Source organism: Phoca vitulina, unplaced genomic scaffold, assembly GCF_004348235.1.
Source record: "Phoca vitulina isolate PV1807 unplaced genomic scaffold, GSC_HSeal_1.0 scaffold3, whole genome shotgun sequence".
Taxonomy (NCBI): domain Eukaryota; kingdom Metazoa; phylum Chordata; class Mammalia; order Carnivora; family Phocidae; genus Phoca; species Phoca vitulina.
Window position 1 is genome coordinate 28,324,711 of NW_022589706.1, and position 72,089 is coordinate 28,396,799.

Sequence of the window (72,089 nt, forward strand, 5' to 3'; positions counted from 1 at the left end):
GTGGCTGGAACGGGACATGTGGTGGGAGGCGGGGCTAGAAGGGTAGGCAGGAGCCATGTTAGGAAGGGCTTTGACAATCAAAGTGGAAAGTTTGAGTCAGCCAATAGGGAGCCAACTATAGTCTTATATCTGATATTAGTTCTTCCAGGGATTTTTATTGCCCGTCTACATGAGTTACTTTATTTAATATTTTCTAATGTAAAAATTATAACCTGTGAAGTCCAATATTTAGAAAATAGAGGAATGGATAAAAACAATTTATTGTCAATCCTATCCCCCCTTAGACAATTCCTGTTAATTGTTTGGGTTTGTTTCCTCACAGTCTTTGAAAACATTGTTGTTATCATAGTGCATTTATAATCCCAAGTTGTTTTTCTTTTTCCTTTTATTTTCACATAATATTACACTATGAGCATCTCCTCATGTGGGCACACTGTCCTCCTAAATATTATTTTAAAATGACTGTATAATATCCCAGTAAAGTAATCTAACCATTTCTTTTTATTTTCCAGCTTTATTGAGATATATTTGACATACAATATTGTATATACCTAACCATTTCTACATGACACTCCACACTGGTGGCCATTTAAATTGGGTATTGGCTAAATTTTTTTTTTTTTACATTTTGTAAGATATTGATAGCTTCAACTTCAAATTCTTGTTACGTGTTACTATATCATTACAGGACATTCAGTTGCAAGTATTAGAATAACAAACTGTGGCTTAGATAATGCAGGCAGATAATTTTCTCACATAATAAAAATTAAGAGGTGGTGAGTGAGTCAATAATGTTCTGGTTCCGTGTCTCTGTAGTTCTCTTGGCTTTCTCACTTGTCCTAAGATGGCTGCTGTAGGGCGCCTGGGTGGCTCAGTCGGTTAAGCGACTGCCTTCTGCTCAGGTCATGATCCTGGAGTCCTGGGATCGAGTCCCGCACGGGGCTCCCTGTTCCACGGGGAGTCTGCTTCTCCTTCTGACCCTCCCCCCTCTCATGCTCTCTCTCATTCTCTCTCTCTCAAATAAATAAATAAAATCTTAAAAAAAAAAAAAAAAATGGCTGCTGTAGCTCCCGGAGCAAAGCATTCTCCTATGGCAACACCCAAAGCATAAAAGGAAGGTGCTTTCTGACCATGTCTCCCTGATCTAACTGGTGAGGAACAGCTTTCCCAGGAACCCTCAAGAAGACTTTTCCAAATATTTTATTGAGTAGAACTGGGTCACATGGCTACCCTGAGCCGCTTGGAAGCTGGGAAGCCAGGAACCAGAAGATTCTCTTTCACTGTCCTTGACTAGACATCATGGTTCATCCCCTGATTTGGGACTTTCTGCCCGCCCTGAAATACAGGTTCTGTTAGCAAGGAAGAGGAAATGGCCACGGGGCAGGCAGTCATCCAAATTAACAGTTAACATTGGCACTCATTGTAGAGACAAAACCACAGAAACGTTTTTTTGGTCATATTCTCAAAAACTAGTCCTGTATTGCTAAACAGGCTACAATAGAGAGCCAAGTCCTCAAAATACAGTGCTGTGATTTCTCATTACTTTTTTCTTTTTTTTTTTACGTTGAAACCACATCTGCCTTTTTTTTAAATAAAAAATTTGCAGCAAACCAAGAAACTGAAGTGAAACCAATTACATTATAGTATCATTAAAGAGAATAAACTGTATATTTATAGTACTTTTTTTGTAAAGATTTTTTATTTTTATTATTTATTTGACAGAGAGAGAACACAAGCAGGGGGGGAGTGGCAGAGGGAGAGGGAGAAGCAGACTCCCTGCAGCCACCCAGGTGGCCCTTTATAGTACTTTATCAACAGCAGCTTGTAATGTTTATTTTTCTGATTATAGAATTCATCCTGTTAAAAATTTACGGAGTACAAAAGGTTAAAGAAAAATAAGTGAAAAACTTATCTTTAATTTCACCATTCAGAGACAATCACTGTTATTTGATCTAGTTATTTTTGATCCTTTTAGACATATAAATATATTTTTTCATATATAGGATTTTATTGTACAGATACTTTAGTTTTCTATTTTTCTATATTAATAAATCTATGATCCTTTTAAAAAATAGCAGATTTTCTTGATTTTTTTGCATGTCTCTCTCCAATGTGTACCTTATACTGTGTTTATGAATCAGTTGGGAAATGTAATTTGTTTTCTTGTAGGGAACTGCTGTAGAATTTAACTGATCTAGAGAGTTCTCTCACTCACCGGCTGCATGGCCTTATGTAAATTACTTAATCTTTCTGAACTTCAGTTTTCTTATTTATATAATGAGGTTGCTGAGAATAATAGTAATACTGGTTTTTGCTATTTTCCAGTGATATTGTGAGGATCAAATATAATATACATAAAAGTATTTTGTAAATTGTAAATTAATCTGAAGGACAAAAATTCAAAATTAAAAGAGAACTTAGTAACTTAATGTTTTCCTTCCAAAGCGTTAAAAAACCTCATTATTTTATATTTAGAAGATTAATTTAAAAGAAAGGAATTACAGAGAACAAAACAATCTTATTTTATATTTCAAATAATAAACACCATAGGAAAAAATATACCATAGAGATAGGTTTGCTCACAATTATAAAAACAATTTTTAGTCTTTTTTTTGAAATATTTTATTTATTTATATGAGAGAGAGAGAGAGTGCGTGTGTGAGCAGTGGGAAGGGCAGAAGGAGAGGGAGAAGCAGACTCCCCACTGAGTGCAGAGCCGCATGCGGGACTCCATCCCAGGACCCTGAGATCACGACTTTAGCTGAAGTCAGACGCTCAACTGATTGAGCCACCCAGGTGCCCTATTTTTTTACTTTTATAATAATATTTATTTGATTCTTCTTATAATAAAATCAATAAATATTCTTATGGTAAAACTTTAAAAATATGTAGATAGGTAAGTAAAAAAGGAGAAAAGAAAATCCCTTATAATCCAATCATCCAGAAGAAATTATGTTAACATTTTAGTGTAAACCATTTTGTTTTGGGGGCACCTGGGTGGCTCATTCGGTTGGGCGACCGACTCTTGATTTTGGCTCAGGTCATGATCTCAGGGTCTTGAGACTGAGCCCGGAGTTGGGCGCCCGGTTTGGCAGGGAGTCTGCTTCTCTCCCTCTCACTCTGCCCACCCCCCTCCCAACAACCCCCCCACCCCGCACGCTCTCTCTAAAATAAATACATCTTTTTAAAAAACCATTTTGTTTTTGATAAACATATGAAAACTCAACATTTTTACTTTGAAAATGTTTTAATAGAAGTTTTGCTTTTTAAAATGTTTATGTGGTTAAAAAAGTAAAAAGAATAGATATTTATGACTAATCTTGAAATTTTATGTATAATTTTCAATATCATTTAACAGAAAGTGCTCATTAAGGAGAATTTACAAAAATACTTCCTTTTCTCCTAAGTGATTAAAAAACTGCACAGCTATAATAATTTAGGAAATACTACTACTAAGAAGAAGAAAGCAGCAGGTTTAGTTTGAAACCAAATGTTGCAATCGTTGACTGCACTCGTCACAAACATGTTTTCCTCTAATAAAGCATCAAGCATTTCCCACTACCTCTTTCTTTTTGAGCTCAGACACTACACAAGTTTCCCGGAAACCCCACTCTTTTATTTCTGAGTAGTCCTTTATCTTTCCCATGAGAAGATAAAGCTCCTAGATAGCTTATGATAGCTTTCCCAGCCATGATTTGCATTTTAAAGGAAGTTTAAGACAGGACTTCTGTTTAGCGCAGAAACCTCTGGAATCCCTTGTCTTTGGAGGCTGCAAGGGAGTGGAATTTGCATCTGGTTGGAATCATCTAAATAAGACCCTGGTAGAGTCTGAGTGATGAGGAAGATGACTTTGCAAGGTTCAGCTGTGGTTCGGTAGTTGTCCTGAGAATCAACTGCTATAAAATCACTAGCTATTATGCAAAACACATTGAGGCTGAGGCAGTGACAAGGGTTTATGGAGAAAACTTAGGTAGACTTGCTCAATGCAGATGAAAACAACAACGATTTTTCTATCTGGTTTACATTAATGATAAATGCTTATTGTAGAAAATTTGGGATATACAGAAAAGGAAAAAGGAAAACATAAAAAATCACTTGTGTCTTGTCACCCAGAGGTTACCTCTAATTAACACTTGCGTATGTGCATATCATACGTTGAATTCAAATTCAAGTTTTATATTGTGCTTTTTTTCATTGAACCGCATACTGTGAGCACCTTCCCCTGTCATTAAATATTTTTTGATTTATAATGACCTGAAATTGCCTGCTTCTTCAGACTGAGCTACTAGTAGCAAAGAAATGAAATCGGTACCTTCCAGAAGAAAGTTATTGCCTCTACTACCCACACCTGTCTCTCTTTTGTGCCCATGACTATTTTTCCTGACAAGCAATGCCAAATGGCGTCAAGTCTCAGCTCGATGACGTGATTTTTTTTTTTTAATCTATGGACCTAATTGCACTTTAAAGATAAGTACAAACTTTCACACAGATGTTTCAAGCTGGTTCTCTCCATGAACGTTGCATCAGTAATAAAGTGAATGGAATTCACATTTTTGCTTAGTTGACTCAACATTTATCATTTGAGCAGCGGCTACTTCTAAGACAAGAAGTCACTTGGTAAGGAAGGAGGACTGTGTGAATCTGAATCTGGCTTCCCAAAGCTCTGGCCACATTACTCCAGATTTGCTAACAGATCAAATATAAAATTTTTGACTGAAGTAAACGCCAGCGTAAGGAATATGCTACTTTCTGATGAGGTTAAAGAGGTCCCCAGTGATTTTTTCCAACCATTTTTTTTTTAAGATTCTTTATTCATTTGAGAGAGAGAGTGCGCACAAGCAGGGGGAGGTTCAGAGGGAGAGGGAGAAGCAGACTCCCCGCTGAGCAGGGACCCCCCCCCCCCCCCCCCGCCCACGTGGGCCTCGATCCCAGGACCCTGGGATCATGACCTGAGCCGGAGGCAGACACTTAACCGACTGAGCCACTCAGGGACCCCTCAACCATTCTTAATGAGAGAATGGAATCTTAAAAAGAAAAACACGAAACTACATTCATCCAAAGTGAAAAATCTACATACAAACTGGGCATTTGTGCAAAAAAATTTTTAAGCTGCTATATGTAATTAAAACCCCACTGGCCATTTTATTTTTAACCCATAACATATCCTGAATTCCTTGTGTTCGTTATTTGTTCCTATAAGATGCATTTTATTCATTTAAGAGAACGACCTGTTCAAATTATGAACTGACAAGCCATATCAATTCTAGTTTGTGTGATTTTCAGAAGAAAGTCCCATGCCTCTTCTATAAATCAGTGTGTGTCTGGAACAGCTTCCAGAACTTTATTCAGGAGTGCATGTGAAGCCATTTTTACACTTGTCCTTCACATTGTCAGCACCACTATTCAGTAGTGGCTGAAAGTCCTCTGGCCTATTTGTGTAGTGGCAATAGCTAATAAAATTAGTATCTAAAAATAATGTGTCTAAAATTCATGCCTATCCACAGAAGCAGGAAATGAGAGGAGTCTTAGAAAAAGACAAAAGAAGCAAATAACCATTCTTTAAAAGCACAAGGAATAGGGAGAGGGCAAAGGAAATATTTCTGGTTTTTTGGATGAGAATAATGACAGCTCTTGAAAATCAATCTTCTTTAATAAACCATGTGAAATTCAGGCAAACGGGCTGGGTACCAGCCTGGCCTCCCCACCCGATGTGAGAGACCCTCCTAATAACTAACATTTAAGTGATAGAGCTGTATCGTGTAGTGAAGGTACTGAAGATACTGGCAAAATTCCACAGGCTACCATCACAAAAAATGGTTTATGGAATCAGGTCATGCCATTTATTGCCTGGGCAATATTGAACCAGATGTTTAAGTTTTCTGTGCCTCAGTCTCTTCCTCTGCAAATGGAGATAACAATGGTACTTACCTCATACTTGTTAGGATGATTAAGTTAAAAATGCATATAGTGTTTAACTGGAACATGTTAAATGCTCAATGAATGGTAGGCCAGTGTGACTGATATTATTAAGTTATTATCATGAGCTGGTTAAAAAGAGCATGGAAGCAGAGAATAGCAAGCTGAAGGACAAGGCAAATTTGTGGCACTGTCTTGACAAGCTCCTACCACCCTGGAATTTTCCGCTAGGTATCTAGCTTTGGTCTTAGTTCTCTCTAGAGGTCAGCAGTCCATCACAAAATGACTTACAAGGATTCAGAGAAGAGACTCAGAAAGGGCAGAGAGGTAGAGAAGGAAGAATAGTGGAGGACTGGGGCCAAGAGAGGAGCACCCACAAGACCCCCCCCTTCTAGTCGGGGAGGGCCGCCTCCCAGAGATGGCAGTCAGCTCCCCTGTCCCACGGAGGGCACACGAGGAAGCAGGGCTTTCAGCACGAAGCAGAAGGCAAACACTCAGTAAACCTGGGGATGCTGATGTGAAGGACCACTGAACATTAAAATCACTATTGGGTGTTTTAAAAACAGACTTTAACTCCTTCTTCTTCTCAGTGAGGACTTTCCTGAGTTTCGTATGTGGATATGCACCTTGCCCAAGCTTTCTATCCCTCTTTTCTGCTTTATTTTTCTTCTTAGCAATTAGCACACCATAACATACTCTATTACTAGGTTATCATGTTCATTGCATATCTCTCCAGGAGACGCAAACTCACGAGAGAGCAGGCTGTTTTATTTTTGTGGTTGTTATTATTCACTGCTGTCTCTCCAGGGCCTAGCACGGTGCTTAACAAATATAGCAAGTGTTCAATAAGTATTTGTTGGATGAGAAGAGAAAGGACAAATTCACTTATCTTAAGGTGTTTGTAGCGTATGAACAGATGACCTCAGGAGGCATGGCTGAAGATTCTGTGATTGTCTGATTATGCATAAGAAATAAAGTGCCATTAAGAACTTGATTTTAATGAAACAAGACAAAACCAGAGAGGGAGACAAACCATAAGAGACTCTTAATCTCAGGAAACAAACTGAGGGTTGCTGGAGTGGAGGGGAGTGGGAGGGATGGGGTGGCTGGGTGATGGACACTGGGGAGGGTATGTGCTATGGTGAGCGCTGTGAATTGTCTAAGACTGATGAATCACAGACCTGTACCCCTGAAACAAATAATATATTATATGTTAATAAAAAAAAGAAAAGAAAAAAAAGAACTTGATTTTAGGGACACCCGGGTGGCTCAGTCAGTTAAGTGTCTGCCTTCAGCTCAGGTCATGTTCCCAGGGTCCTGGGATCAAGTCCTGCCATCAGTCCCCTTGCTCAGTGGGGAGCCTGCTTCTCACTCTGCCTTCTGCTCCCCCTGCTCATGCTCTCTCTCTGACAAATAAATAAATAAAATCTTTAAAAAAAAAAAAAGAGGAACTTGATTTTAAAATTTCTAGATCTTTGGGATGTCTGGCTGGCTCAGTTGGTAGATCATGTGGCTCTTGATCTTGGGGTTGTGGGTTCAAGCCCATGGTGGGAGTAGAGATTAAAATTCTAGATCCTTTTCAACTGTTGAGACAATAAACACATGACATTAGACTCCTATGCCTGATACGTAAGCTTGTATGACTTCATTCAGCCAGAACTGGGCACTGGCAAATCTTCTCAAATTATGAAATTTAACACTTGTTAGTCGAAGAGAGGATAGGGGTGGAGGAAAAAACTCCAGAAGGCAAAAGTCCAAAACAGGAGTGGCTAGTAATAGCCACCACATAATGAGCATCTACTATATTTCAAGGACTTTACAGCTTTTTTATAAAATCCTTCCAAGATAGATATTATTACACCTATCTTCCAGACGGGGAGATCAGGGCCGCGTCCTTGCAATTAAATGGGGATGGGCTTTGAATCTTTTTTTGTCTTAATTCAAATTTACACTTTCTCCAAAATTTCAGATTGCCTTTGGGTACAGGCTTCCACCTGTTCCCTCCAGAACTGCGCCGGAGATCTGTTATTTTGAAGAGATGGCAAGTTAACACTCACCGGTCTCTGCCTTATAACTGAAACGTTTGCAACCCCCGCTCTGAGCAGGTGTGCTGAGTTGCAGTTACCCTGTGATGTTTGTGCCCAAACTGAAGATCCCTATCAACGAGTAAAATATGAATGTGAGCAGAAGCAGTGATGGCCTTCTTCTTCTTCCTCTTTTTTAAACAAACCAGCATTTCTGCCTCAGAGTGAATGTTGTGCCCTTTGCAGGGGTCCCCTGGGAGTTTAATGCACTTGACCCAAAGACACGGCTCTGACATCACGTCTCAAGCTCCTCTTCTGGATTTGCTCTGAGCCCGAGGCACATTCTTTTACCTTTCTTCAAATGATAGCAAATCTTTGTCCTTTCCGGGTGGATGTGATTTTGGGAGACAGCCCTTTGGAGCTTCATCCAGTGAATAAGGTGGGTCAACAAGCCAGGTTATATTTGGAGTTCAGAACATGTTGTGAACAGAGTGTAGTGATTCTGGTTTTCTTCTGCGGTTTATTAAACCGGGTCAGAAGGATATTTATTGTAAGAAGGCTCTCGAAGTGCTTTGACGAATGCCTGCAGCATAGGAGAAGTGCCCCAGCTACTGAGCGACAGCTTTGGAGGGTGATGGTCATCTGACCACATGAGCTCTGTTCCGACAGCTGAAGAAAGAAAAGCACCATTAACTTTGGAGCCAGAGCTTGAATGACACCTTTGGGTGCTGTCACCCTCTGCAAGGGGAGCCTGCATTGTTATGAATGATGGCTCTATAGTAAAAAGAACCTGGATGTCAGTGTTTGCTAGAGTCACGCAGTTATACCAAGCAAACAAACACAGGTAAAAAGGGCAGTTGAGAATTCAGAGAACCTCCTGCTCACTAAAACCAAAGGCAGCCTGCTACCTTAAAACAGTCGGAGGGAACATAGATGATGAGAAGAGCAGAGGGGGAAATGACGGTTCTGGCAATAAGAGGGAAGCGAGGAGATGTTTGAAATGATATTCTTATCTGCAGAGGGTGGCTGTTCTTACAAGGAGTTAAAAAGCGTCAGGAAGAAATTCTGCAGTTGATGTCTAAGCCTGGGGCATTTCTAAGATATCTTCATATTTAGAATTTTAAAGGGCGTTTTACATGAATGTATTTTGCACCGATGTATTGTACATCAGAATTCAGCTCTTTCTCTTACAAAGGGCTAACATTTTACATGAAATTTCATTGTCATGAAATCTCTCAATCAGAAGGAATGTGTGTTTTGGCTTAATACAGTTATCACGCGGTGGGGAGCTGGGTAAGAATAATTACAGTATGACTAATGTCCTGGGTTTCGAAGCATTTAGACAAGGTTTTAGTACATATTTTCCATCTTCAGAACCCACTGCAGTATTTTATCTTATTAGGTGGCATATCACAGATGAGGGTCTGTGTAAACATTAAAAGCTACCCACTAAATCTAAATCATTTCAGTTACTAAGTTACTAGTAAGAAGAAGGGGGGAGGCATCTTACAGACCCAGGGGAGAAATAATTTAGTAAATGACTGATATCGCAAGGTTCCCAAGATTTTACTGTTCATTATGAATACCATTGTCTTAATTAAGAGTTCTCTTTGGAAGAAATGGCAAAGCGCCTTTGCAATGGGCAAGAATACCATTTATGCATGAGTCCAGGGTGCACAGATGGTTGTCTTGTTATTTACGTAAAAATCCTCAGTAAAAGAGGTCCTTGTTCAGACTGTGAAAGAGAAAATAAACCGTGCTTCTGCCCTAGCATAGGGCATTTCAAACAAAGGTGTTTTGAGAAAGCAAACCTTGGCCTTGTGTTTGGATTGCGTTTGCCTGGGAATCTCAGAGGAGGGGCACCAGGAAGAGAGAAAATGGACTGGTGGCCTCGGCGAAGCGGGGGCCTCTGGCTGCCCCTCCCCCTCCACAGTGGCCCAGCTCTCGCCCTGCTGGGAGACATGGCCTGAAGAACCAGGACAGCCGGATGGGGTAAATCTTTGTTCTGCTTTTCATAGGCCATAGAGTTTCATTCAACCAGCTGAGGTCTCCTTGGCTTGTAAACCATATTTTAAAATGTTTACCACATTGAGCTATTGCAAGGCTTAGATGAGAGAACCTATCTATCGTTCAGCACATGGTTCTTGCGTGACAGACTAGTCAATGCCTGAGAGACACCAGTGAGCAAGGCCAGGCCCTGGGCCTCGAGGGCATTGGAACCGGGCTTCACGAGGCTGTTTGGTGGGGGCTCTCGCAGTGTCAACATGCTGGTGTGGGACTTCATGGGAGGCCGGTTCCCAGAATGTGGCTTATAACAAGGGTCAGTTCCCTATCAGGAACCCCATAACCATAGCTTCCTTCCCGCCAGCCACTTTGAATTCCCCGGGATTTACCCCACCTCGGTCCCAAGGCCGGACTCTGTGGCCTCAGAAAGATAGCCCCCCCCACCCCCGTCCCTGAGAAGTTTGGGTGTGTGTGTGTGTGTGTGTGTGTGTCTGTGAGCGTGTGGTGTGTACGTGTATTTTAAGTCATTTGCTTCCGCCCCTCAACACGACCCCTGTCTATTAACAGAGTTGGGGGCAAAAGCGAGACAGAGAGAGAGAGAGAGAGAGAGAGAGAGAGATTGGGAGAGAATCAAAAAGAGATTTCCAGAAAAGGAAGAAAGTTAGATCGCTGTCCCCAACCCGCTCCCACCCCCGGCAAGAAACCCGCCCCCCCACCCCCCACCCCCCTGGATTAAACTGTATATGGAGGTTAGAGGTGTGGAAGAGGCGACAGGAGCAGGAGGAAGCCCAGAGTCTACACGAGAACACCAGAAACGACAATCACGCTCCCAGAGCGAGCCAGTCCCCCAGAAGAGCGGGGATCAGCCAGGGCGCCACGAGGCAAAGGGGAGTCTCGCAGCCGGACACGGCAATGCCCTTCCCAGCACCATCCAGGATGCGCTGGGAGTGCTTGGACCTCCGGACACACCCCACCTGGCCTGACCCGGGGAGTACGTGTGTCCTTTTGTGGAGAGAAGGCACAAGGCCTGAGGCCTCCTGCTTGTGGCACCTCTTACTTTGTGTCTCAAAGGGCAGAGTCTTGCCTCACCTTCTACAGCAGGTGGAGGGGGCTGTCCACGCAGGCCGCTCTCCCTGCCCGGCTCCCCCTACTGTCTCAAGGGGCGCTGGGACACAGAAAACCCCTGGGTCTCTTGCTGGAAGTATGACCGATTTTGAACCCTTTGCCGCCCCCAATTTTTTAGAAGGTTGGATGAGAAAACCCTTCTAGCCCCCATTTTCTGAAGAAAATCTGAAATTGATCTTCATCTCTGCATTAAATTGGCACCTCACATGAGGGATAGTGCACCCCTTATGAACTACCACCTTCCAGCCCACCCTCCCCTCCTCGCACCCCGGGATTGCTTTCAGTCAGCTCTTTTGGGAGATGAAATCAGCCTACCCTGAGAAACAGGGCAAGGAACCACCGCACAAAACTTGTCACTGGCTGGGTTTGGTGTAAGGACAGTGTTTCATTTCAGCCGTAATGTCCTCTCTGTGAGAATCCAGGGGCCAAGTTCCTCTCTAGTCTCAGCATCCTGAGCAATAATACAGTTATTTTACTGAGGAGGGCATTCAATTTTTGATGCGGCAGAATCTGTCGTTTCATATGGTGGCTTAAAAGCTTAGAACCACATGGCACATCTTTTCTGTATCAACCTCACCTCTGGTTTTAGAATTTCTGTCTTCATTTCTCTCAGTGTCATCATTTCATTTCGTATTTTTAATTGGTTTGATCTTGCTAAGATGTGTGTATCTTTACAAGCCGCCCTAAATCTTTCGATGAACAAAACCAGAGGTAAATAACTAAAGGATCCACAAGCCCTGTGTTCGGCTTACCTAATAATATCCTGATGGTGAACTGACAGAGAATTTTCTAGAAGGAGATAACGTACTCATCAGAGAGCTCAAGGATCTCACCTGGCAGATTGAGTTCTTCCTGCACATTAACAAATTGACACTTGGGTTCCTGTAGGAGTCTGTTACGGGCTTTGAGAGTGTGTGTCCATCCCTGAGAACACTCATCTGGCACTGTTTATGCCCACCACTGCTGCACTCTAGACAATAGCCATCCTCCTCCACTCCCTTGAACATGGCAAACTCTTTCCTATCTCAGGGACTTTGCACATACAGGTGCCTCTGCTTGGAAGGTCCTTCCTCCTGCCCTCTCCAGGCCTCTCTTTCTCGTTATTAGAGCAATAGCCGTAGCAGAACATTAGAATGATCGGGATGGGGTGGGAGGGGATATTAATACCCAGGCTCCCACGCAGACAAATTAAACTAGAATCTCTAGGGGTGGAGCCTAGCTACTGGCATTTTTTTTTTTTAAGCTTCCCAGATGCTTCTAATTTTCAGCCAGGGCGGAGAATCATGGCTGCAGCCTCAGCTTAAATGTTAGCTTCTTAAAGAGGCTCTCCTGGACCACCTCTAGGACATAGATATTGTCTTGCTGCCTAGCTCAGCTTCTTCTGTGGTTCCTTTGTAATAATAACTACAATTTGTAATTAGTGCATTTATTTGAATGGTTTTGTTTGCCCTCCTCACCCCCCCACCCAACTAGGACATAGGTGCTGTGAGGACAGGAAATCTATCTGTCTTGGTCTTTGTGCTTTTCTTCAGTACACAGTGTCAGGCGCATAACAGGATTCTGAGTCTACAATGATGAGGATGGCCGTCAAATGATGCTACTGGTCTGTGGGGCCTTCTGGAAGCCAGTGAGTCTCCCTGGAACATTATGAGAGAATCCATGTCAAGGCTCAGTGGCTATTTTAACTGGTAAAATGGTTGCACACACTTCCCTTTCACCTGACTCCTGTGTCCCAGGATTTTTCAAGGGAAATCTGTAAATAAGTCCTGATTCGGAGCATCTCCTTTATGTGCATGTCCTTCTCCTTCACTTGATTTTAACCATTCTGAGTGAGAGATTCCATCTTGTTCCTCTTTGTGTTCCCAACCTGCTCCAGCAGCCCGCACTGAATCTTACACATAGAAAGGGCTCTATAGATGTTTGTTCACTTGAATGGAGTTTACTTTATCTCTATGGCACATAGATATTTTGACGAAGATTTCACCCTGGGCAGTAGCATTTGTGATTATTCGGGGACTGGAGGCATAGGGGATTGTGAGCATGTCATGAAAGTTAAATTTGTTGGTCTAGGCAGCTTCACCATAACTTAGATGCAGATGGTCTCTACACCTGGATTGCATAGAAGGAAAAAAAAAGTAAATTTGTGTTTGGAGGCAAATAATGAAACTGTGAAGAGTCTGAAAACAACTCAGTCACCTACCTCATAACACAGGTGCTGGTCCAAAAAAGGGTGATTTCATGGTGGGGCAGTTTGAGCTCTCGCTCTGGCTGAGTCAGTTCTTTCTAAATTATTATTTGATAGTTATTAATAAATCAAAGAAAAACAAACCACCCACCTACTGTTTTCCCTCCACGGTTAGTGTGTTCACCAAGCTGACCTGTATGTTCTAAGGTGCTTTTTTTCCTAAGCTTAAATTAACTAAGACCAGTTAGAGGAGTGGACATCTTTTTCTTCCTTCCTTCCTTCCTTCCTTCCTTCCTTCCTTTCTTTCTTTCTTTCTTTCTTTCTTTCTTTCTTTCTTTCTTTCTTTCTTTCTTTCTTTCTTCTTCCTTCCTTCCTTTCTTTCTTCTGCTTTATTTCACTTCCTGAAGGAATCATCTGGGTTTTTCACTCTTCCTTTCCTCAGTTTTACACAGGTGATTTGTTGGTGGGAAATGGAGAGGCCTCTTATATGGGGAAGTTTTCATATTGTCATGGAGAGAAATGCACGTGCACACACACACACACACACACACACACACACATACGGGTAAACCTACGCAAATGAAATCCCCTCTTCAGAGAAGCCAGCTACAGGAAATTGACTTATGCACAGGAACTTGCTAATCTCTATCGTCACATTCCGATTGTTCCTGCCACCTCAGTCACTGCGCACACTAAACCCAACCATCTTGGGTTGGATTCTCTACCAGCTTGACTCTTACATTTTTGGTTCTTCCAATGTGAATCAGTTATATTCTTGGGGAGGAAGGAATCTTTGATCCCAGAAGGAAATCCTAAGAGTGAAGGGGCTTGGGTAGCTTTTGCTTTTACTTACCTGCACTGAACAGATTAACTTCCGGAGTCAGTCATTTGGGTGTCAAGAAATTTCTTCGGCATTCTACAACAGGTAAGACTTTCGCTTCTTTAAAAATATTTCCTCAGTGTCAAAAGAAATCTCTCCAGTTTATGTAGCTTTTACTCTAAGCTAAACACAGTAATGATCTTGCTCTACCTGTTGTAAAGTATGAAACCATTTTATGGGGGAAAGGGGAGTTGCTCTGGTATCCAACTCCCCCTGCCATCCTGACAAGATGCATATAGCTTTTGAAACGTTACAAGTTATAATAGTTGGCTTTTGTTTTTTCAGATATTCTCCTAGAGAATTCAAATGCTTGTGATGGACTATGACCAAGTTTAAATATTTGGGTAGTTTAAATATCACCCTGTGTTTAATAAGTAAATATAAAGATCCTCTCAGTTGTACAAATGAATTTTTTTTAAGATTTATTTATTTATTTATTTGTCAGAGAGAGAGAGAGAGAGAGAGAACATGAACAGGAGGAGCGGCAGGCAGAGGGGGAAGCAGACTCCCTCTTGAGCAGGAAGCCCAATACGGGGCTCGATCCCAGGACCCTGGGATCATGACCTGAGCCAAAAGCAGACGCTTAATGACTGAGCCACGCAGGCATTCCTGTACAAATAAGAGTTTTAAAATTTTCTAAATCATAAAAGAAACCAACCAAAATTCCAATGATAAGGATTTGGATCTGGAATTCCTAGCTTGTTTGTTGCACCTATTGCCAATGCTCAAGTCCTCTTTCCACAAGTGGCATGTGATGCATAAGTATTTATTTTTAAATTGAATTAAATTAAATTTAGTTTCTGAGGTGGTTTGATTTGGAGACATGCTGTGAGGTACCATCAATAGCCTGGGTTGTAGTTAAACTAAATAAAGCTAGGGAAATCACTAGTTTTAGGTGTTTCCCTAAGTTAAAGCTGCCATTGAAATATTCCAGCAAGCAATAAATAGTCAATAAAGACTTAATGATTCCAAGCTGGTGCTGTGGAGGATATAAGAGAAATGTAAGGAATCCTCTACCCGAAGGAATTTATAATCTAGTAGTCGTGGTGAGAAGTAAAATTCAGAAAGCAGTGCAAGATGGGAATTATGTGAATACTGGGGTGACATGGGCCGTAAGTTACAGGAGTTCCAAGAAGGGGGTTTGAGGGTAAGCTAAAGTGGGTCTGGAAGTCATGGCCTTGGAAAGACATGAGATTTGAGCAGGTAGAGAAGGGGGAGGTTAATTCGCACAGGACCACTGTGTGGGCAAAGACACAAAGCTGAGACTGATGAGATGAGCAGTCCAGTGGAGGAGACTGGCCCCCCCAAAAGAAGAAAGTTTGTTTTATACATTGTCAGGAAATAAGCTTGGAAAATTTGGGTATAGACAGGTTACAGAGGACCCTGAGAGGCTGCTGAGCAGAACAGATGCCTTTCAATAGTGTTGTGGTCTTCTTAGGCCATCAGGCTCCTCTTCTCAGCTCTCCCAGCTCTCCCAGAATTCCAAGTGACAGGGAGCCCAGAGATCCCAGCCTCTTCATGTCGGCGCTACTTTATGCATCTGTGCCTGAGGGTTCCTGTAAGACTCCATTTCTAGTTCTTACATGTCCATCATCCAGTATTAAAGTGGTCTTCCTCTTGAGAAGATGAGCTGGTCGACCGAGTGAGCCTCTAGTCTTCAAAAACCAGTCTGAACATTCCATGAAATCTGTATTGCTTCCTTTGCATAGCTGAATGAGATGTTATGTATTAGCTGGTACTTTTCCCCCAGTGATTCAGAGCGCTTTTTTTTTCTGAACTGTGAAAAATTTGCATCCATCTAATAACAAAAATACAGTATGGTGAACAAGAACCCAGACTTTGGAGCCAGATTACCTTGTGTTGAATCTGGTGCTTTTGCTTCCGAGCTGCGGGAACCTCAGACACACATTCTTCAATCCTCAGATTAAAAACAAGTGTCTGTAAAGTAGCTCTAATAACTGAAAATACCTATGTCAGAGAGTTGTTGTAAGGATAAAAATGAGATAAAAATATGTAAAGCATTCAGCCTAGTGCCTGGCATAAAATAAACTGTCAAGAAATGTAGCTATTATGGTTGTTATTAAGAACTTGGTGGGGACATGAGAGTGAAGATGATATGGTCCCTGGCTGGGAACAACTGTAAATAACTGTAAATAACTCTTTTAATGCCAGTGTTCCTTTCAAAGGAAAAATGGGGCTAATGGGTGAAGGCTGGACATTAATATTTTTTGAGCACCAAGTATGGAATAGGCACAGGGTTAGCTATTTTATAGCAATAATATATATATGAAAAAAGGAAAACAAGATTAGAAACGGACTTTTTAAGTCTTTCCATATCTGATTGTCTGACTTAGGAGACAAGGCTTTGAGTGACTGCTGTGTTATTTGTGGGCATCTGGGGCTGATGTTGCTCTCTGAATGCTTTGGGTGGAATTTTAGAGGTGTTTTTGGCATTAGAGGCAGAGGTAGAGGGTGACTCTTCTTCCCTGGCCAGCTTAAATTAAATTATTTAATTTTTATGGTATTTCAATTTTAGTGCCAGCAAGGCATAACCAAAAATCTATTTCTATTCACTGACCATGTTGACAAGGAACGCCCAAAGTGCCGATCTGGTTTCTAGATGCTTGGGTCTCGGGTGACCCAAGATTGAAAAGTGTCCTGCTTTCCTGTTCCACTCTCCAGACAAGAGATTTTGGGGGGGATAGTAAGCACCCTTTTGAAAAAATGCAAATATGGCCAATATGTTCATTATACAGGGATTTCTCAAATATGTGTGCAGATTACCTTGGTCAAATAGTAAAATTGTTTCCCTTCTAGGGTCCCACTAATAACAGAAGGGAGGAAAGTTTGGGGCTTTGTGTATGCAAAGGGGTGAGCCCAAGTCAGCCTAGGGTGCCAAAGTGGGGCATGACAGGAGTCAGCAGGACAGTAGTGGGTGCTGGGGGGGGGCAGTGCAAGAAGGAGGGTGTCCAAGATGGAGAGGGTGAATGGAGGCAGGTGGACAAGCGCCAGAAACAAAGTCTCCTCCTATGTGGCTCTTTAGTCATTTGACTCAAGCAGCTGCTTGAAGCCCCAAGCAACCTCTTGGTGCTTTGTGTAAAAAGATGTACTGTTCCCTGGATGTGGACAGTTGTTCAGAGATGATTTGATTTGTTTGGTTCTGGCCTGGAATCGTAATTCCTAAAGTTGGCTGGACATCAAAACCACTTGGGGAATTGTTAAAAACTAGCACTTATCACGTATCATATCGCAGCTCTGGGGTTTGGTGCAGGAAACTGTGCGATAATCAGTACAAACCCTTTCCCCCAGGTGACTTCGAGGCAGCTGTTCTGTGGGTGAGCATTTGAGAGCCATTAATCTAGAACTCTGCTAACAGGGCACCAAGCACCAAGATGGTAAGTTGAGTAAGTGCTGAAATGAGGCCAAACGATCTTCTCTTTGTTGTGATTAATATTGACATACAAAAGTATTTTCCTTTGTTTTGAATTTACTTCTTAGGAGAATTCCTGGGGGTGGGATGACTGAGTTAAAGGTGTGGACATGTTTAGAGTTTTCATCAACCATATTTACATTTTAACAATCAAGTGGCAAGGCACCACTCTAAAAATTCTGTTATATACACAGAGAGGCTGTTCATTATTACTCAGGGAAAGCCCAAAGAAAGGAATTTGCTTTCAAGGGAGAAAGTGCCAAATCACCTTTCCATTTCTCTTTTCCAGTAAAACAGAATACTAATGAATTATTTTTGGAAGAAAATGTCAAAACATTACAGAACACTCAAGTGCTTCTTAGAGCCTAAGTTGGAGCCTTCTTATCTCTACGCTTGGTTTCTTGTAATACTGTAGTCAGCAGTGACCTCTTCCCCATTTCGTAGAAAAGAAAACCGGAGAGTGGTTAAGTAACAGGCAGTATGGTTCTAATCACATTTGCCATGAGAACTGCGCAGAGTCAGTCACCTAGTCATTGTTTGAGTTAATAAGTAATGGAGTAGTTGTTACAGGTGATCCTGTGAAAAAACACTAGTGGGTAAGTGCATGAAGAGAGTATTGTCCAAATTGGGGGAGGGTGGGTAGAATTAATTGACCCAGATAGACCTCCTGGTCTATTTTTTTTTTGCATTATGCTTTATTCATTATATATTTGCATAACTTGCTAATCTAAAAGCATGGTTATTGTTTGTGGCAACAGATGGGAATAGGGTGAATTTTCAATGGCTTCGGTAAAAAAAAAAAAAAAAAAAAAAAAAGACATCCTCTTGCAAAATATTCAAGTGAGATATTTGTAGTGGTGTGTGGGAGCCTGCCTGTGCTTGTTTGCAAGAGCCGATTGTAATATTTCCAGAAATTTCGCAATTTTGTTAAACACAGCCGCCATTAAAAATTAAATTCTATAACCTACAGTTCAAGAAATTATGTTAAAAATAAATGTAGTAAATACTCAAAACACATTAATTCCTAGTTATTTACTACATTTTGCTATTATTGATGCTCTTGAACTTACTTCAAGTCATCTGTTTGACAGGAACACTGTGTTAAATAGTGTGCTACTGAGCATCTCTTTTCAACTCTGCATTCAGGTTCGTAGCTTGAACCTGGACATGGTAGGAGTGTTTACTCCACGGAAATTGGCAAACACCATAAATCAGGCTCCCCGCACTATTTTTGAGGAGAGGCGATTTAAACATCTTATCAATATACCATCAAGGAACAATATAAAATACAAATATGGCAACTTGGCAATATGTGTTAAGAACCATTCAAATGCTCATACATTTTGATCCCTTAATTTTATCCCTGGGAATTTATTCTAAATAAATAATTCAAAGTAGGAAAAAATAACATGCAGGAACGTATTCACTCATAACCTGACTAAGGAATAATGATTCTGGCAACATTAACTCCATGGAGTACTTTGTAGTCATTAAAGGCAATGACTTTATGGTAGCTATGAAAATATATTTGGTATGGTGTTAAATTAGAAAAAACAGGATTAAAATTTTCACTTATATTCTGATCTTATTATGAATGAAGATTAAATGTGAGGGTAAAACAATGCAAGCATTTAGTGGGTTAGCATGGTGAAATAATGGAGTTTTGTTTTTATTTCATTTATTGGAGTAGTGGTGTGTGTGTGTATTTAAAAAAATATGGAGAGGGCCTGTAAATATGTTATCTTAAGCGGTTTTAGCATTTAACTGGGAAGATTATGAGTTTTGTGGTCCAGATGAGGTTTGCCTTTGACATGCAGATATGACATGCAGATATATGACTCTCTGGGCTGGGTATTGTAAAGGGAGTTTGGACCCAGGCAATCTGGAGTGGTAGCTGGTAAGAGGATTTCTTTCTTTCTTTCTTTCTTTTTTCCCCCCAAGATTTAATTATTTATTTATTTACTGAGAGAGAGAGAGAGAGAGAGAGAGAGAGCAAGTGAGCGTGCGCACCCATGAGCAGGGAGAGGGGGAGGGTGGGGAGAGGAAGAGGGAGGGGCAGAGTGAGAGGGAGACAAACAGACTCCCTGATGAGCTGGGAGCCCGATGGGGGGCTCGATCCTAGGACTCTGAGATCCTCACCTGAGCCAAACGAAATCAAGAGTCCGAAGCTTAACTGACTGAGGTTAAGGTGCTCCATAAGGGGGTTTCTTTAGGGCAGCTCAGGAAGGAGGAAGGAGTGACTGGGTACTGAAGACTTGCTAACGTAGACTGCAGAGGCTGAGAAAGAGCCCAGAGAAAATCAACTGGCAAAGCCCAGAGAGAGGAGAAAACATTTCTTTGGAAAAGACAGGGAAATGCTGACCTCAGAGATGAGCAAGATGGATGCGAAAGCAGCTCGATTTAGATCTGAAAACAATAAGACTCAAACCAGAGTGGAAATGATTCTTCTAAATCATGGGTTCTCAAATTTTAGTGCATTTAAGGGTCATCTGGGTGGATGGGGGTCATGTTAACAAATGCAGGCTTCTATGCTCCACCTCTGGATTCTGATTCAGTTGGTCTGGGGGTTGGCAGGAATATTCATTTTTCACAAGTCTTCTCACTCCATAAAGTTTTTTGATACAAATGGTCTGCAGATCATACTTTGAGAAACACTGCCAGATTAAAGGTAATAGTTTGGATGGGCCGAGGGAATGTATATGTGTGTGTGTGTGTGTGTGTGTGTGTGTGTGTGTGTTGGGGGTGAGGCTGTTACCTTGAGGCTTAGGATCTAAGGGCTTATGATGGAAAAGGGTATGACAGCAGAAAAAGCCCAGAAGGGACAAGTGAGTGTATTGAGTCTGTAGAGACAAACTAAAAACAGGAGGCCGTCCTTATGCCACTCCTTAACTAAATATAGTTTGTACCACTTTTTTGGTGAAATGCAGTACTTTCTTATATAGAACTGTAGCACTCAAAATGGTAATAACGCCAGACATATGCCATAACAACAGCACATCACAAAATAAACATATGAAAGTAAATGATATTGCAGTTAACAGGAGCCATGATACCGAGGTGATCTGCTTCGCCTGGCTTTAGAAGAGCTTTAGTGATTGTAGTAAGCTCTCAAATAGCCTTTCATATCTTGGGTTCTTCCACCTTTATCCTGAAGATGAATCTTTTCCTTTAAAAAAGTTTCACATTCCCTATCATCGGGGTCACTAGTCTCTAGGGACATGGATGGCGTGATAAATCCAGAATAAATCACAACCCTTCTTAGCACTAGAGACACCACTCAGGGTCTGCTGGGTGTGTAAGTGTGCACCTCCTGACTATCCTATTCATGAAATACCCACTCAAAAGGGTTTTTCATGGACTGATTGGCTTACACTTCAGAGCAGTGTTTCCTAATCACTTTTTTTTTTTTCTCACAAATTCCTTTAAGAATCTGTTGAGAACCAAAAACCTTCTTGAGAAAAAGCACAGGAATGCAGGAACATGCACATTTACCATACAATTTTAGGGGACTTCGCGGCCTTCTGTAAACCCATCCATGACTTCCCACTAGTCCAGAGTCCTCATATGAAGAACTCCTGCCTCAGAGGTTGTCAATACAAAAAAGTTCTAATTATTGCTGATGCTGGATTTAGCTGCCAGAGAAATGCTGACTTTCCAGGTGATGGTTAAGATGAGGACAAGATGGCAGACGTACGTATAGTTTTATCGTACTGGATCCTTAACTTGAGTAAACGTGTGGACGTGTGGCGCGGAGTTGGTTTTCAGAGTATCTGTGACTCATGCTCTAAGTCCTTAATTCTGAATTCTCTTATGTGAAGCCAGAGTTAGTTCCCATTTGGGAAACCAATCTCTCAAAATTCTACTTTAATGTCTGATTTATGGTCATGTGGTTCCTTTTGGAAATGTAGGCAGGCTGTAAATACTGATATGGCCAACTCCAGAGTATAGAGACAGGTGTGGGGCCAACTGTCGCCCCTGGTGAATACTGGATACTTGGTCAGGCTGCTTTTCTGTTATGTGCTTGGTTCTGAGTGTAAAACATAGGTTTTCCTATCTGAAGCTGAGCATCTGTTTAGGCTGTAATAACTCTGGAGATAAGTCCTTTTCCTGTGTAGCCTTAAACCACAGAAGCTCAGTTGGTCATCTTTTGTGAGTGGGTACCTGACTTGCAATTTGGAGAACTGGGTGTTTTTGGTAGGAATGTCACACCTTTGTTAATCTCCTATCTGCTTGGACTGTGATAGGGGCTCAGGCAGGGTCTGGAGATTTACCCGAAACCCAACTGTTTAAATTAGCCAATTCTGTTAAAAGTGATAAGACCATGTTATTGTGCATTGTTAGTAGAGTGGGCAGATACAGGATGGGGAGTGGAAATGCACCCCATCTTCAACCCTCCAGAGAAAAAATATGGGCAATAGGCTAAATGAATTGTGAAATATGAGTCAGGCTTCTCTTGGTCTTGCAAAGCGTAAGGGTTATACTTTTTTTTTTTAAGATTTTATTTATTTATTTGAGGTTGGGGGAGAGCACAGAGGGAGAGAGGGAGAAGCAGACTCCCCACTGAGCAGGGGGCCCCATGAGGGGCTCGATCCCAGGACCCCGAGATCATGACCTGAGCCAAAAGCAAAGGCTTAACTGACTGAGCCACCCAGGCACCCCAGGGTTATACATCTTTTTCGAGGTAGAAAAAGAAAGTCTATGGCAAATATATTCAAATAATTAGTGCAGCTCAACTTCTACAACCAGTTTAAGTATTGTACGCCTATGACTGGGTCTCCTGCCAATTTCAATTCAGTGTATTCAATGTAGTTAATTTATTTTAATTTAATACATTCAATGCATTTAACTAATAATACTGCATCATAGAATACTCAGTTACAGCCCACAAAACAGAAATAGTCCGTGTACACCAAAGGCCAATAGCAAACGCTCCACCCCTCTTGTCTCGTGGACATTGCCCTCCCTGCTGTGTCCTTACGCCTGGCCACCTAGTTGCCAATGCAGGGAACTGACTGCACGTATCTCTTCTTTAATGCCTTTGCATTCTTTCAGAGGATCCTTTCTTTGGGACAGGACCCCTACTTTTCCTTTCCTCTCCCCACTGCCGTTCCAGCTGATGCCTTTTTAAGCTCTCCTGAACACACAAATCTCAACCTGAACCTTCTTCTCAGTTGCCACAAAATTTTTTTCCTGTGTTTGTCCCCACTGAAAATGATCTCAACCATGATTGAGGAGTGTAAGAATGCCTGTGAATGCCAACAGGGAAAAGGAAAGCCATATACTTCAATTCAAATTTAAATGATATGAAGCCGCTGTCATCAGCTACAGAAACCCTTAAAGGACTTAGCAATCCCCTTTGGTATACTTTCTTTAGATAAAACCTGGTTTTCTTTAAGCTCCAGTATCTTTGGGCAGTAACTTGCCAAAATTTCTATCAGTAGTCTCTCTCTCTCTCTCTTCTGGTTGTGATAAGGGAGTAGAAGAGGGTGTTGGACGTACATACAGGAAATAGGAGGGGAAAAGGCAGAAAAATCTCACTTGTTGACAGTACCACAATTTCCTACATCTGCTAAAGTAATATTGTCACTATAGTCCTATACACAGACTATCTGGTAATATCAGAGAAATATCTGTAATAATGGGGACTTTCACAATACAATAGTAATACGTGTTCATCTTAGCAAATGTGGCGTGTAACCTTTAATTTAAATATAGGTGTATATATTTTATTCGTAAGTATTTAATGAAGTTTTTACACATTTAAAACGTCATCATGCTAGTGCTTTCCCTCCAAAATGTGCAGAATATATAGAAAGAAGCTCAAAGTAAACATTGCTTCCTAATATAATACGAACACAGCCGATGCTTAAATGGATCACTTGAATTAATGAAGGGCCGGAAACCATGGTATCTTCGCTGAGTCCTGTCGCTACCTTTTCTTTCTTTTCATCCTCTCTGTCTCAGGAAGAGCAACTTCTAAATGTGGATTGTGGCAATGTTTCTATTCAATTCTAGAGCCATAAGAACACATGGACAGCAGGGGAGTTCTATATAAAACCTGGATCAAAAGTTCAAAACCCAAACCAATAGTTTTGGATTTCCCCAAGGGGTACCCATTTGACATGTCATCCAGGAAAGACCCAACACACAGATATGTGGAAGGAAAAATAAAATTTCTCTTCCAACAGGGGCTGGACTCTTGTGGTTTTCAGTGTAGAAACTAGATTGTGCAATTGTACTCATAAGAAAAAAGCACCAGCACTTTCAGCTTCAGCTTATGTTCAATTTTGTTTTCCACGTGGGACCAGCCAACCTTAACGAAGTTACATGATTTTAAAGCTTCCCCTGGTTAGCTGGTCCTTTCTTCAGAGGCTGTAATGATCATGATTTAAAAAAATTTTCCTACATCCAATCACGCTACTTGGAATTTAAATGTTAGTGTTCCTTCTGTTATATATTTGGTCATGATTGGTTTTATGTCTCAACATGTATGTAGCTCATTATTTTACCTGTCATTTGTAATTACTTTTCTTTCTTCTGCCAATTTTGAGAGTGCTGAACAATTCTTAAATACTAGATTTTTAACAAATTAATTACTGGGGTAAAATGTAGGATAAATAACAAAACAAATTCAGTTGCCTTCACAGTCTTTTAGAGTTTGATCAGGAACTTTCAAATTATTGTCAAGTTTTTCCTTTTCCTATAAAATATTGGCCAAAGTACAATTTATAAACAATGTCACCAGCCAGTCAGGGAAAAACAGTCGAATGATCCTTTCTTCTCACTACTTAGTAGGCTCTGTTCCAAATTATTATTTTGAGTTATTTTAGATGGCTATTAAAAGGCCTCTTTTCAGAAAAAATTGCAAGGAACTGGGCAGTAGGAATGAATAACCTTAAAATGTTTATAACCTTTGACCCCTTCTAAGAGTTATTTGTAAGAAAACAAGAAATATTTAATTATAATACAAAAGCTTTTTAACACAAAATTTTTATATAATAAAGAAACCTAAAAATCAGCTAAAATGTCCAACAGAAAGGTATGATTAAATAAATTATATTTAAGCCTACTAAATATTTATTAAAATATTTTTTGAGCGATGTTTAATGACAAGTAAAAAGTTAGAGTATAAAATGATATATTTTTGCTTAAGAAGGCCTATCTATGTTTTTTATACACGAATTCAGAATGTGAAGATAAACCAATATATTAAAAATTATCATCTAGTGTGTGGTAAGATTACATAAAATTTTAAAATGTTCTTGATTTTTCTTGTATTTCCTGTAATTAGCATGTATTATTTATATAACAAAAAGGCCCAAACTCCTTATTAAAATAAAGTCAATTTGTGGTGTTATGCTAATAATGAAACTAGTAAAATGATTTTGATATGAGAATTATTTTGACATTGTGAAGGCAACCCAATGCTTTGAGAGCCCTAAACCTATAATTAAATTTTACCTTTTAGAAGATTTGGAGGATCTTTAGATTTAGAGGGATCTCAAGTCTCTTATACCTTGAAACTTGATAAGCCTTCGAAAAATCACTTTTAATGGGAGATGTTGGAGTTATTGAATAGGTTTGTGAATGGTTTACGTTTTTAAAATAAGAGAGAATTAGCTTTAGCTATAATAAGAATTTAAGCAAAGTATAAAACATGCAATAAAAATTTTTATGTGACAAGATTCCCAAAGGTATCCTTTAAGAGGCACATTTTCCTGATGCATCTAAATATTTAACTTAGAAATAATTGACTTTTAGATATTTTGAAAGACATACCTACTAGGCAAATCATAAATGTATTCATTCTGGTGTAATGTAAGAAAATTACCTTGCAGCCTTTCATGGCCATTTTTCTACACAATAATAGATCCAAAAGTCTTATTAGTTTTAAGTGCTGAATATTAGTTGGAATCTTTTTAAATTACTTCGAAGGTGATTAGTTTAGCAAAGAAGAGAGTTTTCCTTTTAAACATGAGTGCAATCTCATGTTTGATTTGTGTAATATTCTTGGTTACATATTTTGTTTTTGTGTGTGATTGTCTCTGGCTTTGGTTTAACAACAACTCACGATCTTGTCAGGACAGCTGTGGTCGGTGAGACATATCATATAGGTTCATAATGATTTCAGCAGCAAGTTATACCATACCTGGCTAACAGTAACTTACAAAAATCCCGATTAACTTCTCCCGTATAACAAGAAGTCTGGACGTTTCTGTCTCTGTCACGGGCTCAATGGCTCCGTGGTCTTGTCTTTCATCGTGGTTGCAAGATGGCTGCAGCAGCCTGGAGCCCTGTGTATTCATCATCCATCCCGAGGCGTAGGGCTGAGTGGAGACCGAGGGAGGCGAAGTTGGCAGGGGCTCTCTCTTTTTCTAGGAAAGCAAAAAGTTCCCCAGACACCTCTCAAACAGGTAGCAGCTTCCGTGTTGCTGCCAGAACTGGGTTACATGGCCAGCCCGGCTTCGAGGCAGGTGAGGAATAGGAAATAAAATTGTTTTAATTGTCTTAGACCAGGCGTTCATAACGGGGAGGGAGGGACAGGGCTGGAGTGGGGCCGGGGGGAGGGTGGGATAGGATGGTGCTTTGATATCATCCCTAACGAAAGATAGAGTTTTTTAGTGGAGAAAAGAGGCAGAAAAAACTCTTACTCTTTTTATATATAAAGATACACAGATATATACAGATATACATATAATACATAAACAGACATATATATGGTATTAATATTTCATGGATGGGGCGATTAGGAAAAAAGTGTCTAAAAATGCCGTTGGGGATGATCACGAAAAAAAAGTTGAGGGGTGCCTGGGGGGCTCAGTCAGGTAAGTGTCTGACTTTGGCACAGGTCATGATCCTAGGTCCTCAGGTCGAACCCTGCAGCAGGCTCCCTGCTCAGAGGGAAGCCTGCTTCTCCTCCCTCTGCCCCTCCACCCCGCTCATGTTCTCTCTCTCTCTCAAGTAAATAAATAAAATCTTAAAAAAAAAAAAAAGGTTGAGAAACACTGGCCTATACCAAGCGTGATCCATTCCTGAGGCTTTGCACATAGTCTTACAAACAAAATTGGATTCTATTACTAATGACAAAGAGAGGCACAGATATTGAATAGAAAGCTAACAATGCCTGCCACAATGTCATAGATTAAATTAACGAGCAACTTACATGATCTTGTAGTTGGCGGTCTTCTCTCATTGAACTATGAATTTCTTAAGCATAAGCACTGTGTCTGATTCATCTTTGTATATTAGTACACCAGGCCCTCCGTACATATATTTTGTAGATTGAATGGAACCTAACATACGTTTCACAGCTGGACCAGTTACCAGATATTTGAACATACCTGCCTACCCAAAAGCCTTCAGCAGATTCCCATTCCTTACAGGCACGAGGTCCGCTTGTCATTCTCGTTTGCTACCACTTCCGCGACTGGTACCTGGGGTCCCCACACACTGATCTGTTTGGTCCCGAAACACATCCTTGGTCTGAATCGTCTGTGCTTTTGCACCTGCTGTTCCCTCTCTTGTTAACCAACAGACTCCTTTTCCCTCGAGACTCTATTTGAAGTCCCTTCCTCTGGGAGTCCTGAGGCGGTTCCACTTGCCTGGAAGGCTCTTTCCTTCCTCTCCAACTCTTTCAAACCCTTCCCTGCACAGCCTAGTTTAAGTCCTGCTTCCTCCCCGAGTTCTTGACGGCACCCCCAGCCCACATGCGTCTCCCTCCTCTTTGAATCCTACTGTGTTTCTGCTCTGTGCCATTCTTGGCCGTGCCTCATTAAATAACTTGGTGTGTGAAATGTCTCTGCTTGTTGCCCGACTCACGCATCTGTATCTTGTCTCCACACTAGGCTAAATTCCAAGAGAGCAAGGGAACTCCTGCAAAGTCCGGTGTTGTGCGGCGTATCCAGGAAACTATTAGTCAGACTTGGTTAAATGATAGATATAATTGATAAATAGCAATAAATAAAATGAAAGCCAATAAGTACTTGGCAATTCTGTTTTCTCCGGTTCTAAAACCCACTGTATTTGTGTTTTTGTTTTTTTTTTAAAGATTTATTTATTTGACAGAGAAAGAGACAGCGAGAGAGGGAACACAAGCAGGGGGAGCTGGGGAGGGAGAAGCAGGCTTCCCGCAAAGCAGGAAACCCGATGTGGGGCTCGATCCCAGGACCCTGGGATCATGACCTGAGCCGAAGGCAGACGCTTAACGACGAGCCACCCAGGTGCCCCTATTTGTGTTTTAACATGAATATACCTGGCATCACTGGGATCAGTTCGCAAGAGAGAAATCTAAAGGCCTTACTGAGGAGCTAGAAGCTGGTGCTCGCTCTGTTCTGCCTTCCAGTTCCTGATGCTCTCTGCCTAAGAGAATTGGAGGCATGGAAATGTGGTGTAAAGCTCAGGGATTTGAAGTTAACCAGAGACAAGTTATTTAATTTCTCCGGACCTCAGTCATCATATCTGTGAAATGGGGATACTATGATTTACCATGTGGGATTGTTGTGATGACAAAATGAGGTCATATATGAAAGGGCCTGTTTCAGGATCTGGTTCTCTGTAGGCACTGAATGTATGTGTGTGGATAGTGTGGCTTGTCAGCCTGATGTTTTGGGGTGGGGGGCAATATGTTTTTGCTTTACTGAATTTCCCTCTCAATATTCCCTTGAAAAAAGGAAGTAACTTAGGTATACTTTTTAAAAGGGTATTTCTATCTGAGGAATTGGCACAAGGCTAGTACCCACATTTCATAGCATTTTGAGCTGGAACGAAACATTCTTGTGTTATGGATGATGAAAGAAACGCTTCAAGACAGTGAGCAGCTTGCTCCTCCTTACAAGGCCAGTAGCAAAGACGAAATTGAACCCAGGTATGCTGACTCATGTTTGGAGATTTTTCTCCTTGTCTAGGGTTGCCAATCAGGCAAATAAAAAAGCCTGGAATGCCAGTTCGATTTTGAATTTCATTTTTTTTTTAAGATTTTATTTTTATTTATTTGACAGAGAGAGAACGAGCACAAGCAGGGGGAGCGGCAGGCAGAGGGAGAAGCAGACTCCCCACTGAGCAAGGAGCCCGATGTGGGGCTCGATCCCAGGACCCCGGATCATGCCCTGAGCCGAAGGCAGTTGCTTAACCAACTGAGCCACCCAGGTGCCCTAGATTTTGAATTTCAGATAAATAACTTTTTAGGATAAGTTATATTCCATGACCATCAGTTAAAGTTTAAAAAACCATACCTGTTTGGAGAACAAATGAGAAAAGAATAGATGTGCAGGAGATATTTGGTAAATAATTATGCTTATTGTCAAATGTTTTAATAAGCATTGAGACTTTGCCTTTCCAAGGAAAAATGGCACTTTGGGGGAAGTGAGAGTGTTGATCTTTTTAAAAAGTTGTTTTATTATAAAAATTCAAATACATCTAGGGCTCCTGGATGGCTCAGTCAGTATGGGTCTGCCTTCGGCTCAGGTCATGATCTCGGGGTCCTGGGATGGAGCCCTGTGTCGGGCTGCCTGCTCAGCAGGGAATCTGCTTCTCCCTCTCCCTCTGCTCCTCCCCCCTGCTCATGCTGTCTCTCTCTGTCTCTCTCAAATAAATAAATAAAATCTTTAAAAAAAATTCAAATACATTTAAAATTCCCCATGCCCATCACCCAAATTCAGCAATTATCAAGATATTGCCATATTTGTTTCATCCTCTTTTACCCTTTTGCCTACATAAAGTAAACCCCAGACATCATGTCACTTTGCCCACCTATACTATACATCTCTAAAATCAAGAATATTTTCTTACAATTCCATGCGGTCATTATCCCACTTAACAAAATTAGCAGCGATTCTTTGGAATTTTCTAATACCCAGTTTATAATCATATTTCACTGACTGTCTCAAAAATACCTTCTTACAATTAGTTTATTTAATTCAGTATCCAAACAGTCCATCCATTATATAGGTGTTATGTCTCTTAAGTATCTTTGATATTCCTTATTTTTAGTGACAAAAATGAACTGATGAAGAAAGACACCATTTGATGTGTTGGGGTAATTTTATTAGGCTCATAGCAAGTTGCTAGATTGCTCTTATGTAGATGTTAAAACCGAAAGAGGTTTTGCAAACAGGGATGTCAAAATGATTATGTATAAGGCGATCAATTCCGATGGTTCTATTGCTTTGTTTACAGTAGATGGAAAAGAAAGAAAATGGAGAGAGATTTCGTTTCGTTTTGTCTTTTGGGCTGATTGTCTTTTGTGTGTTGAAGCTGATTCACATATAACATGGGGGAGAATAACATAATAATCCTTCCTTCCTAGATTGCGAAGGTCAGATGAAAAGCCAGCTGTCTGAGGAAGCTGAGCTTGGCCATGGAGCAGTGTTTCTCCAATCTGACTGCTTCTGTGTCATCTAATGCTTTACAAATCGTTTCTCTGGTTCTTCCCAGAGCCCCTGAATGAGAATGTCCCCAAGAGGGTCCCAGGGAAACATTTAAAACAACTTCTTAGGGTAATTGTGAAGATGATCAAACATGGGGATCACTGACTTTACCCTCCTTGCACCTTGATCGCTTTATCGGTAAATTGTGAATAATGATACTTCTCGGGGCTAATGGTACTTTACAGCGCTGTGGGTGAATGAACACCAAATGCCTCCTTAACACCTTCGTCATGATCAGTGTTATGAATCCAGGTGATCCTTATCCAAATGTTGGACACTTGACTTCGGGATGGATTAGTATTCTTCAGCTTACATTGTTCCCTGTGTACCATCTAGTATGGTGCCCAGCACATAGTTGGAGTGCAGTACATATTGGAGAAATGAATACATGAATGATATTATTGAGGATTCAGATCAGTGACACTTCAAATTATCCATCCACAGACAATACAAGGATCTGGCAGGCCACCAGTGCTATTCTAACGTAAGAGGGGTCCAGACTTAGATGGGAATGGCCTAGAGAATGGGATTAATGCCCAATAATATATGTCTTCCCATGTCTCACCTCTCTTTATATACTGTTTGGTGTTTCGTAAAACTTCCTCCTCTGGCAATCAAAATGGGCTTTGAGGAAATAATGAGACTGGAAACACATTCATATAAATGTGGCAATGGTAACAAGGCCTTTACCTTCCAAGGAGACTCACATTTGAAGAAAGCACCAAGCCTCTAGGGGGGCCTGGGTGGCTCAGTCAGTTAAGTGTCTGACTCTGGATTTCCGCTCCAGTCATGGGATCGAGTCCCATATCGGGCTCCCCACTCACTGGGGAGTCTGCTTGAGATTCTTTCCCTCTCCCCATGCACATGCTCTTTCTCTCTAAATAAATGAATCTTTTTAAAAAAGGAAAGCACCAAGCTTCTAGAGAAAAGGCTGCTCCAATGGTGGGAGAGATGTTCAGTAGGGAGGGAACTTCTCATCACCCTTGATGTTGCCCCATGTAGGTGGGTAGCTTCTGGTAAGACTGTTCCCTGAAGGAAACATGCTGGTGCCTCCTGTGTCGGCCGACCGGAAACCCTAAGGGCCAAGATGTCCAGACTCTCTTGCAGGGGATTCTTATCAGGAGGGATGAGAACTGCTGCTGATAGATTGGGAAGCTACTTCCTTTGCCATCTTCCTGTGGGAAAGATTCCCCGGAACTGGGTGTCTTGATTCTCCCAGTTTTGTGCTGTGGGGATCTTACCAGATGCTTCTGCACTACAGTCCTTCTTCAAAATGAGGAGTCTAGAATACTCAGTTCTATGCATGCGTGGCACTGACACTGGAATTCAGTCAGGAGAATATCATTAAAGAGAGAAGATGAGATAACAGACTTTTCATGTGACAGAGAAGGGGAGCTCTCTAGCTCATATGCCCCGTGATGCAAAAAGGCGGGTGCATAGTTTATCCACTGATAGTTGACTCAATGGTAGTGAAGTTTCTTGGGAACTTATTTTAGAAAAATAGCAAGTGTGAGTCTCATTCTTTTAGTTCCTGATCCTACACACACACACACACACACACACACACCTTGGGACAGGCTAGTAAAGCTTCATGGGAAATGGAACACTGAAGAGATCCCTGGGAGGCTTTCAAATTTACTTTCACTAGGTACGCACTTTTAGGGTGATAAAGTGAAGGAAGCAGATGGATGTCTGCATGGTATTTGTGAGTGTTACAAGATATCACATAATGTGCAAGAGAAGAGGTGGTTAGAGGAGGATGGAATGAGATTAGGGGATTATCTTCTGGTGCATTTCAGTTCACTTTGGGATTGCAGATTTAAGAAGGTTGGCTAATGGTGATGTCCGGAGTGGTTCTTTTCAGAGTCTTAACTATTGTCTTTGAAAGTAATTTCAGGTGGGTTTGTACCACTAAGACAAGACTACGGTCGCCTGGTACCTGAAGGTGACTAGGGAATCATCTCCTAAGAAGTTGAATTTATATGAAGAGATATTAATCAGAAAGAAAAGGGCTGGTCACCCATGGAAACATAGCAAGCCTGAGAACTGCACGTTGGCAGTGCCCATACATGCATTGTCAATAGAGAATTTTGGCTAATGGACTTCCTGTATTTTGATCCCATTTACAAAACCATAGGGAGGAAGTGAACTTTAGGCTAAGCCTGTTCTTGACCATTCTGGTACTCAGTGATAAAAGGAAAGAAATTCCCATAAATCCTAACAGTGGTACCCATCTGTATGACAAAAGAAACTTCTTTCCTTAGGATCTTAATTTCCTTAGGAATTTTTCTAGCATGTGGAGCAGGTTGGTCTAGCACAGTTCAAATCCCTGGATTATTTTGGGTTTGTTTGTTTTAACTTGAGTGATGTTCCAGACTGAGTAAGAAAAGGACTCACAGACCCAGAGAGACTTACTCTCTGACAAGTAAGGTGACTGAGCGGGGGTGGGGGGAGGGGGTCTGAGAGTTTTCAGGGTCATTTCTTTAGTCCAAGGCTGATCCTGACCTAGGATGCAGGCCTCCTGTGCCACACTTTCTTAAAAGTGACTATCCAGGGATACTAGCAAATGCCACTTCTACCCAGAAAGGAACTGTAGGACATATTTATATTTTCTTTTACAAAGGATCATGAGCTATTTTTGCACCTTTTTTGGGGGGGGGGGTTACAGAGGCAATATATGCTTATGACGGAAGTTTGGAAACTGTAGATAAGCACATAAAAGAAAAAATCTATAATTGTACCAATAAGAACATTGTTAACATCTTGATATGGTTACTTACTCCTCATTCTATTTTTTTATTAAAAAATCAGGGTCATGTTGCACATAGTGTTTTGAACTTGCTTTTTTTTTTAATGTAACAATGTTGTCATACACCGTTTTCCACATTATTATGTATTTTTCTAAAATAATAAGGAATTCGATGATAAGAAGGTGTGCCTTTTTTCCCCTTTGAAAAGTTATCCTGTATGGCAAGTTGTCTTATATTTAAAGAGTAGAGACAAATGAGGGCAAAAATGAATGGAAATGGCAAGTCAATCCCACAGGGAATGTGGTTTCTGAAAGTCCCTGCTGCTAGAAACAGATTTAGGATTATACCTTCTGGTTCCAACCATGTTGATGACATCTGTGTGAAGGTACAAGAGTTGGCATCAAGGATGAACATCAAATTCCAGGTAGGAGCTGTGGATAATGTAGAGAGAGCTCCAAGGCCCTTGCCAAGAGCAGATGGTTTTCCAGCATCTGTCTCCCTGCTAGGACCTGTACTAATTGCTCCTCCATGGACAGCTGGTCCTCAATTTTTGGTTGTTTTAAGGTTGTGGGGAATGCTTTTATAAGGCTTGAGAACTTTTGCCCTTGATGTGGACATCTGGGAGGCAGTGATATGTTTTGTTTCTGTTTTGTTCAGGAAAGCCCCAAGGATAACTTAGAGAACTGAGGGAGTTGGTGGGGCCTACGTGAGTGATAATCACCTTTGGGCCCTTGGCCACCTAGTTGCTTTGCGGCCGAGGTCTGTAAATGGGCTGGGTGTATTCTCCTATCAGTCTCTGAAAACTCTCTAAGGCACTCAGTATTTGCAAGTTCTCTCTGTCACAGATTAGGCCAGTGAACTCTCCATTGTATTGGGACAGGTTTTCAGGAAAAGAGGTCCAAATTTTGTTTGTATTTTGTAGAAATCCAAGACAGCTGCTGCCGAGCACAGTCCTGAAATCAGAGACCTGGGGGCTTTATGCTTAGCTTGGCTGATGCACCCTTGCGGAGGGCCTTTTTAACATGCAGGCCTCTGAGTCAAGGTTGCGAAGTGGCGGGGGGAGGGACAAGCAAGGCAAGGCAAAAGGGAAAATCCTGGCAGCAGGGAAAGATCATCACGGCAAGAACTTGGACCTATGCCTCTTTACCTTCAACTCTGTTAGCATCTGCTCTCAAAGTAGCATGTGTTATTAGTACTTTCATAGAGACATGAAATATCAGTACTGGAGAGGCCCATCTGAGGTCAGGGCCTAATTTTACAGATGAGGCAGCTGAAGTCTGGAGAAGCTAACTGCTGTGAGCACGGTCACATGGTTAGTGGTAGAGCCAGGATTTGTGCTTTACAGTCCAGGGCTCTGTCCACTGCAGGCCACCTCTCCCTACAATACAGTCAGAAATAAGCCTAAAGCACCACACCGAGTCTCCATTTATATTTAGTATCATATTCTCAGATTTATCCGTAATTGAGGAGCAGCTCCTTAGTCCTCTATTAAAGGAATTCAGAATCAGGCAACTCAAAATCTACGGAGAAGGAAGAAGTTTCATGATATATTATTGGGTGAGAAAAGCAGCAGGGAGTATAGTATAGTAGGCTGCAGTTTGCATATTAAAAAAGAAGAATGTGAGGGGCACCTGGGTGGCTCGGTTGGTTAAGCGACTGCCTCCGGCTCAGATCATGATCCTGGAGTCCCAGGATCGAGTCCCGCATCTGCTCCCTGCTCAGCGGGGAGTCTGCTTCTCCCTCTGACCCTCCCCCCTCTCCTGTGCTCTCTGTCTCTCATTCTCTCTCTCAAATAAATAAATAAATAAACCTTAAAAAAAAAAAAGGAATGTGTGTGTATAGGATAATTACACATATGCATTCATACATGTATGCCGGTGAGTACCTGTTGTAATGTAATAGCTTTGGAAGAATGCATGAGAAACTTAATACACTGGTTGCTTTTGGGAAAATGGCCGGGAGCCATGGAGGGCAGGCATAAGAGGGAGACATATTTTCCACTCCTGTACTCTTCGGATTTTTGTTTGTTCTTAAGACTTTTCTTTCTCTCTCTCTTTATTTGAGAGAGAGAGAGACTGAGAGACTGTGTGAGCAGGGGAAGGATCGGGGGAGAGGGACAAGCAGACTCCACGCCAAATGCGGAGCCTGACGCTGGGCTCGATCTCACGGCCCTGAGATCATGACCTGAGCTGAAATCAAGAGTCGGACACTCAACTGATGGAGCCACCCAGGCACCCCACTCTTGGAGTCCTTGAATTTTACTATAGGCATGTATTAACTATTTTTAAAAAGTAAATGTAAACACATTTAAAGCTGACACGTGAGCTCAGATAAGGGAGAAAACTTAATGCTTACCGGGAGTTTCTTAAAGGTCTCATGGAGACATGGCATTTGAGCTGGGCTCTGGGTCAGGTAGAATTTTACCAGGAAAAGTCAGAGCAGGAAAGATCATATTTCAGGAGATGAGAACAGGATGCTTAAGGTCATCGAAGCAGGAAATGCAGGCAGTTTAGGGGATGCTACTACGTAGTCTGGAGAAATTGCCGCAATGGCCAGGGGGACCTGGGGACAGTGAAAGAAGAAAGGTAATGAAAGAGATGGCTGGATGGAGGTCATTTTATACTCAGTGTGGAGTAAATTGGCCCCAGTGTTCCTTTCCCACCTCACCTCCTCCCTGTGCTTCAGCCACAAAAGCCAACTCTCTATGCTCCAAATGTGCAGACCTTTCCCACACGCGTACCTGGGCACTGGCCACTTCCTCTGTGTGGTTGCCGTCTTCCAATCCTATTTTCTTTCCCTCTTCCAAGACCATTTCAAATGTCACTCCTCTCCACTCCCTCCACCCCCACTACCCCAGAGGAGGTAAGCGCTCTGTCCTCAGTGTTCTCTTGGCATTTTGAATTTACCTTTATTATAGCACTTGTCCACTTAAATTTTAACTTTTCTGTGGGGTGAAGCTGAGCATGAGGTCATTGGTATGCAGAACGTTGCTTCTTTTCTCTCTAATTTAGGATTTTATTCTCTAAGGTCCCAGCTTTATGGGACCTCATGATGATGAAGCAGGGTCATAGCTTTCTGTCTTCTCATGGCTATCACATTACCTCTCTCCATGAAGTCATTTCTCCTCTAGAAGAAAAAAAAAAGTGAGGGTCAGAGACATTATTAACTAAGTAAGAAGAAAGGTTTTTTTAAAAACCTCTAGGCCTCGTCTAAACCATATTAACATTTTCTTTATTATCTTTGTCCCCAATAGGCTCTTTTAAAATAGCCTAGTTTAAAGCCAATTAAAGGCAGATATCCTGTCATTTTTTTTCAGACTTCTATGAAATTGGAACTTAATGTTAATAGAACATTATATATGCATACGAGATGAATTAAACAGTTAAAAAAGAAAAGAATTTTGCTCTGGAGTATCCTGACAGTTTCAGGGTCATTATAGGCTTGTTTCTCCCAGTGTCTGTAAGTCCTTGATCAGAACTTGAGCATCTAGGGACTTATTTAATCCTACTATTATGTATTATGTCTGCAATATAATCCATATAAAAGTACATCTATATTCCAAAAGCAGATTTCAAAAACTTAGAAAAAGCTGTACAAACGTGTGTTCTTAGGTTATTCCTCTCTGTTCCTCTTTCTTTTAGACAACTGAGGGAATGGCTGTGGTCCACCCCCATGACAGTTTTATCTACAGAGGGACATGTATAAGAGGAGCTGAGAATTCATGGTGAGCCGGGATTTGCTCACTGGGGCACAGATACCTGTCTCTGCCTGGACCAATGCCATTCTGAGCGTTCTGGGCATTCGGGGGCACCAGAACAAGCTTGTACCTTTATTTTTCTGCATAAATGGGACCCTTTACCAAATTGTTCAACTGTTTATTTTTTTCAGTTACTAATGTTTCATGGGCGTCCTTCTTGGGCACTACATAGGGGCTGACCTAATTCTTTTCAATGCTGTATTGGATTGCACTGCATGGATATGGCAGAATTAATTTAACCACTGTCTTTTGATGGACCATTCAGTTAGTCCCAGTTCTTTTCTTGCTGTTATGAATAATGCAGCAATGCAAGTTCTTGCACATATGTCTTGGCGACGTGTGTAGGTGCAGCAGGATAATGTATTTAAAGAATGGGAATTGCCAGGTTAAAAGGTATACATATTTACAATTTTGATAGCTAGCGGCAGGGCATATCAAAGGTAGGGTGATGGAAGGGGTCTACGCCGGGGTAACAGGTAATAAGGGAACATGTTGTCTGTAGGGAATTTAGAAACAACAGTAAAACCAATGTGGGTCTGATTTTTATTATCATGATGTGCTGGCAGTGTTAAAGTCGGAGTAAGTTCTTCGTGTGTGTAGACATTGCATTAGAGCTCACTTCAGAGGCAGACTCTGATTCTCACCCTGATGGCACTCCATATTCCTGAGTTTAAATAGTAGATTAGAAATAAAGAGTGATTGCACCATGATTATAGAGACTATGAGACAACACTTGATTTACTTCAATTGTGTCGTTCTATGTGACCTCTTGGAGTTTCGTGTTTAAGTTTAAAACAGTACAGCAGCGCACAAACTGCATAGTATAATAGCTTTGATCAATGAATGCAAGTTTTAGTTCCTACATGAAACATTTTGCTGCATTTGAATAATTTAAAAATTGAAATATGTTTTTCTTTGAATTGTTACATGTTTTAAAGCTAAAGAATGGATCAAGAAAATGATTGTTCCTAACTCTTACACATTATTACTGAAACTAATTTTGTCATACAGACTAGAGCAGTTAAAAAGTGCCCAGCGCCAGGTGTCACATACACGAAGTAGGCACTGGATTCCGTCAGGTTGCCCTCTACAAAGATGTCACTCTTTGGCACGTCTCCCAATGGTGAGAGTGCCTGCTTAAGGGAGAAAACTTTTGAATGTTGTTAGAAATTAGGAATGTCCTAAGAAAGAAGTCAAGTCACTTACCAGCTGAAAAATGTCTTTCCAGCTATTCTTCCTCCTCTCCTACCTTTATTTTAGGATTGTGTCTCCATCTGTTTAGTCGGCTGTATGAAATGCTGTAGTATTTTATTTCTATCAGACCTGGAGGCTGGAAAGTCTAAGATCCTGGTGGTGGCAGGTGTCTGGGGGGGTCCTGCTTCCTGGCTCATAGACAGCACCTCCTCACTGCACCCTCACATGGTGGAAGGGGTAAAGGAGCGCTCTGGGGTCTCTTTAATAAGGGTACGAATCCCATTCGTGAAGGCCCCACCCTCATGACCTATCACCTCCAAAGGCCCTACTTTCTAAAACCATCGCCTTGGGGGTTAGATTTCAATCTATGAATTTTAAGGGGACACAAATATTCAGACCATAGCAGATTGCTTTGTTTCATCAATGTGGCAAAGGGAGATAGGCTTCCCCCAAATGAAGCAGTGGGAGGGGAGGTAGACACAGCACTATAAATGGGCTCAGAGGCTGGACTGCTGGCCGCCTGACTAGCTTATCATCTTGGGAAAGTTACTTTATTTCTCTGTGCCTTGGTTTCCCCAGCTGTAAAATGTGACAACAGTGGTACTGACCATGTAGTGTTGTTTAGTGATTGATGGGCTAATTTTCATAAAGCACATCAAACAGTGTCTGGCTGTTAGTAAGTACCATAGTGAGTGTTTATTGGTATGCTTTTCTACAAAGGGTCAGATACCCCACTAAGAACGGGAGATAGATTCTTTTTCATTGCCTTAAAGAATCCTACGAACTACGCATCATTATCCACATTTTGTTGTTCTGGTTATGTGATTGGCCCAAGGTCATACTGCTAATCAGCAATGGGAATGAGAATCTGAGACCTTGACTCCACAATCTCACCTCTTTGCAAACAATTGAAAATTGACCAATTCTTCTGTTGAACCTGAAACTAAATCACCTCACTTCATTCTGTGCTCTTGGTTAAATATCCAGAACAAAATACCTTGGCTTCTTTTATAGTCTTAGCAATTTGTACTATAAGGGTTTATCCTAATTCTAGAGAATGTCGAAAAGCTTAATGATTGTCCCTAAAGAGAGAGGATCTATCTCGAAGGAAGTTCATGAGAAAAGGAACATCTGTTTGAAAAGTATTTTTATATTAAAACTGGGAGCTCAAAAGATTGAGTAAAAAGCCACCAATTTGGAACATTGATCTATAAGCTATCTATATGTACTTTGCATTTAAAATATTAAGGAAATTAAGTATGGGATGTAGCATGTAGACATCATATATATTTGAAAAACTCCTGGGTGGATGGAAAGAGTGCTGACTCAGCTGATCCAGTTTCTGGGCCTCAAGTCAGCCCCCAGTCGCTAAACCACTGTTCTGAGCCTTGGCTTCCTCATGGGGAAACGAGTGGGTTGAACTAGATGACCTTTCAAGGCATCCAATCGTGCTAAGTTTCTTTACCCATCAGGGAACAAGCTATTTTACATTTTGTTTAGTGGTTGTTCAATGGTGGGGGAGTACCAGGAATTTGGGGGAATTCCCAGAATACATGGGCAAAAAATATATTTTTAAAAGTTTGCAACATATTTATTTAACCAAAAAGGATTAATATCTTTAATCTCTAAGGAGATTTTAAGAAATGAAGAAATAATGCTAGAGAAGTTGATAAGACAGATGACTTACAGAAGAAAAATATAACTGGCTAGTAAACAGATGAGAGAATGTTAATTTTTATTAGTCATCAATGAAATGCAAATGAGAACAAATCAAATTGGGAAATACTGAACCCAGTGATTTTGGTAGTGTGATAAAGTGAATACTCTCATACACTGCTTATGGAGTAGAAATCAGTCTAATTTTATATCTCTTTTGTTCTAATAATTGCACTCATGTCTATTTTTTTTAAAAGATTTTATTTATTTGTTTGACAGAGAGAGACACAGCGAGAGAGGGAACACAAGCAGGGGGAGTGGGAGAGGGAGAAGCAGGTTTCCCGTTTATAAGGGAGCCCGATGCAGGGCTGGATCCCAGGACCCTGGGATCATGACCTGAGCCGAAGGCAGACACTTAATGACTGAGCCACCCAGGTGCCCCCTCATGTCTATTTATACTAAAGAAACAATTGTCTATTTATACAAATTTATTTTTAGAATGTTCACCCACTGTTATTACAGTAAAATTCAGAAACAATTTAAGTGTTTCTGATTAAATAAATAATGCTACATTCATATAATGAAACATTATGCAGTCATTAAAACTCTGAAGAATCTTAATGATACAGGAAATATTAATGATGTAGATGTTAAATACAAAAAGCAAGAAGCCAATCTACATATAAAGTATGGTATTAGTTTCAGAAAAAAAAAAAAGATGCACTGAAAGAAAGAAACAGGAAAAGGTACACTAATATCTTACATCTTTTGGTTCTAGGTGGCAGTTGGTTTTGTTTTTTAGGTCCTTTAGATCATTAAGTATTTTTAAAAGTTGTAGAATGTGTATGTACTACTTTTACAATCTGAAAAAAAAAGGATATATAAAAACGATCCAGAGAAAATGAGAAGTTAGCCAGCGTGAGGGGGCCATCTCTAGTCTGATTGGATTAGCAAAGAAAAAGGGAACTGCTGGGGCGCCTGGGTGGCTCAGTCACTGAGAGTCTGACTCTTGATTTTGGCTCAGGTCATGATCTCAGAATCCTGGGATGGAGCCCTGTGTAGGCTCCCTGCTCAGCGGGGAGTCTGCTTCCCCTCTCTCTCTGCCTTTCCCCCCACTTGCTTGCACTCTCTCTCTCTCTCTCTCAAATAAATAAATCCTTAAAAAAAAAATGGGAACTGCTGTTCACCACCCATGGCTTAGGTGTGTGTGTTGAGTGATGGCGGTGATGGTGCGGGCACGGGGGGCTGGGGAAACCCTGGGGTGTGATGGTTTTCTTCATCATAGATGGTGCTTTAGAGCTGGGAGCTGGGCTTGGTGAAGGTCTACACAGATGCCAGGCAGATATCATAGTTTCACAGTAAGTAAACATCATCAGGTAGGGAGCTACTGTAGGTCAAAGGGGAAAACAAAACCCTAAAGCAGAACTTCCTGTTGCCCCCTCACCTTTGCAGACAGCAAAGACCCCCAGGGCAGAACGTCTCCCTCACTCTCAGAGTTACTTTGATTTGGGATCTGGTTTTGTGTGGGTAATAACAGTTTCACTCTTGAGTTTCCTTCTTTCTCTTTCTTTTTTTCTTTCTTTCTTGTTATTTTTTTTTTAAGATTTTATTTATTTATTTGACAGAGAGAGACACAGTGAGAGAAGGAACACAAGCACGGGGAGTGGGAGAGGGAGAAGCAGGCTCCCCACTGAGCAGGGAGCCCGATGCGGGGCTTGATCTCAGGACCCCGGGATCATGACATGAGCGGAAGGCAGACGCCTAATGACTGAGCCACCCAGGCGCCCCTCTTTCTTGTTATTTTCATTATGACTTTTTTGCTCTAATTCTGCAGAGTTGGGGCAAAGAGGGAGAAGGGGAGTCAGTGAATGTAATTATACTGGTTAGGAAGTAAAGTGTTCAGATAATCTCAAAGTAACTTCGAATATCCTTTGGCTGGAGTATTTTCTAGAAGTTGCCCTTACTTCTAGGGGGGACAGATGATGATGTCTTGTTGAGATGCAGGTAAACCTTGTACTTGAAGCTCACGTTTCTCTTTTTACGACTTGGCTGGGAATCCTAACCCAGAACCATGACTTTTCCTCCCCCAGATCCATCCCAATGGGAGGTAGGCTCGAACCCTTGGCACCGTCTACCCTGTGTCACTTGTTATTCGACACACCAGCATTCTTTCACGTACTTGAAAAAGTCGTCGTCGCATGAACTATATTTTTTGCTGATCTTTTTTTTGCGTTTTCTGTATAACTAAAGATGAGAATAAAACCACAGCTTGCACAAAATGCTATAGAAAACAAAAGATCCCACCTTTTAAAACTTCTATCATAAAAAATTTTGAACATACATAAAAGCAGGGAGAACAGACTAATATACCCCCCATGTAACTGTCATTCAACTGCAATAGTTCTCAGCATTTTCCCACTTTTATTTTGTCATCATCCTTACTTCTTGTTGTTGCTGTCTTTTCTGGAATAATCTAAAATCCCAGGCAACATATTCAATTCACCTGTCAGATAAGACTTAAAAAAATATGTATGACCACAATATGATTATCACCTAACAAAATTAGCAATAGTTCCTTAATGTCATCTAATACCCAGGCCATATGCAAACTCTCTTGAATATCTAAAAAATAGAGAAAAGGACTTAAAAAACTCTCATGAGTAAGAGGAGGGATGAGCTTGAGACGTTTGTGGGAGGAGGCCGAATTATTCAGCTTTGCTTGTCTTCTCTCCAAAAAGGAACCAGAAGCCAGAGAGAGCGCTTCTAGGAATTTTAAACAATTTCAGCTGTCTAGATCTAGAAAAGTTTTGTCTTTGGACACTGTTGGGGACTCACAGAAATTCTCTATAGCCTCAAAGGAACTCAGATCAGCCTTTTCTTTCCCTTCCATGCAAACTTAAAAAACAAAACAACACATACAGGGGCGCCTGGGTGGCTCAGTTGGTTGAACATCTGATTTCGACTCAGGTCATAATCTCAGGGTCATGAGATCCAGCGCCACGTTGGGCTCCGTGCTCAGTGGGGAGTCTGCTTGAGATTCTCTCTCCCTCTTCCTCTGCCCCTCTGCCCCCTGAGCTCTCTCTCTCTAAACAAATAAATCTTAAAAACAACAACACATACAAAGTACTTCAGAATTGCTCAAGTAACACAGGCATACTGTAGAAACACTTTAAAGAGCACATAAATGAGGAGAAGAAAATGAGATCACCTACAGTCCTAGGACTGTAGACAATCCACCTTACCATTGGTATACAGTGCTCTGGATTTTTGTCATACCTGTGGAATTATACTGTACATATCATTTTGAAACCTGCTTTTGCCCCGTTCAGCTTAGCGAGACTTTCCCCTGGTCAGTTAACATCCTTGTGCACTGCTATTTTAAAGGATATTGATCAGAGGCATAAACTAATTAATTTATCCAAGAACCACCTATTCTTACATAATTTTCTCCCTGTTATAAACAACGTAGACAAGAACACGTGTGTAACTAAATATTTCATATCGAAGTTCATGGAAGAATAAGAACTATCCTTCTGCCACCACATTCTTATCCCTTGTGATGTGGCCACACTCCCTCCCTTGGCTCTCTGGAAATCTCTCTGGCTCATCAGCAGGCATCACAGTCTGAAATACCAAACTGCCTGGTCTCCTGCAGCCCTTCCTGTTTGCCAGTGGCTTCCTCCCAGGCCACTGGGGCCTCAGCCTCTTCTCACGGAAGGGCTGGGTGTTATTCTACCTCAGGGGTGTTGCTGGGGTCCCTCTCCTCCTTTCTAGCCCCGTAGCATGCACTCTAGGTAAAGCCCTCCTGCTCCTTGCTCCCACCTCTGTATTACTCCAGGAGCCCCCTCTGATCTTTCCCCCCTTGTGATCCCTCCGCACATACCACAGGAATGAGCTCTCTGGAGCCCTGCTTTGTCTCCCATTCTGGACTCTACGTGTCAGCCCAGCTGAGCTGCTTGCCAGCCTCATTACACGTGCCCCACGTTTCTTTCTTTCACTGGTCGTGTTTCTCTTTCACTTTCATCTCTGTGCTTCTCAACTCAAGTGTTTAAAGGGTCACATTCTAATGTCCTGGTCTCTACAAAGCCTTTCTTGATTCTTGCCCATTGCAAGCAGCACTTTTTTCCTTTGTTAGCATTTTGCTTGTTCCTTCTGCAGACACAGTTGAAGTTTATGGCTTGTATCGCCTTTGGAATCTAAGTGTCCTGAGGGTGGGGCTGTGTCTCATTTAACCTGGAATCTGCTCCATTGTATGGCACGATGCCTGACACTTAGTAGGTGCTCAAAACGTCTAGGGAATAGGGACTCCTTTGAGTTAAAAAAGAACGGACTGGTAGGAGTCTATGTGCAAAAGGCCCTCTCCCCACCTAGCAACCCTCGCTGCAGCCTCCCGGAACCACTTTCCACTTCCCAAACCAAACCTGTACTTTCATGCTGCCGGGACTTTGCACATGATTCCCTCCCTCCTCCCCATGCTCTTTCTTCTTCTTTGTCAAAATCTTACTCATCCTCCACATCTGATGTCACCTTTTGAATGTAGGGTTTCCTAATCACCAGAGAATTAATTGCTCCCTCTCCCGGGGTTTAGAGGACTGGTTCATATCCACATCATCACAGCAGTCTCTATTGGTGTGTGCCTGTTTTGTTCCAGGCACTGTTTCTGACTCATGACATATGCTAGTTTATAATAATCTTACATCAACCCTTTTAGGTAGATAATAATAATAGGAGATACTTCTGTAATACTCACTCTGTGCCAGGTACCATGTTATGTGGTTTGCATTCACTGCCCCATTTAACTCCATACCACAACCTTTGTAAGGGGGGCATGATCCTTGTGGCTTATTTATAGTTGAAGAAACTAAGGCTTAGAGGGGTTAAGTACCTTTCATGAGATCACAGAGCCAGTAGTTAGTAGAGCCGGGTGGCAGTATGATTCCCGAATCCGTATTCTTAATCATTAGGCTATATTGCCTCTAATGACAAAGGAACTGAAGCCCAGAGAGGTTAAGTAACTTGCCCCGGGTCACACAGTAAGTGCCAGATGTTGGAGCCCAGCCCAAGCTTGCCTGAGGCCCGAGTCTGTGCTCCCTTTTCTTACTCCGAACCGCCTCTCTTTGTAGCAGGGGTTGTCAAACTTTTTCTGTAAAGGGCCGAATGGTAAGTATTTTAGGATTTGTGAGCCATAAGGCCTCTGTTGCAACTTTGCCTTGTAGCAAGAAAGCAGCCCTAGACAATACTGAATGAAAGAGCATGACCCCGTTCTGATAAAATGTTATTAATGGACGCAGACATTTGATTTTCATATAATTTTCAAATGTCATGAAATGATCTTTTGATTTTTTTCAATCATTAGGAAATGTAAAAACCATGCTTAATTTGCGGGCCATACAAAAACAGATGGTGCATGTGGCCTGCGGGTGAGCCGTAGTTTGACAATCTTGTTTCATAGCAGCATCACATCATAGAATGGTTAGATATGCATGCATCTGCCTCTTTGCTCTCTCTTTCCTCGAACAGTTCAGCTTGGGCCCCAAACATGCATGCCCAACTGAGAAAATATGTGTCCTTTGGTAAATGAAATTCAGGTTCCTCAGAAGAAGTTCAGAGAGCATATGACCTTCTTTGAGCATGCCCCACATGGACTGCACCCCCAGCTCCACGCAGTTTTTCAGAATATGCCTTCTATTATTACTCTGGGAAAAGCTGTGGTAGCTACATTTTCCCAGCCACCTTCGTTCTGAGGTGAGGTTCTGGTGTTCCTTGATGGTGCTCTGGGCATCTGGCTGGCTGGCGGGCCTCGTTCCTTACTTGGATCAAGCTGGGAACTCTAGACCAGTGGCGACGATCTGATTGATTATTGTGCTCCTGGGAGTGGTAGGAACCAGTCTGGGCAGGGTGGCTGGAACAGAGGAGAGGAAGGGTGCCACGCTCCCTGCTTGGCCTGTGGGTCAGAGGAGCAGGGCTCTTGGCTCAGAGGCTTCAAGGCTCAGGGCACTGAGATAATATGAAGTCTCAGTGCTTGGTGGTGCTCCCTTTTAACTCAGTTATGACGGGATGAAATAGGGTTTATAATTAGGAATGTAAATATTGCTTTAGAACTTTGATTTTGGAGAACACGGATTTAAAAGTTGTTACATGCAACTAATGAATCGTTGAACACTACATCAAAAACTCACGAGGTACTGGATGCTGGCTAACTGAAAGTAATGAAAGGGCGCCTGGGTGGCGCAGATGGTTAAGCATCTGCCTTCGGCTCAGGTCATGATCCCAGGGTCCTGGGATCGAGTCCCGCATCGGGCTCCCTGCTCCATAATAAAAAAATAAAAAATAAATAAATAAATAAATAAAATCTTTAAAAAAAATAAAACAAAATTTGCAAACCGGCATCTTGCAAGCAAAGTTTCAGAACAAAATCCATTTGAAACAGAGATGATCTTTATATAAAAATAAACTGAGGGGTAGTTGGGTGATGGATATTAAGCAGGGACTTGATGTAATGAGCACTGGGTGTTAATATGCAACTGATGAATCACTAAATTCTACCCTTGAAACTAATAATACAGTATATGTTAACTAAATTGGATTTAAATAAAAAATAAAAAAAATAAAAGAAACTGGCTGGTGCAGTCAGTGGAGCATGTGATTCTTGATCTTAGGGTTTGAGTTTGAGCCCCACGTTGGGTGTAGAGAACACTTAAAAATAAAATCTTTAAAAAAATGAATTAATTTCCTTCTTTGATTTTGAAGGGGAATTTAATCATTATTTGTAGCAATGAGAAACATGCTAAGGGGAATTACTAAAGTAGGGCTGAGAATTAGTGAAATGAACTCTTGTAAGATGAAACTCAAGATAAAACCGTACTTGAAAAGATGGTGGCTGCAAAGGCAGTAACCTCATTTAAAGTGTCTTGAAACTGGGTTTGCATAGGAAGCATGGTTGTATGTGAGATGCATGGGCTAGGGCTGGTGGAATTATAGGCCGAGGGGGACACGTGGGGCTGCTACTGCTCTGGAGTCGGACTAGTTAGGGCTCACTTTGCCCCCGCCATTTGCTTGCTATATGACCGTAGGCAAGATTCTCAAACTCCTCGAAGTCTCTACAGCTGAGAAACAGTAATTTCTATGCAGACAGCAACTGTCTTGTTTACTAGGACACCCTTAGGACATGTTTGATGCCTGCCACACAGGAAGCCCCAAACAAATGTTTCTTAAAATGAATAAAACAACTAATGAATAATACAAAGTACTTGGTACAGTCCCTGAAAGAGGCTGAATAATGTGAATAAAAGTCACAAAACAACCATTGACCCAGTAATGCCACATTTGTGAATATAATCCCCAAGAAATCATCCCACATAAAGGTAACATATATACGTATATATGCATAGATATATTTTAGATGTGAAAGAGCACAGTTGTTAATGATGGAGAAATCCTGGAGAACTAACTCAAAGACTCGGCTAACCATGGAGAATGGCTGGGCACTTAGAATTGTTGAATCAATAAGAAGCTTTTTAGCTAAAACCTGGCAAGTGTGTAGACTGCTGAAAATCAACATTTTTTTAAAAATCTGAGAAAATGTTTAGAAGATCTATGTAAGTGTATATTTATTAGAGAATGAAACTGAGTAAGAATTTGGAGTGATAACATTTAGAGATAATTACACTTTTTTCTATTAAGTTGCTTAAGAGTTTTTGAATTGGCTCCCCCCTACCCGCACCCACCCAGCCAAGGAAAAGATAGGAAATGAAGCACCCAACCCCATTGCCAGATGGGGAGCTCTCCGTGGGCTCAACCATCCGGGGCAAGGCCTGGTCTCGTTGTGGTGTCCCTGCTAGGCTGTGGAGGGGTCGCTGACAGAAGGTCCTGGCAGGAGATGGGTCACTGAAGAACACGATGCTTTCTTAATCATCTAAGTGTGTTAGACTCGTGGTAGAATCCATTTCCTTAATGAATGAATTGGCTACTGCTAGTGCAGGTCTTTTGCCCAAAGCCCTTTTGAGGAGGATGACTTTTAGATGTATCCTCTGTAATCGAGAGGCCGTCTTGGTTCATATTTTTCGAGAAAGGTAGCTGAGGATTCCATCAGCATTTTGAAATAAGCCACCTCAATCAAAGGTCAGATAACCTAGAACTCGCAATAATAATTACTTAATGATCGTCATAATTTCACCTTAGTCTTATATTGTGCTCTATTGTTCTGAACGGGCTGTCTGTCTCACAGAATAAGCAAGAGAGTATTGCTAAACGTACAGTTGTGTACAAGTACAAACACAAATTGTTGCTGTGTTGGTATAATTTCCACCTGATCCTCTTCCTGCAAGGAAGGTAAGGCAGGTCTTATTCCGGGTTTATAGAGGAGGGATTAGCTCAAGAGGGCTAACTACTTTATCAGGATGTGATGATGGCTACCTGACAGGTCGGTGGGGATAGATTATGACAACACAGAGGGGACGGCGCCTGATCTAGCAGCAGTTCAGCTCATCAGAGAACCTTTTCAAGAAGGGGTGGGAGTTGGGGGGTGAGTGAAGGGAAAGGTCTTTGCCCGCAAATAGAGAAGCACAGAGTAGGTCCGAAGAAAGATTAGGAGGGAAGAATGGGTATCTATTAGTTGGGAGGGGACTCGAGGCCAGACTGAATCCTGGATTTCCTACTGGGTAGCCCTCAGCTTTCCAGAAGATGAAGTGGATCAGGGCGCCTCGTCCCTATGCCCTCCCTCTCGTCTGCCTTTGTCCTTCTGCTGCAGTGGACAGAAGCTCCCTCCTTATACCGTTGCCCTTGGGGGATGAAGCCTCGCTCCCATCTTCCCTCTGTGTGAGACCCATCCAGGCCCCTTGAAGGTATACTTTCTGTGAAAATGGTGAAAAAAGGAGAAAGGGAGACAGAACTCAAGTTCCTGAGAACTGAGAGCTTCTGAGATTGAAGGTGCATTGATTCTCGCGTGACTGAAGTCCTCATAGGGTCACTTAGTGGCCTCCCTCATGATGCCATTTGAGTTCACACTCAGAAACTCTTCTGCGTGGAGAGACATATAATGGGGGCCCCCCTGCCGATTAGCCGCTGGTGCAGCACCACAGAAAAACTGCATCTGTTTTTCACTGACAGGCCCTTTTAGGGAGAATTTCTCATTTTAGGAGAAATTCCACTGAAAGCAAGCCCATCAACCTTCCAGAATGACGATGGGACCCACAAGGGCTCTTTTGTGGGTACATGTGACACGCCAACTGGTGATGATCTGTCATGTCTATATAGGGTAGTGCTCTAACCTGGACCGGAGGCCCTCCCCTCCCCTCTCCCAGCTCCATATTTAGCCATCTGCTGAAGGCTACGCGTGACATCGAGGTTTATCATTTTTTTACTGCCACAGAACAACACAGAAATTTAGGTTCTTGTATTCACTGAGGTAGGTAATGAAGGTTTCTCCTTTGGCCTCAGTTTTAATAGACTGCAGAGAAAGCTAATCTTGTCTCACCACTTTACAATTTGGGAAACTGAGGCCCTGAGAGCTGATTTGATGTGTCTCTTAGTGCTAGAGCTGGCTGGGAATGAAGGTCATTGACTTTTGGCAGGTTGGTAGGTGGCAAGGCTCAGATAGGAATTTCTTTGTTCACATCATATTTTTGTTTTCATGCTACAAGAAGAAATCCCCCCTTTTTGGGTCCTCATGGCTTGGTGTAAGGTATACAGGGCAGTCTTGGGCAGAGAAACCTCTATAGCGCTGCTTTTAATTCCCCACTTGTAATTAATCATTGTTTAGCATTGTATTTCATAATTATTATCTAACAATGATATTAATATTAAGGACTACTTACTGTAGGCTTGCTATGTGTTGACTATGTACATACAGTATGTTCATATTATGCACTATGCTAGGGATTTTATACATCTAAGCATACTTAGTAGTCTCAGCAACCCGGTGCTGTAGATGTTATTACACTGATTTACAGAGGAGGAAACAGAGACTTAGGGAGGTTAAGAAACTCTGTTAAGGTTGTTGCATAGGTGGTTGGTTGGGAGCTAGGATTCGATTCCAGATCCACCCAAATTTAAAGTTGGTGTTCTTGCCTTGTTCTTGCCTCATTGTCTTCTTGTTGCAGGGACTTACTCAGGAAATTTGGCTTTTACTCAGTCAATCTATTAGAAAGATTTTATTTAATAACCAAAAGCCTGACACATGGACATTTTTTCCTAGTTCCAGTCCTGCTCCACTGGCATCAAAATAAAACTCAAAAATGTCCTAAAAGGTCTTGGCTCTGAACCAAGTAATGAGGGGGTCACAAACGCACATATTTAAGTCATCTGAGATCTAAAGGGCTAAAGTCTGAGACCTGACAGAGCCCCCCAAGGAGACCTTGCTCAAAGGTCTGGTAACAAAGAGGTAGGTATCCAGGACCATGGTACATGAAAGTGACCCATTGTGAGTCTTAAGACAGAGTCTACCCAAACATTTGACATCCCAACCCCCGTGCCATGGACATTCAATATAGGGCATTTTATTTTTTTATTTTAATTTTTTTTAGAGAGAGAGTGCACACACACGGGCGTGAAGAGTGGTGGGGGGAGGGGCAGAGGGAGAGGGAGAGAGAGAATCTTAGGCAGGCTCCCCGCTGAGCGGGGAGTCCCACTAGGGGCTCGATCCCAGGACCCTGAGGTCATGACCTGAACCGAAATCAAGAGTCTGATGCTTAACTGACTGAGCCACCCAGGCACCTCAATATTTGGCATTTTAAATAAATAGTAGTGGAAATACATAACATAATGGTTCCCTATAGGTCCCATGTGCCAGGTTCTGTGCTAAGACAGACTCTCCACATGCGGAATACTTACAATAATTGCATGAAGAGGTACTTTTCTTATTCTCATTTTTATGAAGAAACCAGGACTCCCAGAGGTTAAGTAACTTGGCCAAGATCACCCAGCTCACATGTCGTTAAAAAATGAATATGTGAAAATCATGTGAATTACGCATTTGATTAACTCATTTGCAAAGGCTATTATGTCATTAAACAGAGACTATGGGTTGATAAGAATAAAGATTTCTTGGAAGGGAATGGCAGGATTTAGAGGAGTTATTTTTTAAAAATTATGTTTTGAGGCGTGCCTGGGTGGCTCAGTCAGTTAAGCGGCCAGCTCTTGGTTTCAGCTCAGGTCATGATCTCAGGGTCCTGGGATCGAGCCCTGCATGGGGCTCTGTGCTCAGCGGGGAGTCTGCTTGAGGATTCTCTCTCTCCTTCTCCCTCCACCCCTACCTCCCCCCTCTAAAATAAATAAATAAATCTTTTAAAAAAATTATGTTTTGAGGCAGACCTGTACATTGCTTTACATGTGACAAGTCAGGAATATCGTCAGTGGGGAAGCTTTATAAGCCCAGATTGTCTTAATAACCTTTATTCTGAATTTTGGTCTGAAAGACCTTTCCTTTATCTGAAGCTGGGCTGGCCTGCATGACGTCCCTCGGCAGACGGGACACTGTCTCCAAGGCTGATCTCATCGTCTGGAGCTCTCACACCTGCAGGGAATGAGAATTTATTTGACCCTTTCACGAAATGCAGATGCTGTCATATTTATGCTGCCCTGTTTAAGTGGCAGGCACTGAATAATTCAGGGTTGCTTTTAAGCAAGTTATTTTGTATCACCAGGGCCCCGCAGAATTCCTGATACATAGGTAGCTGTTGCGAAACGTTGGGAAAAAAGAGCTAATTTACTCCCCACAACATCTCTGAGAAGCCATTCCTCAGTTCGTGGCATTCTTGCAGATGTGTACACTGAGGCTTGGAGATGAAATCACGTGCTCAAAGTGAGGTCATCGTATCAGTTATGGAGCTTGATTTCAGGTGCAGAAAATGCAAAGGACGGTGCCGTTTCTATTACATCTGTAGCCAGTTTTTGGCAAAACCTCAAGAGAAAAACCACAGCGAATTTTTAGAGTTCTGGTGATTTCTTTTCTCTGACCTCAGCATGAATTCCACATAAGCCGAGGACTGGCTGATTGATCAATACATGAAGGGATGTGCTTATATGGTCACTCTAATTTATCCTTCTCTTTCTTGCAGTTCCCAAAGCAGCTGGGATCCATTAGAACCTGAAGCTGCTGTCTGCGTCTTCCCCACCTCAGTGGAGCCGAAGGTAACAGAGAGCTGTTTGAGAGCCAGCATTCAACCCATCAGGTTGCTATTGAGGTCTTTTTCATGTTGATATCAGAGCAGTCGCTGGTGTTTTTATCACTAGGCTGATTTAGAGATAAAACCAGCTTCTGCTTCATGACTGGGTGGAGTTGTGGGCGTCTGGGCTGGGGTATGTGCACAGCTTTCCTCACCAAAGGGGAGAGTGATTGGACAGTGGGTTGGACGGCTACACCGAGGAGAGCCCCGTGTTTAATCAGCGTGCCAATGAGGAAGCTCCCTGTCTTTAAAAAGGGAAAGGGGCGCCTGGGTGGCTCAGTTGGCTGAGCATCCGACTCGATTTTGGCTCGGGTCATGATCTCAGGGTCGTGGAATCGAACCCCGCATCAGGCTCGTGCTGAGCATGGTTCCTGCTTGGGATTCTTTCTCCTCCTCTGCTCTTCCCCGCTGCCCCCACTTGCAAGAGCTCTCTCTCTAAAAAAAAAAAAAAAAAAAAGGAAAAAAAAAGACTCAATCTCCACCCTCCCCCCCCTTTTCTTTCTGTTGCAGTTGAAGACTGGCTTTTGGAGGTTTTCAATGTAGATCGTGTGTCTCCCTCGGATGGACTGGGAGAATTGCTGCCCGGGGCCCTGAGAACACAACCTTCTCCGGGTTTCATTCCTTGCGGTGAATGGCCTTGGCCTCAGCAGCCCACTGAGGGCCCCTTCACTTGGGATTCTGAACTTGTAACTAGGACTCCAGGCTGGGAAGATGCTGAGTTCCATCAAGTGTGTGTTGGTGGGAGATTCAGCTGTGGGGAAAACCTCCCTGCTGGTGCGCTTCACTTCAGAGACCTTCCCTGAGGCCTACAAGCCCACGGTGTATGAGAACACAGGTGTGGACGTCTTCATGGATGGCATCCAGATCAGCCTGGGCCTCTGGGACACAGCGGGTAATGACGCCTTCCGAAGCATCCGCCCCCTGTCCTACCAGCAGGCCGACGTGGTGCTGATGTGCTACTCCGTGGCCAACCAGAACTCTTTCCTGAACCTGAAGAACAAGTGGATTGCCGAAATCAGGAGCAACTTGCCCTGCACCCCCGTGCTGGTGGTGGCCACCCAGACGGACCAGCGGGAGATGGGAACCCACAGGGCCTCCTGCATCAGTGCCATGGAAGGGAAAAAACTGGCCCAGGAAGTGAGAGCGAAGGGCTATCTGGAGTGCTCGGCCCTCAGCAACAGGGGGGTTCAGCAGGTGTTCGAGTGTGCTGTCCGGACTGCTGTCAACCAAGCCAGGAGACGCAACAGAAGGAGGTTCTTCTCCATTAACGAGTGCAAGATCTTCTAGCCTCCCAGAGACTCCGCCCACACTCCTTTGCTCCCCGCAAAGACTCCCGGGGATGGGGAGAGCAGGCAAGCCAGCAAGGACTGATGCTCTTTCTAGGTATGTCCGTCACAGCACTTCCCTTAGGATACCGTCGCTGATGACGCTTGGCCACTGGCTGTTTTTATGAAATACACTCTACAAATGAAAACCTCTTGCCCAGTCCGATTAGAAGGTTCTATAATGAAGATTTCCTTCTTTGATTAAAAAAAACAAAATAGTCTCCATCATTTTGGACAATGAAGTGAGTTTTTCCAAGAATTCCATATTTAAAGACAGGTTTTATTTAAATGATAACACAATGTCTAGCTCTTGTATATAATTAGTTTTTACATTTGGAAAGTCTTTCCCTACATGGTCCCAAACACAAACTGCTGTATGAGTGACATAACCCTCTGGGGGCTCTGCCAGAGCCTTGCAGTGTTTTCCCCCATGTAGTGATTTTGTGGAGACCACTTGCCCGCTAGATATTCCTAGGTAATCAAATTTTAAAATGACCATGGCCGGATCCTTGCAATTACTTTTCCATCCACCTGTTATTCAGAGTTGTATATAAAATACAGTTCAATAACATAAAATTCTTTAATGCTGCCTGATTAAAAATTTAAATTTTAAACAGTTGTCACTAGATTTCTCTATAATTATATATATATATTTTTAAAAAAGCGTTTCTTATTTATGATCTTACCTTTTACCCAAAGAAGTCTAATTGTGCACTAAGCATTCCTCCCTCATTCACCAAAATAGACAGAAGGGAAACCTTCCAGGTAGGGAATCAGAACGGAATGGAAGTGAGGAAGTCTCACTTTCATTTCAGGAGCACTTTGCCCGCTTCTTCCAACACCGTGATTCCTAGCTGGTTGTAGATCTTCTGAAGAAGAGCAGGCTCAAATTTCTGTGTGATGGTAAATTAGCAAATTTGCTATTTGAGTGCTAAACTGAGTTGGCATGGTAACGTAAGTTATTAATGTTAGGATCCAATCCAAATCGCCGGGAAGGCGTCTACCTATATATGTGTGTGTGTAAGGGAAAAAAAGGTGGGAACTTATCATTTTTTCTATTTCATGAATATGAAACACCTGAGTGAAAAAAAATCCACAAATTCCAAGCACAGGGAATAGGCAAACTGTATAGCAATTGTTCAGATAATAAAAAGTTATCAAGAGAAATACTGAATACAGAAGGATGCATCTCTCCCTCCTCCAACCCCGTTATATCTAATAGCTTAAAAGGAACGATATTGCTCAGCTGTTAAAGTTGAGAATAGAGGACTATGTAACTGGAGGGAGAAATTGTGAAGGTGGGCACCCACGTATATCATTTGCTCACCTAATTGAATAAAACTTAGAACTACTCTGAACCACATTTGTTGAAGTACATCATTGTTTTAGCACAACAAGACCATCGCATACAAATGGTCAGAGAGTGGGCATGAATGACTGCATAACTTATGTTGACATGACCAACCCGATTTTTTAGTTTCCTTATGTGCTCAGTCCTTTACAGCTTTAATCAGTGTCAAGATCAGATTTGTGCTCATCCCCAGACTCCTTTCTCCTTCTCCTCTTCTCTCATTCACATTCAGGGAAAGGCCCTGGACCGGATCTTAGTCCCTGGGGGCCGGGGTTCTCTTAGTTTAGTTCCCTGGGACTGACATCTCTGCCTTCACCCAGACATCTCCAGTCCTCTAGTCCTGTGACTTGTCCTCACCTCTGTGTCACCCGTGTGCCTGGCTTGAGAGCGGCTGTATCCAGCTCTCTTCACTGCACATCCAGAGGGTTGGAGGGCTTGAGAGCCGACCAGGCAGGGGAAGCGAGGATAGCTCATCTCCTCTGATTTCCCTGTTGATCCCGATCCTCTCCTCCAACATAGGAACAGTCTTAAATCACTCAGGTAGGTTTTCCTTCAGGGGCCAGTCTTTAGGGTGGAGGGGTATTTAACATGTTAGCAGGAATGAATTTCTACTTACTGAAATTGGCTGTCCCCAGGCTTTTCATTCTTTCTTGCTGAAGGGAGATGGGAGAGGGGGATTGTCTGAACGTGGGAGGGCCCAGGTACCTGATCCTAAGTGAGAGAAGAGGAGGTGATTCCATGGTGGAAGAGGAGGAAGAAGGGCAAGCCGTCGAGGGCCCAGTCAAACGGCTTTGCCTTCGCCCGGGCAGACACACAGAGAAACACTCTGCCTGTTGGCAGGAACGAAGCTTAAAGGCTCCCCCTGGGTACCCTCACACCTGTGAGAACAGGAATCCATGTATATAAGTCCTCCCCAGGGGCCTGGCAGAAATTGAGGCCAACTGGTGTCTGTCCCCCTTGCTAGACCCTGGGTTCTCGAAGGCAGAGCCACCTCATATGCATCTTAGTGTCCCCAGAGCCTGGCACAGGGAGGGAACCATAGCTCAACAAAGTTGTGTTGAACTGACTCGGAAAGAGAGGGAGGATTTGGGCTGCTAGGCCGCGAGGTGGCTATGAGAAGGAAGCAGACCCCTCCCAGCCTTGCCGGGTAGGAAGTGAAGTCATTTTGCTGGAGTCCACGCAGTGTATGTTTTACACGAGTGTATATGTGTTTTGCCTGCCTAGGTCCGGGCATCTGTTTCTTGTACTTCAAACTCACTGTACCGTGTTGTAGACTATTATATGCATAGCCTTAACTATTCCAAGTGGCAGTGTTAAATATGCTCGTTTACGTTAAAGAATGAATGAGTACTTGAGTAATTCATCCTATTTGGTTTTACTTTATACTATCTAAACAGGGCAGCAGAGGGGCATCTGGGTGACTCCTTTGGTCGAGTGTCTGACTCTTGATTTCGGCTCAGGTCATGATCTTGGGGTCGTGAGATCAAGCCCTGCATTGGGCTCCACCTGCTGAGGGTGGAGCCTGCTTAAGACTCTCTCTCTCTCTCCCCTTCTCTCTCTGCCCCTCCCCCCACTCATGCTCTCTCAATAAATAAATAAATAAATAAATATATACATACATACATACATACATAAATGGGGCAGCAGAATCAAGTGTGATGAAATTAGGCTGAGCAATAAGAAAGCCAAAAGCATCCTAAGGTGCAAGTTCACTGAGCACTTCGGATGTGCCAGGCTCCATGCTAAGCACTTGAGTGTGCGTTATCATATGGTGTATAGGTGGCCACGCTAAGTACCATCTTACATGAGGAAACTGAGGCTCGGCGTGTTGATGTGACAAGGTTGAGGCCAGGGAGCAGATGAGTGACAGCACCAGGAGTCTTAAGCAGGTCTGTATGACTACAAAGCTCTGCTCAAAACCACTGCACCCCACTTCCTCCCAGAGCAGCCTGATTGTATGTATGGCTTTGCCACATCCCATCTCATGCACCCTTGTAGACCCCACCCCCACCAGTCAGGGGGCTTATGTTTTAAACGTCATTTTTAATAAAATATTCCAATCTGATCTTAGTCCTCCCTTTTTATTTTTCTTTCTGGTAATGAAAGCAAGATCCTCCTTATTAACAGAGCACCATCATTTGCAAAAAGTCCCTGCTCTAAGCCCTAACCCTTGACTTTTAAGTGTAATTTCACAAGTTGATTGTATGTGAAATGGCAGAGATGAAATACATTATGATATGATGCTATAAAAGCTTGAAAAATATTCTCTTTTTCTTATCTCACTTTTCCATCCCTCGGGCTTCACATATTTCCTCTGAATGAGGGAGTGACAAGGGAGAGAAGAACCTGGCTCTTTCCTTTTAAAGATTTGGTAGCAAGGAAGGGCATTGGCCCAGCATGAGATCTGTAGGGTTATGATAGGCAGGGGACGGGGCATCTGTGAGTGTTCATCCCCAATGCAGAGAAGGCAATCATATGAACTGAGTCGGATCAGAACAGTTCAAGGGTAGGGCTTTATTTTTGCTCAAGTTGTATCTCTTCTCTTAAAGCAAAACATAATCATTGGCCAAGATCTTGAGCAGTTTTTCACCAGAAAAGATAAAATGAACCCTAGAATTTACTTGTGATGTAAGTTCATAAAGAGTACTTGATTCAACCTAAAGTTCACATTAACTTTTTTGGTTGATTCTAAAATATATCCTGACACAGATCTTAATACTTAATGGTGGATAAAGAGCCATCAGGAAGGAGTAAGAGGCTAGATAATTGTGGTTTATTTTGGAGTCAGAAAGTCTGGGTCCTGTGTCTTTCAGCGTCCGTCTCCCTGTCTTAAAAAAGGTACTTACTCCTGGGTGATTCTAAGAATTAGTACAATAATGATTGTGGAAGTGCTTTATGTTTGTAAACTATTGTTCAAATGTTTTTTGTCATTATGTTTTTGTGTGTCATTATGTTTTTGGCGGATTCCTATGCAGAAAGGAAGAGCATGTTGATTAACTTGAATAAGCAAAAGAATAGTTTTGGGATAGCAATGTTCAAGAATTGTGTGTCTTTTAATGACATATTTATATTTAAGAAGCTCTGCTCTTATCCATAATATATTTTAAAAAACTATGAATCAATAAGAAAAGAAAGCCTAATCTAAAAATGGACATGTGTCAGAAGAGGAAATATGCATGGCCTGACAATAAATAATAGAAAAGGCACTCAATTTCATGAGTAGTCAGGGAAATGAAAACAAAATCCACATTGAGATACCATTTTCACACCACTATGTTGGCAAATAATTAAAAAGTATCACTATCAAGCCTTGGCAAGGATATGAAACAATTGAAAGTCTTATATGATGTTCTTGGGGGTGTCAATTGGTATAATATTTGGCAACACTTAGTAGTGTTGCTTAGCCTATATCCTTGACCCAGAAATTCCATGCCCTCGAAATACACTTGCATAGATTTCCTGGGAAGCATGTATGAGAATGTTTTTAGCATCATTGTAGGTAATAACAAAAACTAGAAACAACCCAATGTCATCAACAGAAAGTGGCTAAATAAATTTTGGTATGGGCACTTGGGTGACTCAGTCGGTTAAGCGTTTGCCTTCAGCTCAGGTCATGATCCCAGGGTCTTGGTCCTGCTCAGCGGAGAGTCTGCTTTTCCCTCTCCCTCTATTCCTCCCCACAACTTATGCTCTCTCTCTTAAAAATAAATAAATAAAATCTTTAAAAAAAAATGTTGGCATATCACATTTGGATGGGTGGTGGGTGGATGGGTGATCAGTGCTATAAAGAAAATAAGTTAGGAAAAGGGAGAGAGAATATTCAGTAGTTCATTTTTTTTAACTGAGAAGAAGCCTAGATGGTGTAGACATACAGCATCATTTAAAAATAAACCGCGCCTCTGAAAAAGAAAGCAGGCTTAACATTTTCTCTGCCGTCCTGGAGAGAGGGACGCACATGCTTTACACAATGATCAGTGTTCAGTACTCAGTTCCCTTCAGAAGCGACTGACTTCACGGGGGATTCCAGCCCCTCTGCCTGTTGGGTTAGGACTGTTCCATGGGCTGGATGGGCAAACAGGCTGGCGCAGAAAGTGACCTGATTTACAGCAGCCGGGTAGGGCTGGGGCTGACACAGGCAAGTGGTTTCCCCCCTGATTCTGAAAACAAGGAAGGAAATGACTAGAAGGCAGGGTCTAGATAGGACTCAAAGTAGAGCCTAGAACTTGCGTGCTGGGCCCCACAGAGCGGTTCCAGGAATCTGCGTGGGGCCGGCTGCATGGGTCTGAGAGGCAGCAAGAGCCCTGAGCCTGGGGGCCCATCTGCTGACACCTTTGGCCATGCTGGCCCTTTTATTTTATTTTTTAAAGATTTTATTTATTTATTTGACAGAGGGAGATAACGAGAGCAGGAACACAAGCAGGGGGAGTGGGAGAGGGAGAAGCAGGCTTCCCGCCGAGCAGGGAGCCCGATTCGGGGCTCGATCCCAGGACCCTGGGATCATGACCTGAGCTGAAGGCAGACGCTTAATGACTGAGCCACGCAGGCGCCCCCGTGCTGGCCCTTTTAGATAGAACATAAGAAGGTGCCCCACCTGTCTGTGGAGCTTTTACACTGAGGGAAACAGGCAAGGGTACAATTGGCAAGCGAGTCGCCGGAGTTAACCCAAGGCAGTTGTTGGAGGACATTGCTGTGGGCTCAGGCAACGAGGAGATTTCCTGAGGATTTTGACTGAAGGTATTTAAAAAAAAAAAAAGAAAAGAAAAGAAAGCTATCAGAAAGCCCCAATAATCACAGCACAGATGTCCTTCTGAAATCCATCCCCTCTCTCTCCTCTTCCTCTTCATCATTTTCTCTGTGCAGCTAGGTACCCCCCCACCCAAAATCCCTGATTCTTTCGGTGTCCGGGTAGATGCTGAACTCCATTCCTTCCTCACTACCATCATCTCACGTATTCATTCATTCATATGGCTCGTGAAAAATGTCCAAGGCACTTCTCCAGGTCTCACTGTGATAATGGCCAGTATTTACTTAGCGCTCGATGCGTCATCAAGTGCTTCGTGGACGTTGTCTTATGTTGCCTCGAGACAATGCTCATTCTACAGGCAAGGAAGCCAAGGTTTGGGAAGGCTAAGGCCTCATTGACACGCACAAGAATACAGGAGTGAGAGCTGGGGCCCCGGAAGGCGAGGGGACGTGTCTGGGCCGCACACCCAGTTACTGACTGGAAGGGAGGTCTCCATCTCCAAGGCCTGGCTATCACTGTTATCCTCCTTATTATCAGAACACATCTAAAAATAAGAATTGGACCCACCAGTGTGTGGTTTTCTGCTGAGCACTCATTATGTGAGCTAGACATAGATTATATCTCTGTTCAACAAATGGAAAAGTCTGAAAGAAGGAAATTATCTGTTAATCCAGGCCCCAAACCATATTTGCGTTAATTTTCTGGATACTGCCCACAAACACATTAATTTTTTTCTCCCCTTCTGTTAGTATATGTTTCCATTGAGGCTCTGATATTTAAATCAACAGGGCTGAAACATTTTCTTCTGCTTCTCTATTATTTTTATTATATTATTACAGTTGTTATACTATATAGTATTACTATTTATGTAATATTTATAACATATTATGTTATATGTTATTACTATTCTTATATTACCAGACCCACACATTTGGAGTTAGAACGGAGGTCAGGAAGGATTGAGCCCTACTTCCTCACTTTACAGAGAAGGGGACTGAGTCTCCTGATTGCCCACGACACACAGCTGGTTTTAGGCCGAGGTGGGACTCAGTCTTGGGTGCTCTTCCCTCTTCCCTCAGGCCTCTGGCCTTCCAGCCTCTCTACCTTTGAGCTGTGAACTCTGTGTCTATTTGTTTCAGGTTGCAATGATGGACGTTAAAAGGTTTGCCCTTTACTTAAAATGTCAGGGGCATTGGCAGGTGATTAAAAAAAAAAATGAAAACGTCCGTGACAAAGGCCCCCACGTGAAACCAACAACAGTAGAGAAGCAGGAAGACCCAGGACACATGGCCAGACAGCCGCTCTGCCTTGCCTGTTACTAATGAGCTCAACAGCCAGAGCTATGGGCCCAGAACAACTTCGGGCTGAAGGGTCCAGGGGCGTCCTGAAGGATGCTCTCCCAACCTTCCACCCATATGCTCAGAAGGGAAATCTGTAAGCCAGCTTGGTTGCGACAGGTTAAAGGAATCATAAAGGAAATAAATTCTTTAGATAGATAGATCTCTCTATATATCTGTTCCCCCACATTATAAAAATGTATGCTTACTGTTGAAAAGATTAGAAAAAACAGCCAAGCAAAAAGACAATAATAAAAATCACTCTGATAATCAGGGTTAGATCATTTTTTTTTGTATTTATCCTTCCAGAAATGTCTTATACACATATGTGCGTGTTTTTACAAAAATAGGATTGCCTGGTATAATCTGATTTCCAATCTGCTTTTTTTTTTTCACTCACTGTATTATGAACAGCTTTCAATGTCAGCATATTAATGAATACACATACTCCTACGCCGTTGTATAAAAAGGCAGGGTGGTAACTACCCCAGATTTTTCCAAGGAACCTATAACCGCATGTTTGTTCATCGCATCTATGGCTGTCTATGGAACCTCGTATTGGAAATGTCAGTGTGTGTGTGTGTGTGTGTGTGTGTGTGTGTGGCCTTGCTCAATGCCGCAGTGACGACCACAGATATATCCAGCCCGATGTGCTTTACATATATTAATTCATTCATTTGTAAGTACCCAAGATAAAGGTACTGAGTGTTATGATCTCTATTTGACAGATAAGGAAACTTACCCAAGGTCAGACCCCGAGCCAGGGTTCAGTCCAGGCAGTCTGGCTCAAGCCTTTGTTCCCAACCACCACGCTTCCCACAGTGGATCCTCCTATTTGGTTCCACACTCTAGCTCCTTGGTTACATAAGGGGCCGGGGGGGGGGGGGGGCGGCTATGGGAACATCCAGACCCGAAAAGAAATGTATGACAGATGTGAAGTCCAGAGATTTCTTTACTTTCCTAGTGAGTCACCTGTAAGTTCATCACAGGCTTTGACAGCCATCCATCCAGTTCTTCTCTCCCTGGTCTTCCCTGCCCATATATCCCCCTCTGTCCCCCCATTTTCCCCATTTCCTCTGCCCTTCCCACAAGGTTGGTCTCCCTGTAGAAGCTCCCTGGAGGAGGCTTAAGGCGTTCAAAGGGGAACAGCTGTGAGACAAACACACCTTTCTTTTGTTACTGTTGCCACCTGTCAGACAGAACTTACACCCATCGTGGTCACTTTCCTCCATTTTACCAGACTTCCTCCCAGGAAGGGCTGGGAGGGGGACTGGGGAGAAAGGTAAGGAGAGGGGTGTTTGGGGGGGAGAAAACCCCCATCCTGCCACAACAGAGCCTCGGATTCGGCTCTGCTTTCATGCTAACGTCTCTGATTCTCCCTGGTTCGTTCTGAAGTTCGGGGGTAGGGGAGGGAGGAGACCGTGAGAGCTGCCTAGCCTCCAAGCTATGGTACAGCTCTAAGAAGCTGTAGATGAGGAGGTGGACTGGACACCTCTATTTCTCTCGCCTCCAAAAAATGACTAGTCATCTTGGGTAAGGCTGCTGTTAGAGCTCCTTGGCTGGAGCTCTGTGTATGGCAGACTCAGGATCTCTTTCTCTGCCAGGGTATTTTTTTTCAGAATGGAACCTCTCATGGGATAGAGTCAGAGTCATCTGGCCTTTCCAATGGGTCTGTGATCGTCTGATTTAACTGCTGTAGTAAAAGACCTTTTTTAAAAAAAATTTCCAATCATTGCAGACCAATACTGTTTAAAAGCATCTCGAGGGACGCCTGGGTGGCTCAGTCAGTTAAGTGTCTGCCTTTGGCTCAGGTCATGATCCCAGCATCTGGGATCAAGTCCTGCATCGGGCTCCCTGCTCAGCGGGGAGCCTGCTTCTCCCTCTGCCTACAGCTCCCTCTGCTTGTGCTCTGTCTCTCTTTCTCTCTCTCTCTCTCAAATAAATAAATAAAAACTTAAAAAAAACAAAAGCATATCAAATTCCTAGAAGAAAATACACAGAATAGGAAACATGAAACAAAAAGGGACATATGAAATGTAAGTCCCATTGTTTTATTACTAGATTCAGTAGACATTATCCAATTGCTAAACAACTTTGAATATGTCCTCTTGATTTCTGTGCTTATCTTGCGGTGGTCTGGTAATAGTTTGCAGACCTACCCTGCCTGGTCTTTGGATGACACTTGGAGCAGTGTTGATCTAATTCACTCGTTTCTTCTCTGTTCGGGAAAGTTCATTCATTAGCTTATTCATTCTCTGAGTAAACATTGAGTAAGCACCTGTTATAAACCAGGCAGACAGGTTGATGCTTTCTGAGGATGACTGTGACACCATGATTATGTGTTTTACTATGTAATTAGATTGCACCGGTCATGGACTACATCAGTATAATGTGATGTTCACCAAAATAGCACTGAAAGAAAAATTGTCCCAGAGATGGTCTGGGACAGACCTTTTCTGTGTGTGATATAATTCAAAGCCTCCTCCTGGGAAGAAAATCAGTACTCCTGATAAAACCCTTAGGCAATTTTCTGCTGGGATTCTAATGGAATTGACTTGTTCTGAGAAACTAGTCACCCTCGCACCACCGCGCCCCGCCCCCCCATCCCCAGCTGACTGTCAGACAATGTCTGGTTGACTTTTAACCAGACATTCTTTTTTTTCTGTGTCTAGTCTAATAATGGTTATCTGGCCATTTTTAACAAGTGTGGACCTTTGAAATGGACTGCTAGAGGCCGCTTTCCTTGAAGAAAGGCTGCAATAGAGTTTGACAGATGTCCATATCTAAAGAGGAAGGAGGAGGTCCTTTTGCCTGGGTTTGTGGAGTATGTGGGAGCTGGTGACCCTGGGCAAACTTTACAATATTTCTGAGTCTCAGTTCTCTCATCTATGAAATGGTGGGAATAACTCCTCAGGAGGCGGCCTTAAATTTGGTGAGATATGGAATAGAAAGGGCTTGGTACCTAATAAGTGCACCAAAAAGGCTCGCCATTATTATGATGATGAATATGGACCCCTGGTCACAGCTTGAAGTAAAAAGCCTTGTAGCACCAGGTTACTGCTTGGGTCCAAATCAAACTCTGGGCCTTAACTTGCTCTCGTAGGAACGAGACTAGCAGGAGCAGACCCACATAGGCCTCAGGGACCGGACCATCTCCGGCAGCAGGAGCCTAGTCCCCTGGGAGGAAAAGGGGACTGCCTGAAGTGGGTAAGTCAGCTGGGCTTACATGTGGGGTAACATTCTCATTTCCCACACTTTCAAAGCTTCTCTTAAGATAGAGGGGGAGGGAATTCAGCTAGATTGAACTTGGGGCTGATTCCAGCCAAAAGACTTAGCCCAGAGCCTGCACCACAGCAGGTGTGTGATCTGGAACCCAGCCAAGCCTGTTCACCCCACAGCCGTGGGGGGAACGCATAGCTCTCCTGTGGTTTCGATTCTGTGGCTGTTACTCAGGTACCATTTATGGGCTGCGCTTTTTCACAACTTCTCTTAGCTTGAGGCTTGGGCCAAGGGGAGGAGGGAGGCTGCTATATTCCATCTGGGTTGGATTTTCTTCTTTCTGCTCTTGGTAGAAGAAGCACGCTTGTCGAGTACTGAGTCATTTTCCCCCATCCACCTCAATCTCCTTTCTTGAGCCAGGGAAGTCCACGTGTAAGAGGCTCTGGGAGGAGGGTAAGGGAGGGATGGAGGAGCAGAGTAAGGAGAGGGAGGAGGGAGGAGGGGAGATGGGAGTCTGGTCCATGTTCCTGGCCCACGTTATACTGTGGAGACTTACAAACTAACAGGTGTCTGCCACGGCCCCTGCAGTAAAGGGAAGGGGAGGAGGCAGGTGAACAGAAAGAGCGCTGGTAGCTCGCAGGACATTTTTGTGAGAATTTGAACATGGCTCCTGCTCTGGATGCACATGGCCCCAGGCCAGCCCACAGAGCCCAGGCAAGCCCAGCACAGGCTGGGTTTCAGTCTCCCCTGTCCCTTTGGCCTACAGCCTTGTTCAGTGAACAGCCTTCACAACTGTGACAAGCGGCCCTGATTGGAGGAAGACCAGTCCCAAATGCTGTGGAAGATGAGGGCTCATAAGGAGCTAAGTGAAGAGGTAACACCTGTACTTGGTTATGGCTACAAGGTCTGGTGGGTATAAAGGTACAGTGCCCTTCCAGAAAGAAAGCCTTATTACTAGGCAATCACTCCTACTCATCGAGTACGTCTCTGCACTTTCTCCATGAAGGCATGGGTCAAACCCCGCCTGACCTCGTTAGCCCCTCCCCTTCCACAGTTCTTGGACTCAGTCCCTGTCCCCCTCCACCCCTCCCCCGTATTGCGTCCTTCGGGCTCCCCAGGAAGAGGCTTCCCGGACTTCAGAATGGGATTTCTACCCCAGCCTTTCTACTGCAGCTATTCACTACCTCTTAGAGGAAAACTCTGGTGCCTTATTCTGTTAAAAAGCATTCTTCTCTTTCTTCTTTTTTCACTCTTACCAAATGACACCTATTTTTAGAAATAAAGAGAAAACAAGAGAAAACAAGGTAAGAGAGTAAAGAAACATGAGAGTGAAGAAAATCCTGCCTCATCACACACAATTTTTTGCTTTATTTCATTCCACGCTCCCCACCCACCCCCCCCAGAGAAAATACCTAAAATTTTCATCAGATTTGCAAAAAAAAGTCCATGACCCTAAAATTTCAAGAGCTGCTGTTATAAAATGATTCATGAAATCCAAACAAAGAGGGCAAAGGATGTTCAGGGAGGGTTTATTGAACTTATTCAATCCCACTGTCTGATTTTCAGCGAATTATCTAATTTCTGATAGACCATGGTCATGAACACTGTTGCTTATTTTCCTGCCTGGTTTGGATGGCCCCAGAATCACATTATTCTAATTGTTGACTAGCAGGCATCCCATTCTCCAGCTCCTCACCCTCCACAATGGTACCAAAGTTGTGATCCTAAAGCCTGACTTGCGTCATCTCTTCACCAGACTCCAAGCAGCAAATTGGGGTTAACCTTCTCCATTGTCCGGCCCACCCTGCCTCTCTGATCTTATCTTGCTCTCTCTTTAGCCAGAACCCCCCGCCGCTGCCAGCCAGGCTGGTCAACGTACTGCTCACCACCTTGGCATCATCACCATCTGCCTCCAGATCATCACTCATAATCTAGGTCCTTGGTACCCTTTCCCCTCAGTTTACCAGAACCTCCCCATCATGTAAGGCCAGCTGTCTGAAGTGGGGTGCCCTGCCTCTCTGTTTCCACAGCTCCCTATTTCCCCCATCATAACCCCCTTCCCTGCCCTGTCTGTCTCTCCCACTTGTTGGTGAGTCTCTTCAGGACACTGCCTGTGTCTGGCCAACGTTCCCAACATTGCCTGGAACTCAGTGCGTGTTGGATAAATGTTTGTTGGATAACTGAAGCCTTTTCTGAAAACTGTAGCACAGGCTCACCAAGGGGCTGTATTTCCCCAAACTTCTATTATGTATATTATTTCTACCAGTGATTGATGATCACAGTTATGGGGGAGGGGGGTTCTTATAAAATACAGATTCTTAGAGCTCTATCCCAGCTCAGCTGAATCAGAATCTACGGGGGTGGGGCCCAGAATCTGTATTTTCACAAAGTTCCCCAAATGATTCTGATCATCTAGTTTGCTTCATTTCTGCAGTTCTCAAACTTTCTGGTCTTGGGACCACTTTATACTCCTAAAAATCATGAAAAAACCTAAAGAGTTTTTGTTGATATGAGCGGTAGCTATTAATATTAAGCAAATTAAAATTACAATGGGTAAATGACAAAAATTTATCTAGGAATTCATTTGAAGTAACAATAATAATACATTAAGAGTTAACATAAATGACACATTCTATAAATACAAAATTTTAATGAGGAGTGTACCATTGTTTTTATGTTTTCAAAAATTGCTTTACTGTCTAACTTAACTGGATCTCCTATCTGCTTCTGCATTCAATCTGGTGCAATTTGCAATGTGCAGCTTTGGATGCGATGTATGGAGAAAACTCAGCTTCACAAACAAAGAGAATAGCCTTTCCAGATAATTGTGGATAGTTTTCTTTGGTAGTACTCTAAAAATGGGTAATTTATAGTTTCTTCAAGGTTAGTTGCAATGTGGAATCTGAAACCATATCAGTGAACTCTGTACATTGTAGAGAATGAGTGAAGTAAACAAGTAAGGCTTTAGTATTATAAAAATAGTTTTGACCTTCTGGTTCCCTGAGTCTTGGAAACCTCCTGGATAGAAATACTGCTATATTCCACAACATTCAGCACTTACATCTTGTTCTCAGATTGTTTTCTGTTCATTCACTCAACAAATATTTATCGAGTGCTACGTGGCAGGTGGTATTCTAGGCATTGGAGTTCCGCATCTAACTGATCTCACAACCAAATTATATTGAAGACAAAGGCCCAATTTCAGAGTTGCCACTAAAAAACCCAGTTTCAAGGCTGCTGCTGGGCCATTTGGCAGCTTTGTGCAAATTAGAAAAAAGTCACTTCCTCTGAAAAGACACATCTCTTGGACACACACCTCTCCAAGCAGAGCCCCTTCCTTCAGGCAGACATAACCCTGCACTGGACACAGGGCTCAGTGAGAGGGGCATGGACAGAACACGGCTACCCCTCCCTCGGCTGAGCACTTTTATGCAGTGAGAATCTTATGCAACTGCTCCTGATAGCCTTGAATGTTTTCTATTTCTCTTGTTCTCTAAGCTCGTGAGCCTCAGGGCCAGAATTTGAACCTGGGCAGTGAGGTTCCAGAAGACTCCAGTAAAATCTGTTACCTCAACCACAAGACGATGCAATTCCTGATGCATAGTGGACTCACCAAGTTGCGGGGGTTTGGATAGCAGTTGATAATATTATATCCTCTTAGGGTTAACAGATTTCTAACAAATGTATGCATCTTGATAGATTTGGTACTTCCTAAAGACCATAAAAAAGCTAAGTTGAGGGGCACCTGGCTGGCTCAGTTGGTAGAGTATGTGACTCGATCTTGGGGTTGTGAGCTCGAGACCCATGTTGGGTGTAGAGATTACTTAAAAATAAAATCTTAAAAAAAAAAGAGAAAGCTAAATTGAGAAGAACTGAACTTATTTCATAGAGGAACCTATACACAGTTAACTTGAACACAAATATATATTCAATAGCTACCAAAAATGCTGGTCTACTTTGGTGTTCACTACCAAAACTCTGTCACCAGGGCATTGATGAATCTCTCAGATAAATGACATCATTATCTGGGCACTGATCCTTCTTCAATTGTGTCCAATGCTACTGATATTCAAGTGGAAGAGAACTGAGCATTTTCCACTGATGTTTTATTTTTTATTTTTTTATTTAAAAAAAAAAAATTTTTTTTTTAAGATTTTATTTATTTGACAGAGAGATAGACAGAAGAGCACAAGCAGAGGGAATGGCAGAGGGAGAGGGAGAAGCAGGCTCTGCACTGAGCAGGGAACCCGATGCGGGACTCGATCCCAGGAACCTGAGATCATGACCTGAGCCGAAGGCAGACACTTAACCATCTGAGCCACCCAGGCGCCCTGTCCACTGATGTTTTAAATGAAGTAGTGACCTTATCAACAGCAGCTCCATCCAAAAGGGGTTGGCAAAACCTTGATTGGAGTGTGTTCCATAGAGGATTTTCCATTTGGGTCTAGCTGAGATGTTTAAAGAATGGGGCTCTCATCAACTTTATTTCCATAGATCTCATTCTTTTGTTCGGTTATATTTCAGGCCTTTGCTACTGCACGAATCTATGCAAAGGCCAAAGATGCATTCTGCGGACATCAGCTGCAGTTGTCTTCTTATGTGGGCAGCGCTCTGCAGCCAAATGATAAGACTACCTGGTGTGTGGTGAGCTGAAAATAGCGGGGGTCTGGGGGGTGTCTCTCACTGTTTAATTAAAGCTCACACCTGCAGCGCTTCCTGCACCTGCCTGCAGAGCTCTGTGGAGCAGACAGTCCAGCAAGAACAGACAGCTTGAGATGACCGAGGGCCCAAGGATGTGGTTGATGGGGGGTAGGGGGAAAAGTTAGAGAGACTGGGAGGGAGACGGGACAAGTACATTTTTCAGTGCTTCCAAGAACCATCTGAGCAGAGATTAAAGCTCTGTGGAAGGGTCCAGGGGAGAACTAAGTGAGGCCTGGCAAAATCGGGCTTGGACTGGAGCCTCTGTGGCCTTGCCATGAACTCTCCACTCTCCCTGAGGCAGTATCTTCAATTATAAAAGGAGGTGACTCATCTCTATGACCGCGAAGGTCCCTTCTGGTGTTCTGGGCGGGTATCACACCACTGCAAGGTCCCTGGGTTGAGAACTATCTTTTTTAAAAATGCTTTTTTTTGTTTTTCTTCTCCACAAGTAGGAAAGAATGTTTCAGAAATGAAGTTTATTTTGGACCATGATACCACATCCAAAGGATAATAACATGAAACTGTTTTCATGAATCTTGTAATATGTCTCTTTTAGGCTTTTTGAGTATTTAACATGATTTTCTATGATTTTTTAAAATTTACTATTGAAGCATAGTTGACGTACAATGTTATATCAGTTTCAGGTGTACAATATTGATTGGATAATTCTATACGTGACTCAAAGCTCACCACAATAAGTGTAGCCACCATCTGTCACCATACGATGTTATTACAATATTATTGACTATATTTTTTGTGCTGGAGTTTCCATGCCCGTGACGGACGTGTTTTATAACTGGAAGTTTGTACCTCTTAATCCCCCTCACCTATGTCGCCCGTCCCCCACCCACCACCCCTCTGGCAATCACCAGTTTGTTCTCTATGTTTATGAGTCTGATGTTTTATAAATGTACATCAAGGACATATGGGATGGAGGTTAAAAGCCAGGTTTTAGCATCAGCAGATGGAGCTGAGTGTAAGTTCGTTCATGGCCATTTGTTAGCTGTGTAACGAAAGGCAAATTATGTAGCTTCTCAGAACCCTTGTTTTTTCAAATATAAATTGGAGATAATGCAAATACTTTTCATAAGGGTTTTTGCGGGGATTAAGTGAGATAAATGCGTGTTAAGAGCTTAGCAGATGGTCTGGGACATAGTTGGCATTCATTAGCAGCTCTCCCCACCATCACCACCACCACCTGAAAAGTAGGAAAGGACAAAAAGAATCAACATATTTTACAGGTAGGGAAACCAGAGTCCACATGCAACTGGCAAGATATAGGAGGAGAACGGAGTCCCACCTTGCTCATCAATGAAGCTGTCTTTAGTCAGTAGCTCCTTTCCTTCACTGTTAATGTCAACCACAAAAGCATTCTAGCCCTCCTTTGGAAGAATTTCAGAGTGGATGGAAGGGCTTCTACTCGGTGGTAGCATCCAGAAAGAGGGAGATCTTCCTTTCCACGTGAGCCAGAGTGGGATATGCTGGAAGTTGGGTGTGATTGAGACATGCTGGTGGGGAATGTTCTATCAGACAACTCAGAACTGGGAGAATGGGGGTCATCCTGTCCTACCTGGTTGGCCTAACACACTGTCCTGCCCTCCCTGCAGAGTGTGTGGCGGGGATGACACCTGGGCTTACTTCCCCATGTACAGTCTGATCTGGAGGAAGAAGTATTTGAATCATGTTTTGTTTTATCTGGTTTTTCATGACAAGGAGGGATGAATGTGGGTTTGGGAGTGGGAGTGAGGGAAAGACCCTGAGTATAAGCGTTCAGATTGCAGGTTTTAAGAAAACAAAATTGGGGCACCTGGGTGGCTCAGTCGGTTAAGCGTCTGCCTTCAGCTCAGGTCATGATCTCAAGGTTGTGGGATCAAGTCCCACATCGGGCTTCCTGCTCAGCAGGTAGTCTACTTCTCCTTCTGCCCCTCCCCCTGCTTGTGCTCTCTCTCTCTCTCTCTCAAGTAAATAAATAAAATCTTAAAAAAAACTATTTGCTTATATAATAGCTTGTTCTTATGTCTACCAATAATCATTTAAATTTATTGATAAGTACTAACATAATAATGTGTTTCATTTTTTTTTTTTTTTTTGGTTCTATAATATTTATTAAATGGCTCTTGAAGTACTTGATTTTTTTAAAGAATTTTTATTTATTTATTTACTTATTTATTGAGAGAGAGAGAGAGAGACAGAGCATGAGCAGGGGGGAGGGGCAGAGGGAGAGGGAGAAGCCGGGAGCCTGCTACAGGACTCGATCTCAGGACCCTGGGATCATGACCCAAGCGGAAGGCAGACACCCAACCGATTGAGCCACCCAGGCACCTGAAGTATTTGATTCTTGAAGCTAGAAGACATCTACATTGGTTTGAGGAGAGTTGTTATCTTCAAAAGTCTTTCTGTAAATCTGGAATAGAATAGATTCACTCTTCTTGAGAAGTTCTCCTTTTCGGGATTTATCCAGGTTTTCAAGAAACTGTTCAAAAACTTTTATATAAGGAGCTAGACTGGTCTTCTTATAATCTCTGGTTCTATGTTTGATATCAGATTCAGCTTCGTTTCCCTCCTTTCCCTCATCATTAATGGAAATGGCATCCAATTCATGGCAGATGGAGCTTATGGTTGGAACAGTAAATGGATCAAACTGGTCCACTTTCTGTAAATCAATAGGCACAGAAATACGACCTGTTTTAGGATGAACACTAAAAGGGCTCTTCAGTAAATGATTGATTCCTTTGCTAACATTGATATCCAGCCGTGGAAAACAGTACTGGAGCATGATCTCCCATTCAAGCAAGGGTCCACATTTGTCATTTTTAGTATTATCCTGACAGCTGATGGCTTTCTTCAAATATTCCCAACGCTGAAGTGAATTGAGATGCTTCTGGAAGTTTTGCTGAAGTTTCTCATGAATTGTTTCAGGAACAAGGGCTAAAATCTTATCCCAGCTTTCTTTATTTTCAAGAATATCTTGATCAACTAAGGCATATTCTTCAAAGTATTTTTTTATTATGTTTATAGATTTGCTGACAAAAGGGTGAATTTTTTCACTTAGGTGGACTTTCTTTTTAACGTCTTGACCACCCTTTACAAGACTCAAATACTCAACTATCCCAGAACGTACTGCAGAGGACAATTTTCTAACTGATTCATCACAGACCCAACAATGAACACCTCTCCTTCCAGAATAGACCCAGAGACGATGCTTAAATCCAAAGTCCTCCTTCAATGCTCGGTCGATTATGCGTATGGCCATCGTCATGAGGGTCCAGCACTTAGAACATATGTCTGCAGAACTACAACATCTCCTCACATCATCATAGTCTGTCATGTCAATGTCAAACACCAGTTCTTTTTCCTGAGCCTGGAAAGCTCCCAGCTTCACTGTATTGTGTTGATTGGGTCTGTGGGAATATACCGCGCCTATATCAATCTTGTATGGATTCATTTTCTGCATCTCCTTTTCCAGATCACTCTGGTTGTTGAAGGATTGATAGCGAATGTAAATATCATCTTTCAATGTGAATGAAAATTCACGGTGTTGAAAGTAATTCTTTATTACTCCGCCATAGTTGAGCCAACGATAGTACTGGGCGTAGGGAAAAAGCCTCCGGTAGTAAAGCTTAAGCAGCTCAGGCAGCTCGGCTGGGTCAAACGTCTCCATGGAGCGCGGGACTCAACGTCCGCAGTGTTACAATGTGTTTCATTTTGAGTAATGGCTTACAAATACTTACACTTTTTATGATAGTATAGTATAATGATCTACATTTTCCAAAATTTAAAATTATAGTATACTTGCTAATTTTTAACAAGTAATTGAAGTTAAAATTATTAACGATTATTAAAATCTTATGAACTTAGAATGGCACTTATATTATCCAATATTCTTTTCCAATCATTATCAA

General features: G+C 42.5%; 2 protein-coding genes across 2 annotated transcripts; one reads left to right on the plus strand and one right to left on the minus strand.

The window, feature by feature from the left end:
• The first annotated feature begins 13,959 nt into the window (after positions 1-13,959).
• On the plus strand, positions 13,960-52,971 carry RHOH (ras homolog family member H). The gene is made up of 4 exons (XM_032397720.1): positions 13,960-14,179; positions 17,444-17,529; positions 51,403-51,516; positions 52,021-52,971. The coding sequence occupies exon 4, from the start codon at positions 52,222-52,224 to the stop codon at positions 52,795-52,797; it is 576 nt and encodes a 191-aa protein (XP_032253611.1). The 5' UTR covers positions 13,960-14,179; positions 17,444-17,529; positions 51,403-51,516; positions 52,021-52,221; the 3' UTR covers positions 52,798-52,971.
• A 17,470-nt stretch (positions 52,972-70,441) lies between these two features.
• LOC116627804 (DNA primase small subunit-like) lies at positions 70,442-71,864 on the minus strand. Its single transcript, XM_032397734.1, is given in 2 exon segments — positions 70,442-70,592; positions 70,595-71,864. Coding segments are annotated over 2 exon segments (1,275 nt in total). The 5' UTR covers positions 71,849-71,864; the 3' UTR covers positions 70,442-70,571.
• Between the last annotated feature and the right edge of the window lie 225 nt (positions 71,865-72,089).

Coding starts and splice junctions, on each gene's coding strand:
- RHOH (XM_032397720.1), top strand. CDS start 52,222: ATGCTGAGTTCCATCAAGTGTGTGTTGGTGGGAGATTCAGCTGTGGGG.